The sequence below is a fragment of the Lepisosteus platostomus genome, chromosome 2 (genome assembly GCF_059453375.1).
Source record: "Lepisosteus platostomus isolate fLepPlt1 chromosome 2, fLepPlt1.hap1, whole genome shotgun sequence".
Classification (NCBI taxonomy): domain Eukaryota; kingdom Metazoa; phylum Chordata; class Actinopteri; order Semionotiformes; family Lepisosteidae; genus Lepisosteus; species Lepisosteus platostomus.
This window is the reverse complement of record NC_142612.1, coordinates 51,411,476-51,462,693: the sequence shown is the minus strand read 5'-3', so window position 1 is coordinate 51,462,693 and position 51,218 is coordinate 51,411,476. Positions and strand designations below refer to the sequence as shown.

Here is a 51,218-nt window from a genome sequence, read left to right as displayed (position 1 = left end):
TCACACCAGGGCCATGCTTACACCCGAAGAAGACTCCACAGCAGAAACGTTGTATTTTCAACAACAATGCAGTAAATCATAAAATTGACTCTTTTGATGGCTTTAGAATCCAACCATGCGATATAATTCAAACAACGCACACACACAGGTACTAATACACGAGGATACATTTATTAATACATAAAATATGCATGTAAACCTAACAGATCTTATCGAGAGGGTTATCAGAATACAAAAGGTATATATTCAGTCAGTTACGAAGAGATACATAAATCAAGAGGACATACGTTCAGTATATCATTCATTTAGACCGTTTCGTAAATGAACTTGGTTATAACTTCTACATTAGATACTCAAAACAAGTACATAACTCTTAGGAATTAAATTGATATCAACTGGTTGGAATAACAATTGAATTCTCGAGCAGTAATGCAGTGAAGTTGAATACTCATCCAATCTCTGGGGATTCAGATCTCTGGCTCCGTGTCAGGCTGTGCTGTGCGGCTTGCGACGGTGAGCTGCTGATGCTCACTGTCCGGCTTGTTAGTGTTGGCTTTAACTAGCAAAGTTTGTGCACAGGAGAAAAGATGACTGTGGGTCCCAGGAGGTCAGGAAGAGGACCGGTTCATTCCTGATGAAGCGCTAGTTCTGAATAGTGATTCAGCTGTCCACAGTTCCGACCTGTTCATGAGGCTTGTTGCTGGTGCTAACCTCGGGTGGATCCTATGGTTACTCTCTGGCAACCTCCACTCTCGACTCTTAGAACAAAGGAAAGTTCTGGCACTCGGACACACTGGCCGTTCCGTGGTTGTCCGGGCTGAGTCTCAGGATGGTCAGGAGGCGCTCTGCGAGAATGTTCTGCCCTTAGGAGCCTTCTGCTCCTGGGCCGTCCTGCCCTGGAATTCTCCTTTGAGATTCTCCCTTTCAGAAAAGTCCACTACAGGCTCTCTGTGTTGCCTGTTTTTACCTGGAGGAACTTCAGCTCGTTCATTGGCTGAAAGTTTCCTGGGCATCAGAGCCCCACGTGGGTTACTTGGCCCTACCAGTCCCTGATTGGTTGATCAAGGTGAGATATGAGTCACTTACTCCTGACACTTAGGAATGCAGTCCAGATGTCCATCTGGCACTCCCTAGACAGATAGGCGCCAATGGATGACCATTGATCATGATAGCCAGGCTTAGCTAAGTGCATCCCCCTTTAGGAGCTGTCCCTTATCAAAAGAAAACATCTTTAAATCAGCCTGCATGAATAGTTTCTCTGTGGCTGCACCACAGAGATGAACAGAGAGATGGGGCCTCATTTGGGAAAGCACCGCAACACTTAATTCTGTCTTATTAACAAGCATTGCCGCTACATAGGTAAACCATTCATTCTTACCTGCTGCCTGACTCTCTCCTGATCTGTGTTCCAGGTGTCCCAGGTACTGCAGTCTGGGCATTCACTCGTGGTGCCACCTAGAGACTTGGTTACATTTGACTGCTACATAGCCCATGACAATTGGTGTACATTTAGTTGAAGAAAGATATTGGAATGGCTCCTCCTTATTTTCTTGTGCTCAGGATTTACTTAAGAACATTTTACTGCAGAGAGAAACAAAGACAGATTCAGATAGAAAATTTAGGATATGGGGATGTCTGGTTTGGACACTTATTTGTTTATTGAAGAAGATTTATGTGGATGAATGGTACCTGGAGGTAAAAGTGAAAAGTATGAGAAAACAATAATGATTTGCAAACATTCCAAAACTTTTTTAAAGAAACAGACAATATTTTTTATTTAAATACTTTTATTTTTTATTATTTAATAAGTTGTTTTGATTGGATATTATAAAGATTTACTAAGTAGTTTTTCACCCCCTTCATGGATGTTGGAAGGGTAAGCCATGGAATGACAAGGAGAGCAATAAAGACCCTATGCATAGAGAAAAAGGGGCAACACAGGGGTTAGCCCAGGCTCAGGGGGTCAGATGATGTCAGAAAGAAACTTATGCCCTTTATATATAAAGGCGCGACCTTGTGCTAGGCGGGTTTCAGGACATCCATACCCTCAGTGCTGAGCAAGAGGCAGAGCAGACACAGGAAGTAAATAGGCTACACAACAAGACACACCGAAAAAGACATAAATAATCAGATGGAACTAGGAACAGGATAGAAGTAGAGCACCCTCTAGGTGTACTGGGCATGACACCCCCCAATTTATCATTTGTAAAAAAGCCTTTTCTTTGCCCCAGGTTCATACAGTGTGTGTGTGTGTTTTCATACAGAGGAATTCTAAGTCTGAAACTCTAAAAAACTCTCTTCCATTCAGAACTATAACTATTGAAATAATTAAAAAGCAGTTGATTTCTCAAGTGTTGATTTATCTGTTACTGGTGCTATTAATGTATGTGATCAAAGTTGGTACATGAGCTTTGATCACTAGATCATAGCTTATTCTAGCATTTGCAGCATTTAAGTGAACAAAGAGTAAAAAACCTAAATCCGATGTTGTTGTTCATGTTCTTGTTGTCTCAAAGATGAAAGGAGCAGAATGACTTACCACTCCTTTCATATCACAAGATGATAATTTCCTTGAGCCACCCAATCATATACGCAGGTTACAGCCCAGTGACCAATGTAAAGCAACCTCAAAATTGCAATTCTTGAAATATCTCAGGAGAAACATAGCTTTTTATAAAAGGGTGAAATTCTACAATGGCCACACTCTACATTCTTCTCTTTTCAGGGCATGAGTATAAGTAATTTGTGACGTAAAGACTACAAAACATAAATGATATTATAAAGCATTGCATAAGCCATCTATGAATTGGCTCCATTACTCTGCTCTCCTCCCCATTTATAGCTGATGTGTGGTGAGCGTTCTGGTGCACTATGGCTGCCGTTGCATCATCCAGGTGGATGCTGCACATTGGTGGTGGTGGAGGGGAGTCTCCATTACCTGTAAAGCGCTTTGAGTGGAGTATACAGAAAAGCGCTATATAAGTGTAAGCAATTATAATTATTATACGTTTTCACTTCTAAGGTTGTAATTTGTGTTTGAGTTTAATACATTTTAAAAGTCTGCACTTTAGTTCTAGTGTACATTGAAGAAAAATTGCCTCTAGAAATAAAATGATTACTTTTCAATTAGATTGTGGAGGAATTTATTTTAATTATTATCGTGTTATGTCTCCTACTAACTAGTTTGTGGTTTGTAAAGTCGCCTGTCCTACAGATGTCATCTCTTAGCCATGTCTGTAAGTGATGGTGCAGCCTGGGCTCTCTGTCAGTCTGGAGTGCCACATTGTCGAGAGCCTCTCACTGAAATTAGTTTGGCTGAAGCAAGACTTTGGGCAGAAGCCCATATACATGGTGACATGAGCTAGATATTCCACTGAGACCATGTTCCATGGTGAATTCCTTCATTCTCTCAATCCCAGTTTCAAAGTGGAGGACACACCTATGGATTTCAACCTCAAAATTTCAAATATTCAGTCAACGGGTGTGGCTGCATATTACTGTAGAGCCTTCAGGTATGGACTGCTGATTTTTGGAAATGGGACTCTGCTGCTACTGAAAAGTAAACGTAAAAATACAAAACAATCCCATGATTAACCTGCATGGTGAGCTTCAATTTCCAAATCCAAAGATTTAGAATTAAAAACAAAAATTAATAGGGTCATATTCACTAAGTTATAAACCTTTTAGCAGTAATTCAACAAACTGAATAAATATATGATCTAATAAAATTAATTCCTTTATTTTAATGAAATATAAAAGATAGAATGAAAAAAGGTTTATACATTACACATCTTTTGCATGGAATAATAAATATGAATATGTTTGCATTTGCTTCATTAGAGTCCATTAACAGCTAAGAGCATTATCCTAACAATATTAATTGTCCAGTAAGCAGACATACTATAGCTCTGTATTACCATGGAGACTTCATGTACACACAGGTAGCTTTTGAAAATGGAACTCTCCTGTTTCTGAACAGAAAATTCTATTTTTGATTATTTTTAGATTTTTTGCCAGGACAGAACAAAGGGATTTCCTAACAAGAAACTGAAACAGATTTTGAAACAGTGCTTTATTATAGCCATGGTAAAGACTAATATTCTAAGTCTAATTAATAGTGAAATCTACTGAACTTAATATATTTTGTTCTTCAGTTAGTTTAAGGATGTAGATATAACATAAATCGAGATTATATAATGGTTTAAATAGTTATTTAAGCTTTTGAATACTGTGAAATAAAATGAAGATCCATGGTACACATAATGTGTCCTGTCAGATTTATATATATGGAAACAATATTTTATATAATGTTAGTTATTAATAAGTACTTTTTAAATAAGGATCAAAGTCAATCACCAGGAGTGTTGTGCAGCAGCCTCTGTTTGTCTCAGTCCAGACAGGAGATGATGTGACTCTGCAGTGTATAATACACACTGAGAACTGTGCAGGAGAACACAATGTTTATTGGTTCAGACATGGCTCAGGAGAATCCCTACTAGGAATAATTTACACCCATGGAAACCAAAGTGCTCAATGTGAGAGGAGCTCTGTGGCTGGGTTTTCTACACAGAGCTGTGTCTATAACCTCCCCAAGAGAAACTTCAGCCTCTCTGATGCTGGGACTTACTACTGTGCTGTGGCCACATGTGGGGAGATCCTGTTTGAAAATGGGACACTGCTGGAGATAACAGGTAGCAATACTTTATTAAGGATTTTGACTCCATTAAATTAAGTTGTAAGTGTTAAGCTTGATTTTATAATATGGCTGCCTTAAAGAAGCTTGAGCTATAAGTTATGGAAATAAGTAATTGTTTCAGTTAATATTATCTTGTCATTTAAAAAAAAAAATTAAAAGCTGATGTAAAAATAAAATAGAAAGTTACTTGTTATTTTCTAAAAAGATTTCTTAATACAATTAATATACTGTAAGTTAGATTTTACTCCAAAAAATATATTTTGGGTTGAGCTGCCTAATACAATAATACTATAACCACACTCATAAAATATGGCATTGTCACATAGATGTGCATCACTAGAAATTAAGAAGTATATTAAGTATAAAGGAATAGTTTGAAATTAAACTTTAGCAACCTTAAAAGCTAGGGCAATAATAATTATGTAAATTGTGGAATTCCAATGGTTCCAAATTTGTTGTTCTTAAGCAGGGATGTGACATGCAGATATCTAATTAATATAATGTTTTAATGACTTATATGATCAATTAGCAGAATTCCTATCCAGAGCCAGCCCTCCTTCACTGGTGCTGGTGATGTCAGTCCTGCGTTCAGCGTTAGGTTTTCTCCTAGCAGCTCTCGCCTGCACAATGCCCTCCAGACAGCTATGTGACAAGTGTTTAATCTTGAGCTCACTACGTCTACAGGAATTAAGACATTTACACATCCAGTAACTGGAAATGTGCTTTTTCTAGCTTCTCTTCCTAAACATATTGTAGACTGAGGTGAAGTTTCAATTGGGCACATTTATGTTTATTTGAAACATTAGAAGATAAGAAGGTCAGAATATCTACCTGTTGTTTTGTAGCCAACACTCACTAATTGAGCTAAATCTGTAGCTAAGTCTCACTAATTTGATTGCTAATAGTTAAATGATCCAAAGATCTTGTCAAGCTGTTTGTTGAAAGGTTGAAAGAAAAAAAGGTCTGGGCCCCAACAACAAAGTTAGATTGCCCCGCAGGACACTATACAGTATGTAAAGATTTCCCCCCCTCCATATAATGTGAAAGACCACATGGTGATGTGTGTTTCACAAAACACTTGTAGCTGCAAGGCTTATTAAAGTACAGGAATTAAGGTTTCTGCTCCCTTGCCAGTTCCTCTCTCCTTTATCTCAGTGGTGCCTGATACAGAGAGGCCATTCCATTTGGTTTACAATTAAGGTGTTTTTCTTGCTGATAGAGTGTCCTGATAAGGAACAACTCCCAATTCCTGAGATTCTCCAGCAACCTTAACAAATGGAATCCCTGGCGCCTTAAAGTCTGAGATTCCAAGGGAGAGTCTGATTCAAAGTCTGTTTACAACTTTAAGGTCAGAGTGCATGGTTTCTCATCATCAGCCAATCAGGAACTGGTAGGGCAGGTTAACCCCACGTGGGTCTCTGATGCCCACGAAACTTTCAACTAATGAATGACCTGCATTTCCTCCAGGTAAAACAGGCAACACAGAGTGCCTGTAGAACAGTTCCCAAGAGCAGGATATTCTCGCAGTGCGCCTCCTGGACATTTACCTCAGGGCTCCTCATGAACATCCTTAGACTCAGCCCGGACCACCACGTAATGGCCAGTGTGTCCGAGTGCAGGACTTCCTTTGTTCTAAGAGTTGAGAACGGAGGTTGCCAGCGCGTAACCAAAGGATCCACCCGAGGTTAGAGCAAGCCTCATGAACAGGTCGGAACTGTGGACAGCTAAATCAGTATTCAGGACTAGCACTTCATCAGGAACGAACTGCTCTTCTTCCTGACCTGCTGGGACCCGCAGTCACTTTTCTCCTGTGCACAAACTTTGCTAGTTTCAGCCAACACTAACTAGCTGGTCTTCAAAGAGCATCAGCAGCGCATCGCAGGAATTTCTCTCCAGCCGCACCGAGCACTGCCTGGCACAGAGCCAGAGAGCACCGATTGGACAGCAATATGCTTGCCACTGTTTCTTTGTGCCTGCAGGAGATCTGAATCCCCAGAGATTGGATGAGTATTCAACATTCTGCATTACAGCTCGAGAATTCAATTGTTATCTCAACCAGTTGATATCAATTTAATTCCTAAGAGTGATGTACTTGCTTATCTAGTGTAGAAGTTGTAACCAAGTTCATTTACGAAACGGTCTAAATGAATTATATACAGAACGTATGTCCCTCTTGGTATTTGTAATTCTTCGTAACTTAATATATACCTGTTGTATTCTGCTAACCCTCACGATAAGATCTGTTATGTTTACATGCACATTTTATGTATTAATAAATGTATTTTCGTGTATTGGTACCCGTGTGTGTGTGTTGTTTGAGTTATCCTGCAAGTTTGGATTTTAATAGCCATCAGAAGAATCATTTTGTGACTTACTGCAACAATTAAAAATTGTCCCAGTAAATACACAAACCCCTACATTTACTGGTGCCTCATGAGAGGATGCTACACAATGAAAAGGAATATTTAGACCTTAGGTTGTCATGTAGTATCTCAAAGATCAAGAGTTGTCCACAATGAATTAGTTTTCACTGCAATTTAAAGTAATTGAGTGAACAAAAAAGGCTTAATAAAGATATTAAGCGTAGCTCATTTTGAGAGGTCAACTGTGTAGACTGGAGTTGCTCACTTTTCATGAAGCAGAACAAGAATTCTGTCACATCCCGCACTCGCCCTCGCAAACCCCATTACAATCCCAAACCCACTGTTTCACGCTTTCATTCCTAACTGAACCCATCACATTCTCACAGGCACCAGATTCCACAGATTCTCACTCCTGAACCCATTATCCAACCACGTTTCTCTCCCTTCAGTATTTAAAGTTCCCTCACACACCAAACCCTACTAACTATTGTAAAGCCTCTTAGAGTTTTCTAGTGCACATTATTTTCTTGTTGACTTTCTCGGTTTTTGGATTTGACTTTTCCCTTTTGATCTCGCATTTTGGATGATGATTTTGGATTGTTTGCCTCTGCATCCCGCAGAGCTCACGGCTACGCACAGGATCCTCGGAGAACTACCTGCCGGATCTCTGACAGGTTCTATATAGATCTTCAATATTCCCAGCTTTTCTTCTGACTTCTATTCACATAAAATTCACATAAAATGTCTTTATAATTAACATCTTCTCATCAAAACATCACACATTCTGTGTATGGAAGAGAGATGATGATTTTAACCATTAATCTCTCATTTAAAATGTCATGTCATAACAGGAAGAACAAAGGATAATTGTATCTTTTTCTCTCCCCAGGGCTTGCTCAGGTGGCAACCGAGCAAAGTCTTTCCGAAAGCACAACTGCAGAATTCACTAGTCGTCAGGTAAAAAACAGGCATTTTTTGGTGTAAGCAGATGTTATTATTCATGCATTAAAAGAAAAAAAATCTTTAATTTGGGCGGCACAGTGGTTGGCATTGAGGCCTTGCAATGCTGGGGACTTGGGTTCAGTTCCTGAGGTGCTACTGTATGTGCGTGGAAAAACTGATCCTGATATGAGTGTGTGAGTGTGTGTGTGTATGCCGTGTGATGGAGTGGTATCCCATCCTTGGTGTATCCTACCTTGTGCCTGTTATAGTTTATCAATGTATATCTTTCCTATTTATTGATGTTGATGTTGAGAAAACATTCCTTTATAAGTTATATATATATACTGTATTTCATATCAGATGTACCATTAGAACAGATTATTATTTAAGTACTAAAGCATAAATGTCTGAAAGATACTTCAGCCATTTATATTTTCAATATGGAAAACAATATCAACAGAAAACTTGCCTTTTGAAGAACCCTGAAGTGGGCAATGTAACTTACACAGCTTTGGATTGAAATCAACTTAAAGCTAAACACATGAAGAGGAGGAGAGCCTGGGAGGAGCATCCGGTATACAGTGAAGTTAAATTTGAGCGTAGGGAAATCACAAAATCCTGACTGTTAATTACAGAACTGTGTTTTTAATGTGTCAGATTGTGCCTTTATTATAGCACATTGTATCTGATTATGTAACTTTCTGCCATTTTCTGTACAGCCTGTGTGCTTTATTGCACTAGGAACTAGAACATGTACTATGGGTACAAAACATGATTGCTCTGGTTATTGCAGGTGTCTTCTCTCTTGTGAGCTGTGTGTCTGACTTTAAAAAAATCTAATAGCCCTGAGGTAAAGTAATGACCTTGAGGATATAGCCCATCATAGCATCATGAGTGCTACAGAAATGTCTTGATAGTTTTGTAAATTTGTAAGTCATTTCATATCTTAGGTTTAGAATGTGTAATAGGCTTTACTCCGATAACACAATTACTCCGACATTTGAAACACAATTTAAAGAATAAAGAATTAAAGAACACAAAGGAGTGACCTTGACAAACAATGACCACTAGGCTGGATACACCCTGGACAGGATGCCAGTCTATCACAGGATACACATGGATACAGAGAGGCACACACTTACACCAGGGCCAGTTTACCAGTATGTTTTCGGACTGTGGATAGAAACCAGAGCACCCAGAGGTACCCTGCACAAACAAAGGAGATCATTCAAATACAAATTAAAAAAAACAGATAGCACCCCTGGAACTGAACCCAGGGCACAAGTGCAACAAAGAACCAATCCTAACTACTGTGCCATCAAGGAACTATTTTTAACATAGTCGTTTGGTAAAAAATATAATACTCTCATCGTAATCAGAAATATGTGTAGTAATATATAAGATAAATTGTTTTGTTTTTTTGAATGGGTAGAATGTTATTGAATTTCAACATTTAGTGGTGTCAGGTGTTCAGTCTGCACAGGTATACAATGTTCTTCTTGTCCTTTCTCTCAATTAGTCTTAAGTATTTTATTGCCTTACTCTCTAATGTTAATTAATTTATCAATACTTTTCAGCTCATTCCAGTAAAGACTCCAACCCTGTTACATAGTAGGGTGGACTGGAGCAATTGGGCTAAGGTATGCAGTGGGGATCCAACAGAACCCAACAGGTGGAGCCCTGACCATAGTTCCATGTCACTCCTCAGCTATATACATATGTTTACCAGGTCACATTACTTTGTCTGCTGCGGAGTCTACATAACAGATTAATGTCATACTGACAAACATTTATTTAAAACCAAGATCAGGCAACATTATACGGTATAGATAACTTTGTCAAGAATCAGTTAAAGCTTAATTGTTTTTTTGTCTGTCATTGATTTCTTATCTTTCAAAAAGTTCAGAATAAAATAGTTGTACTGCATAATCAAATACTATTTATTAATAAAATGCCAATGTATTTTGCTTTTTTTCTCTTCACTGATCTCCTGCTATTAACAATAAAGCAAAAAGACACAAAATATGTACATAAACATATAAACATAAAAGAGTTGTTTGGTTTCAATCATTCTACAAAGCAAAGAACAGTAACTATATTCAATACATGATAAATACTTTGTGCTGTACATTTCACCTGTTGTAAGAGGATTAAACTCTTAAATCAATATGACTTAAAATATGACTTAAAATAAAATGGAAAAAAAATGAAAGATATTCACTCTAAAGTGCCAGTCAGGTCAGAAGACTTCAATTCTGAAAAAATATCTAAACGGAAGTTGCAGACTTGTGTGGAGCAGAAGGGTTCTTCCTAAAAGGTTGATTGACTGATTGTCTGTGCAATGTGAATTGCTTGCTCAATTGACTTCTTCTTCATAGTATTTTATCAATCAGCCAGAACCACTAAAAATGTGTTTTTGTTTAAATAATGGATAAATCCAATCATTGAGTGTTGGAATATTTATAGCTTGGGATATCTAGTTAAATTAAATATGAAATTAAGGGTAATGTAATTAAATTTGTCCTTCAGTTTCCTCTTACTTTCTCATACAGCCCGCAAATGTTCAATTAAAATGGAATAGTATTAAGGTTGAAATTAGGTCCTATTAAATGAATTGAAAGGAATGTTTAAGTTATGTGCAAAGTTTCTAGATGAAATGTATTCATGTCTTTACTTCTGTTTTCTAAATTTTAGATTCACCAAAACTTATATACAGCTTGGTACATGTCTTCAGTAGTTTTCAGAGCAAAAGGTATACAATGTCTATTTAAAATCAGCCTTAGGAAGTTGCTCCAGAGTTCCTATATTAGACTGTCCCTTTGAGGCAGAAATTAAACAGAAGTTAATGGAAAGGATCCATAATGAAAGAGTTTCCCGAACACACGTACAGCCTACCAGAGACATGTTGACAGGTTACTGCTTTAACTGTTTTGTAGACAATTACTGTCACGACCTCAAGCCAGCGGAGATCATCTTACAAAAGAACTAACCAGTACCAGCTGCTGGTTAATAATAACATGCGCCGCCACACGTGTTAATCAATCAGCACATGCTCTACCGTGTGGCAGAGCAGCACTATTTAAATCATCCTAACCCGCTTCCCGCTGCTCAGTATTGAGTCTACTCGTTGAGAGCTCTACCTGGCGTTTTCTGTACCTTGTATTATTCTGGATTCTGGACTTGCCTTTTGCCTTTTGCCTTTCAACTTTAGACCTCGGACCTCACCTCTCATCTCAGATTGTTTGCCACCAGTGTACTTCCCGGATTTCGACCCACCTTACTCCTTTTGACCACGAACATGCCATACATATTGGTTTGTTCGCCTGCCTTGTCATCTACCTACCTGTGCGTCTGCACAGGATCTGTATACCTTTTCATTGAGGATTCCTGACAATTACAGTGATACCAAATGCTACCATAACTCTTGCCAGAACCAGAACACTCACACAGACAGCAAAATGGTATTCAGTCACGTTTCCTGTGTCTTCAACAGCACTTCTTTCTGTAGAGTTGCAATGATAACTGTTCCCTCTATAAAAAATAATCTACTGACAGTAATTTGATCTTCACATACTCTACATATCATAATTCTTTCCTACTATAATGTCTCTCACTACACTAAATATAACTAACTCTTTGAGTTTAATTTCAAAACAAGGATGTGTATTATATGCAAATGAAAACTTTTAATAACAAATTGGACATGTGCTTCACACTTTACTAAAAATGTCTGAACAGTTAAGAAAAAAGCATCAGAAAGGAACATACTCCCACAGAGTTTCAACTGAGAAATACATTTTAAAAAAGCTAAATAAAATTAATGAAAATGTTTAAAGAGTCAATTTGAGGAAGAAGTAAAATGTACATCTATTTCAAAATAGATTGTACATTTACCTTTAGGTTGGATGAAAGTTCCATTCACAAAAGTCACAATTTTGAACCTTACTATTCCATAGTAGTGGCTACTGTATACCACTGAATGTTGGAAATTGTGAAATGCGTGGAATTATTTTATCTTCTTGCTATTGAAAAACATCTTATTCTGGGTGTGAATAAGGGAACCAGGGTCTGGGCAGTCTGCAGGAATCGTGAGAACAGGGTCCCGGCAGGACATGGGAATCAGGAGAACAGGGTTAGGGCAGGTAGCAAGTCTGGAGCAAGTGTGAGCAGGCTGCCGTAATCTGGGGCAGGGTTTGAGCATACTGGCATATAGACTACGATCAGACAGTTATTTTCTGAGAGACGGGACCAGGAGAAAATACATTTGGAACAAGGGAAAAATAAATGAAGATGGTAAAACAGAATGGGAGTGAAAAGGCAATGACGGAGCCCCATTGAAGCGAGGTTTTGGGTTTGAATAGAGAGAGGTTAATTACAGGAAAAAATGCAGATCACCTGGAAGAATCTGAATTTCTGAATGAACCCTGGAAAACCATGATTCCTCATTTCCCAGGGCAACTGCTATGCGAGAGAAGCCATGCAGAATGCGATCTTAACAATTTTATTACATTTACTGTTTTTAAATACAGATTAAAATGTGATTGAAATACATTAATCTTATAAACTTGCTCAGATCATGTTTAGGCCTAATGTTCTGTCACAAAAAATTATAATAATGTAAAAAATACTTTATTTAGTTAAAAAATTTAGTAGTAAGAAAAATCTTATCATTTTTGATTTTGATAATTTGTTCATTTCTTTTTCTGTAAATGAAGTCTTGCAAAATCTTCAGGATTTTAATCACATATCTTTATACATGACATTAGTGCATAGTGTCTGAGTCCTTTGATGGGCTAATTACAAAACACATGTTTAAAGCTATTTATATTCAAGCCAATACATTTTTATCTATTGTAAACATCATGCTCAGTGGTTTCACAGTGAGTTTTTCATGACATTTTGTTTGTCCAAAAATAACGTGAACACCGGGAAAGGGTATAGCACAGAGTGGCTCACAAATCTATGGAGCCAATTCAACTTTTTCCTACAGCCTTTTTCCCCGTGTCCATGTGTTCAAAATAACCGTACCGTAGCCCAGCTATAGTAAGCGTGACTGACAAATTCTTGTTTAAACCTGAATATAGTTTATTTTCACAAAAAAAATTGGTATGATTTTTAGTATTTCATTTTTACATGAAATATTTTTGGGGTAATGGCAGTAAAAATATGATAAGTAGTTTGGTTTGTGGTTTTCTTTTACAAAACTGTTAAAACAAAGTTTTACCAAATTAGATAGTCATTGTTCATGTTCATATATTCTCACAAGTTGAAGCACTAAGCTTCAATTAATGATTCTTAATGAGCACTATGATCTTTGCTTGGAATAAGTATAACTTATTAATTACTAAGTTATTGTATTATTTACATGTGTGCAGTTTCTTTTTGCTAACAGTGTCTGTTATTGTTCACTGAAGTAAAACAATAATATTCAACCATAATTTCTCCCCTTTTTTCCTGAGAAGTTTAGCCTTTATTAGCTTTATTAACCAAAACAATATCTTACTCTAGATCTTGTTTATTCCTGTGCTGCTCAAAAACAGTGCACTTTCTTAAGAGAATAAACTCTTTAACTACAGGTACTCAAAATAAGGTGCCACCATTGTAATTGCGGACTGCAGAATCAGTTTACTACACAAACCATTGAGGGTAGACAGTATAAGCCAAGTATTCACCTTTTACTGTTAATGTAAAAAAGGACTTTGTAAGTGATAGCATTGACAAAATAATGTTTTTTTTTTCTAAAAAGCATTGCGAAGAGTTTGCGAAGTGCAAAGGGATACCATTCTGGGTTGTACCACTGGCCAGATTAGTAGACTGTTAAGAATTCAATTCTTTGCACAAAAACCTCTAATGAGAAGTAAATGGTTGACAGAAAATGAAGTCTCCAGACTTTGTTCCTAAGATTCCTTCCCAATCTTAATGACACAATTGGTTCCATTTAAAAATAATCAAAGAGAGGTACAAGAAGACATAAAAGGTGATTGTTTTAGGAAGTAAAAGATGTAACCAAAACGTATATGTTTTACTCTAAATTCTAGAGTTTGCACATCAATTAGATCAGGATTTTAGATCAGGAAATAATCTAATTATACTTTGTTATGCTAGAAGCATCTATACTATACTGCTGTATATAACAATATAGGGTAAAAATTATAATGTTACCCAGTTTTAAATTCTGTTCTTATGGGAAATATACCTGCAATAGAATTTGGCACACACAGGGTTCAACTACATATGTGTGTATTTTATAATTTAATTGTTCAATTTCAGTTATACATGCAGCAGACAAATGGATCTTCTGCTTTAGATAAAGCCTTTTAGCTTTGTCCACTAGTTGAAAAAAAACATTACACTAAATACACTATTTTTGATAATAAACACCATATATTATTAATACAAAATGTTAAACTTTACTATTTTCTCTCTTCTCTTCTTATATACATTGGGTGTTGGTCACTTGTGATTAGTCAGTAGTAACATACACTATTGCTGTTGGCCAGGAATTGATGTCATCTGATGAAACCAAACCTTCATCAGGCATTTCAACTTTTATCCATAACGTTCTTCTGCTGGCAGGTCACTGCCCATCTTCTCCTGGCCTCCATCTTAACTCCTCTCTCCTGTTCCAAAGCCAGCATGAGGTTCTCTCCACTGCCTCACCCAATTTTCAGACTGCTGGCTTTCTGTCCCTCCCGGTCAGCTGAATTAACTAAGATGTTAAAACCCAGTTTACTCATACAGGGTATGTAATATTTGTGTGCGTCAGGACTGAAACTGCATGTTGATTGGTGGAGGGCAGAGCGGGAATAACAGTTGTTCAGGGTAACAGGCATGGTGGATGTAGGAGTTAACGGGCTCAGAGTTACGAGTTAAAATAAAGAGTTTGTTCGAGTGGCACATTGTCATCCTGGGTTGTTAATTTCTCCATTATATTGTGTGTAAGAAACAAGTAGGGGTAGGGGTGATAATAAGAAATAATTTTACAGCTGAGACTTAATTCTATGTGCTTTGATACATTCAGTATTTGTAGTATTACACAATCTTCATTAGCTCACAGTATGTGTGTTCTCTTCAGTTCATAAATACCAGGGTTAGGCTGCAGAAACACACTTGTTTCTCAGAGGTACCTCTGGCATACCTTGAAAAAACTAAAGTTAACCAGCAATGCAGGATAAGATGGAGGAGTACTGTAAATCTCAGGGCATTGATGGGATATCACCTCACATATACCTGAATTTTCTGCCTCCATTAGGTCCTCTTCAGCTTGACATGATACTGTACATATGGGCATTAAGGAAGGTTCTGTTACACCTCGCCCAACACTTAACAAGTGTTAAGCCTCGCCCAATGAGGACCCAACACTCTCTGCATTCCACTGCAGTTTCAATTAATTAATCAGACACACCCCCTCCTCCTTGCTATTTTAACCTGCCTCAAGTTCATCTCCCTGCCCAATATTGGGTTTAAACTTGTCTCTCTTCTCTTCTTCCCCCCCTCCTCTGGTTCCCCACGAGTCTGTCTTAGCCCTCTTACTACTGGACGCTGGACTCTACCTCTCTGACCCTAGCCAGGCCACAATCTCCGTCTCTGAATTGCTTTCTGCTCAGGGTCCTCAGCTATTAACTTTTGTAAAAGGTTCTTTTTGAATGCATGCCAAAACTACCTTTAGTTCTCTATTATTGAAAACCAAAAACAAAGATCTCACACTTTGTGAGAGATATCGGCTCATCTCACTGACCTTGGGTGCCAAGCTCCATGCTAAATTGCTATCATGCTGACTAGTGGTCTATAATAATGCTGACTGGTGGTCTATATGACTAAATTAGTTTGCCATGGGCAGCCTATATTTATTAATAGGCTTCTGATTATGGTTTGCTGTGAAACACCACAGATCCTTCACAGACATACAGTATAAGGTAGTGTGGCGCCCTTGCCTGGCGTTGCAGCTGAAGAACGCAGGGCAGGATGGGAATAACAGCCAGGGCAGGGACTAAGGGAGCATCTGGCTACTGCCGCTGACCATACGAAGTGGGTGTACATTGTGTAAGGTTTCCAAGATAACTGTTAAATAGTTATCCCCAGTTTTGCACCCCTTTTATACCTTTACCCACTTACTGCCCTATACCCACATACCAGTACCTGAAATGACCCTAGTCTGTTGTATCCTGCTTTGTCTTCTTTTATTTCCTGTTTGGCTGTTTCTGCGCCAGACACATGCCCAACTAATAAAGAGCTGGCTCTTGTACTAAAAGAGCCTGAGTTCTTGTCTCCATCCTCGCCAAACTGCTACAGTATAAAAACAGTATAAAAATCTTCTAAAAAGGGACGAAAACAGATGTAACCATTGGTGTCAGGCATTTAGAATTTCTTTGATTTATTTGTTTCCAGGTTTTGGAATAAGAGCCAAACTACAGACATAAAATTTACATTTTTTTTTTAATTTGGATACAGAATAATTGTACTATCTCTGAAAGGAGTGCAAATATAAATAAAATCAAGTGCAAAAAGGGTTGTTGATGGAATTGTGATTTTCCTTTTGAAATCTAATTAGGTTTTGTTGATTTATTTAAATATATTTGTAAATCATTTATATACATGCCCATCAGCTAATCCTCAGTATCATTGTCTGTTCATTGCAGATTCCCAGCTTTGTTTCAGATCTCTTTTTCAAGCATGTGCTGTATCTAACTTTCATCATCCAGATCTAAGGTGGTGTATTATCTTCTGGCCTGAGTTCTAACAGCAGCATACTCTGAGACATGCTCTGATTCCTTCCTCATTTCTCTTCTCTTTTTCCCAGTATTCTGTTTATTCTAGACAAATTCCAGGGCAGCATACATGAACACATCACTGACCACATCACTGCCTCCTCTCTGCAGAAAAAGCCAGGGCAATAACTAATTAGAACAATATAATGAAAATTACCAAGGAAACAGACTGCAATTATTACTATATGTACTAAAGCAATATTCATATAGACAAAATTGATTTTCTATTATAATGAATATCCGTTATTTATTAGTGTTACAGCATGCTGGAGCTTATCTACATATGTAGCCATTTGAAATTCATGGTACTACCCCATATCAAGGGTTTTGTGCTAAAGGCAGCCATGGTACGTGATTCGCTGTTTAAAGATGATCGTCAGGTGGCACTTGTGGTGCATTAGTTGTTAGTGAAAGATTGCTTAATTTAATCTCTGAACCTCCAGACCATCTCCAGGATACTCAGAAAGGAGGGATTGTTTTGTGCCAGCCAGCTAGCGCATTATGACCTTGCGGTAGGTGTAAGGGAAGTGGACTGTAATTTCACTTTCTATCAATACACATTCCAAATAGTCACTGATGCAGATTTAGACAAGTAATTCCTGGTTTAAGAGAAGAATGTGATTTTCTTTTGTGTATATGTGTCATGTTGTGTTGGCAAAATTATTTTAATTACAGCATTCACAAACATTCTAAGCTGATCATGAGGAAGAAAAATCACCCACTTTTCATACATAATAAGTAGTGTTTAACTATATAAAAAATGTTTTTTATAGCTTTTAAAGTCATGTAATATCTAAGTTAGGCAGGGGCATGTCATTGCTTCTTATTTTTTATTTTATTTAAAAAATACCAGCTTCCCACTTTCACCTTGCAATAACTATAGTGGAGATGTATCATACTTGGGGGGTTTGTACAGGATCTTTGATTTGTTTTGTGGAGACAATATTTTTCCCTTGGTTCATGCGTGCTGCACTTTGGGTAGCTTTAGTTTCTAGTGGTCCTTTGTATTACATGTATTACAGTACTACAGTTTGTATTACGGGCGGTTGTGGTGTCCATCATGGCTTTCAGTTTAGACAATTTTACTGTGCGCAGTTTGACTTTAGAGCAGTTTGTTTAATCAATAGCGGGTTTAAGTCTCTCGGTTTACTGGAGACGTATCAGATGGTAAATTGAGGAAGGGATACAACCCCCACACCCGGGAAAGACAAAGGTGATAAAGGTGATAAAAATCCATTCAAAAGGGTGCAGTGTGTTAACACCAACTTTGCTAACAGAGCCACTTGAAACAGCAATTACATGAGAGCTACACTACAGTCAGATACATTTTAAATTGTTTAAGCAGCATTAGCTATTTGTCAAATTCACCTACTCTGCGCAGTACACAACATCTGAAAAGGTACTTTTTTTCTCTCGTACAAACTCATTAAAGGTTTATTTTTTATCATTCCAAAACTTGGACAATATGTCTCAGGGACTCATTCATAGTATAATCAAAACAACCCCCCTGCAGGGTCTTGTCTCCGCTGTACCACACACGCAAATCCCATGAAGTCAGATCCACAAATATACCGAAACAGCAGCGCACATGGCAAGGAACAGCAGTATGTTCATATACTGCATAAATATGCTGTACAGATGCAGCCATTCAAAGTGCGCGGTACAGACACGTACCGGAGGTAATTGGCTACGGCTTCGCGCATCGTGACGCAAGATGACGCGGGGTACCGCGGTACATGATTGGTTAACCGACAGGGGCACTCGTGGTCCGTTGGTCTGTCGTAGAAAGATTTACAGTAAACAACTTTACTGTGCCCGTTGTAGTATTGAATATTCATATGGAATTTTACCACTGAAGGGAAATCTTAGTAGCTGAGCATAAAAAGAATAGGAGCATACTGCAACACGTGTGAAGGCCATAAACGATATTAATTTTGGAACATAAACATACAGTATATGGCTGGTCTCGGTACTTAAAGAAAACATACGAAACATGGTTTCATTATGACCAGAATCGGTCTTGAGATATTTTTAACTTGATTTACAGTATTTGAGAGGTATGTCTTGACACCGATACTACGTAAATACTGCTTGACTTGACTTGACTTGACTTGAACTTTATTGCCATATGTAACCGGTGCTGGTACAATGGAATTCTTACTTACAGAAAGTCTCTCGATTGTAAAACAAGTGTAAAAAAACAAAACAAAGTGCAAACAGTGCATCAAGACAATGTACAAACAAACAATAGACAATGTGCAAGTAAACATGCAGACAGTTTGAATGTAAACAATACAGACGTGTAAACAATGACTGGAGACGTACAATAAATAAATTACAATGAGGTAGATGGTGATGGTGTAGGTGTGGTCCGAGGGGGATGGCTAAATGTGTTCGCCAGTCTCACTGCTTGTGGATAGAAGCTATTGAAGAATCTAGTGGTACAGATGCAGCCATTCAAAGTGTGCGGTACAGACACCGCAGTACAGATACCGCAGGTAAGATGACACGCGATACCGCGGTGCGTGATTGGTTGACCGACAGGGGCACTCGTGGTCCGTTGGTCTGCCGTAGAAAGACTTACTGTAAACGCTTTTACTGTGCCCGTTGTAGATATTGAATTTTACCACTGAAGGGAAATCTTAGTAGCTGAGCATAAAAAGAATAGGAGCATACTGTAACGCGTGTGAAGGCCATAAACGATATTAATTTTGGAACGTAAACATACAGTATATGGCTGGTCTTGGTACTTTAAAGAAAAAAATACACACCAGTATTCCATTTCTCCCTAAACATTGTAAGCTTCGAAGTCTTTAACTAACGTGATACCGGAGTCAACAAGCATACTTTTAGAATTTGATTAAAAGGGAATATAATATGGAATCGCGTATCTAAAGAATTTAATAACGGTATGATTATATCCGTGTACTGCGGCAGGACTGTGTAAGGCTGTTTCGCCTACCTGATCATGCGAGCTGTCTTGTAGCCTACTGGTCTAGGTGCGTGACTACCAGCTGGCAGGTTGTGTGTTCGAATCCAGCTGGTGTTGGACTTTTCATTTTTATTTATTTATTTTTTAATCGCGTAACATATACATATTAGCGTATGCAAACTGTACTGTATACAGTATGTATATGTATATTTGATGTCTTAACTGTGCCCGTTTAATTGAATTAAAAAAAAAATATTTAACACGAACATTAAGCTGTTTACATCTTCCGCCTGAGAACAGTCACCCGTTGCTACCCAACGCAGAATGGTGATTGGCTGACACTATCTGACACCCCTCTGATTGAAGAAAAAAGACGTGCTGGCGTGCTATACACACTACCAGGAAGAGGATTTCTTTCTATTCAAAACGTGTATTTTAAAGGTTTAAGAAGTAAAAACCTTACAGCGTACACAGATTTCTAAACTGATCAGGATCGTTATCTTTGTCTTATGCATAATAATGTTCACCGCTCTGTCCAGCAAATTAATAATAAACTTTATTTTATATAGCGTTTTAAACGAATAAGTAATTAGATTGCTCATAAACCTAATCACTTGCTTTTTCTTTTTATTTAGGCTTAGATTTCAACTATAGATCGTATTATTAATAACCATAATAACAACCAACCAACAAAAACAACCATATAAACATAATGGTGGTGCTGGACCTTCCAGTTTTATTTATTTATTTTTGAATCGTGTAACATAAACATATTACCGTATGCAAACTGTACTGTATACAATATGTATATGTATATTTAATGTCTTAACTGTGCCCGTTTAAGTATTGAATATTCATATCTAAATTTACCACTGAAGGGAAATCTTAACATAAACATACAGTATATGGCTGGTCTCGGTACTTTAAAGAAAAAAATACACACCGGTATTCCATTTCTCCCTAAACATTGTAAGCTTCGAAGTCTTTAACTAACGTGATACCGGAGTCAACAAGCATACTTTTAGAATTTGATTAAAAGGGAATATAATATGGAATCGCGTATCTCAAGAAATTAATAACGATATAATTATATTCATGTTGCAAAAGAACTGCAACGGACATAAAAACTCCCTTGCATGGTTTCATTACGACCAGAATCGGTCTTGAGATATTTTTAACTTGATTTACAGTATTTGAGAGGTATGTCTTAACACCGATACTACAGTGCTTAAGTACTGCTCACATATATGTTTCTAGGTTTATATTATGCATTTCATACGGTCAAATTACTTTTGAGCAATAAGAAGCGAGAAACGGTATGCGTTTTACTTTCGTTTTGTGCTGGGACCCGTGGATTGATTAGAGATATCAAGTACATACAAGTCATTTTTTAAATGTTGTAGTTCGTCTTGAAAAAATGTTACGAGTACATCATCTATCAACAATTACACAGGTTCTGTTTCTATATTGCGGATTTTGGTTACGTAATATTATTTTCTAGATTTCACGTTGTGAATATGATGGGATGTCTGATGGGATGTTCCTAAAAATCCATCCTCTGTAAAACGTCTTCTCTAGTTGTCCTGCATATGTATTTGCTAATGAAGCTGTGTGTTCTGAGCCTAGCCAGCTTAGAGGGCTAAAGACAGCTTGTGTTTAAATTGAGTGTAAGGCAATTTATGCTTCTAAAGTCATGGTCAGCATTTATCTTTGTACTGTGTTGTAAACTTGTTCTGTGCCAAGTCACATTATTTTATAGCGTTTTTAAAGCGTTATCAAATACGGTGTTACTGTAGTTTACTGAGTCCCATGTCACATGGTCTGTGATTGAAACCTGTAAAACCGGTTTAATTCGTCACAGCCAGCACTCTTCAGGTGTGAGGGTCTTCTGCTCAGAATGAAACGCTAAAATGTTTGTGTATATTCTAATGGTAGTGGGGGCGGGGTGTGTGGGAACAGGTTTGGTTGAAACATTTTCTCTGAAAGCATTTTCTTCTTGTAACCGATCTTGTTACAGCATGTTATAGTTTACTATTATTAACCATATTAATTTTAAGTGCTTAATGTAAAATCTTGTAAAAATATATTTTCATTGTTCAAATATACATTAAGTCTGACTATCATATAATAAGTTAAATACAAAACTAAAGAAAAAATAGGGTTAAATATAATTCAAAATATTTTGCTAACAATGTTAACTGTTCATGAATAATAAAATGTATTAACTAAGGAGTAGGATGGCACAGTTGTTAGTATGTTTTTTGTTTTTTTTTTAACCCAATCTCCGGGAAACCATTAGTACGATGGTGAATCGGAGATTCTCAACCCTTGCTGCGTACGACTGGAAAAGAATTCGTGATCGGATCAACGAAATGCTTCGTAGGAGGAGGCGGTCTTTTCCTCTTGTCTAACAGTCTGTCCACAAACAAAACATTCCTGTTAGACAAGAGGAATTGAAAAAAAAACAATGTTGTCAATGAAAACCGGTGTGTGTGTCTCTCCCTGCTGGATGTCCCTCTCACAAACTGCTGAATTAATAAAATAATTTTATTGAAAACGAGTTTGCGATTGTCTGGTCTTTAAATTCTGGAGATACGCGATTCCATATTATATTCCCTTTTAATCAAATTCTAAAAGTATGCTTGTTGACTCCGGTATCGCGTTAGTTAAAGACTTCGATGCTTAAAATGTTTAGGGAGAAATGGAATACTGGTGTGTATGTTTTCTTTAAAGTACCGAGACCAGCCATATACTGTATGTTTAAGTTCCAAAATTAATATCGTTTATGGGCTTCACACGCGTTGCAGTATGCTCAGGCACTAAGTAAAAGGAGATGCTTCGTATTGCTTGACTAATTTTAAAAACTAAGTTATAAATATAAAAATTGCAGGCGCTGCTCTGGTGCGTCGGCTCCTACACAGTGCCTGTCTGCCGTAAGCGTTACAATATACATACAGTACCCAACACTGCTTGTACCCATCTGTCATGCAAATAAAACACCTTGAACTGAATTGAATTGAGGGGAGAAGGGGGGGATACTAAAGCCAATACTGGCTCAATGGGCTTTGACGTGCTAATGCGTTGGTTTAACGGTCCGGGTGTGGCAGGCTTCCAATGTCAACTCGACTCGATTAGAAGACAATGAACGTATTTTAGCCCTAAATGAATTAATAGCAAACATGGTTTACATAAAATACATTTTTCCAAGAAAGTTTATAATAATACGATCTATAGTTGAAATCTGAGCCTACTTTAAAAATAAAGGAAAAGCATTTTCAGAGAGCAATCACACTGTGTTTATGTAGAAAAAGTGATTAGGTTTATGAGCAATCTAATTACCTATTTGCTTAAAACGCTATATAAAATAAAGTTTATTTAGAGATGAATGATCAGTGTCGCAGTTTAAATAATGTGAGTCAGGAAACTAACACAGCGCCACCGGATTTAATAACGCAATAAAAACGCTATAAAATAATGTGACACAGTACAGCACAGTACAATAATACTGACCATGACTTTAGAAGCATAAATTACCTTACACTCAATTTAAACACAAGCTGTCTTTCTGTATGAACCTCTAAGCTGGTTCATACAGAAAATGTAGAAATGCATTAGCCTGATCATGATTAAAAAACACATAATTAAACACGCGTTTGCGATTTAAATCAGAACACGATTTAAATCAATATAAATGTTTATATTGTAACGCATACTGTCCAGCCTCCATTTCTCTATAAAAAATTACTGTTGCACACACACACACAATAGAAGCAGGAACCGCTGTCAGAAGGGAAGATATATTCAAAATATCGCAAATATTGATCATGTTGCGATATTTTGAAATATAAAAGTCAATTGATTGTCCATAATATCGCTTACCTATTTTTTCGAAGAAATGTTTGTTAAAATAAAAGTCCAGCACCAGCTGGATTTGAACACACAACCTGCCAGCTGGTAGTCACGCACCTAGACCAGTAGGCTACAAGACAGCTCGCATGATCAGGTAGGCGAAACAGCCTTACACAGTCCTGCCGCAGTACACGGATATAATCATACCGTTATTAAATTCTTTAGATACGCGATTCCATATTATATTCCCTTTTAATCAAATTCTAAAAGTATGCTTGTTGACTCCGGTATCACGTTAGTTAAAGACTTCGAAGCTTACAATGTTTAGGGAGAAATGGAATACCGGTGTGTATTTTTCCTTGTGATATTTTAAGCTCTAGTTGAATGATAGGTGTCGCATTTTAAATCATTTTCGTAGCTAGAAATTATGAAACGCCCTGTTAAAAGCAAGGAAGTTTTTATGCCCCGTTGAAGTAAAACAAAATGCCTGACAAAGTATGGCTTGGACAGATTCCAAGTGCTTGTACAAATGTGCTAAAGAAATTATACTTTGAGTATACAGCTTGTCCAAAGTCATCCATTATCAATACTATTAGTAATATCTTCAGTAAAGGCTTTGATGCATAAATATTTCTGATGAAGGTAGGTTGTGTACTTCTGTCCAACTGAGCAATCTTGCTTTCATAATATATACCAACATTTTAATGACTGATGATTAACATGCTGTAATACACAGTTCAAAATTAAAGGCTCAAATGCTGTACATGAGAGGTTAAGCTCCCCCTGGCGGTTTTACAAGGCGACGCCGGATAGTTAGTCACGTGACACACGTGACACGTGATACCGCGTGATACTGCGTGATACTGTGACACGCCCACCGCGGTATGCCGCGAAATACCTCACCCATTTTGAATGGCTGCATCTGTAAGTGTCGGTATGCTCTTATATCTCTTGCCTGAGGGCAGTGGGGTGAAGAGCTCATGCCCGGGGTGGTGACTGTCCTCTGTGATGGCCAGAATTCTACCACGGCAGCGGTCCTCATAGAGCTGTTTAATCTCGGTGAGCCCGCAGCCGATGATCTTCTGGGCCATATTGACCATTCTCTGCAGTGCCTTTCTTTCTCGCGAAGAGGTGTTGCCATACCACACCGTGATCCCGTTGGTGAGGACGCTCTCGATAGTGCAGCGGTAGAAGTTCACCAACACATGTATTGGCATCCCCCATCGCTTGAAGCACCTCAAGAAATAAAGGCGCTGCTGAGCCTTCTTCATGATAGAGTCAGTGTTCACAGTCCAGGTTAGATCTTTAGAGATGTGAATTCCCAAAAACCTAAAGCTGGTGACTGTTTCCACTTCCGTTCCATCAATACTGAGTGGGCTGTGAGTGTGTGGCCTGTGTCTCTGAAAGTCCACCATTAGCTCTTTTGTTTTCTTTATGTTCAAGTCCAGGTTATTGCTATGACAACACCTAAGCAGCTGTACAACTTCATCCCTGTAAATGGACTCGTCATCATCACTGATCAGTCCTATTATAGTGGTGTCATCGGCAAACTTAATGATGCGGTTGTTGCTGTGTCTTGCTGTGCAGTCGTGAGTAAATAGGGAGTACAACCTTGGACTCAGACAGCAGCCTTGTGGGGTTCCAGTGCTCAGGGTGAGTGGTGTTGATGTTTTATTGCCTATCCGCACCACCTGTGGTCTCTCGATAAGAAAGTCCAGTAGCCAGTTGCAGACAGAGTTGCACAGACCGAATCCCCTGAGCTTTGTCACCAGTTGACTGGGTATGATGGAACTGAATGCTGAACTGTAGTCCACAAACAGCATTCTCACATACGAGTTCTTAGTGTCCAGGTGTTCCAAGGCTGTATGCAGAGCCAGGGAGAAAGCATCATCCACTGATCTGTTGCTCTGGTAGGCGAACTGCAGGGGGTCCAGGGACTCTGTGATGGAGGAGTTGATGTGTGACAACACCAGCTTCTCCAGGCATTTCATCACCACAGATGTTAATGCTACTGGGCGGTAATCATTCAGGCATGCCACTTTTGTCTTTTTGGGGGTTGGAACAATAGTGGTTTTTTTAAAGCAGGTGGGGACCATGGACCGTGACAGGGAGGAGTTAAAGATGTCTGTAAACACTGTGGTCAGCTGGGCTGCACATGTCCTCAGGACGCGAGGTGGTATCCCATCAGGCCCTGCTCACGTATATGTTTCTAGGTTTATATTATGCATTTCATACGGTCAAATTACTTTTGAGCAACTGATAAGAAGCGCGAAACGGTATGCCCAGGGCATTTTAGTTTTCGTTTTGTTTTAATGCAGTGCAGTGGATTGATTAGAGATATCAAGTACATAGAAGTAATTTTTTAAATGTTGAAGTTCGTCTTGTAAAAATGTTACGAGTACATCATCTGTCAACAATTACACAGGTTCTGTTTCCATATTGCGGATTTTGGTTACGTAATATTATTTTCTAATTTCACGTTGTGAATATATGATTTGGGCAAACAGAGCCACAAAGAAGTACGTTATGGGTTGTTGTTTTTTTTTTTGCAGTTTTATCTAGAACAAGCGATGCTTAAACCTTTGTCTGATTCTTGTGAAACTATCCACAAGACAGTTACCTAGGAGTTGACTTCAGTAATGTCACTGATGGGATGTTTCTAAAAATCCATCCTCTGTAAAACGTCTTCTCTAGTTGTCCTGCATATGTATTTGCTAATGAAGCTGTGTGTTCTGAGCCTGGATCTCTACATTTCTGTATGAACCAGCTTAGAGGGATAAAGACAGCTTGTGTTTAAATTGAGTGTAAGGTAATTTATGCTTCTAAAGTCATGGTCAGCATTTATTATTGTACTGTGCTGTAAACTTTTTCTGTGCCTAGTCACATTATTTTATAGCGTTTTTATTGCGTTATTAAATCCGGTGGCGTTGTGTGTTAGTTTCCCGACTCCCATTATTTAAACTGCGACACTGATCATTCATCTCTAAATAAACTTTATTTTATATAGCGTTTTAAGCGAATAGGTAATTAGATTGCTCATAAACCTAATCGCTTTTTCTACATAAACACAGCGTGATTGCTCTCTGAAAATGCTTTTCCTTTATTTTTAAAGTAGGCTCAGATTTCAACTATAGATCGTATTATTATAAACTTTCTTGGAAAAATGTATTTTATGTAAACCATGTTTGCTATTAATTCATTTAGGGCTAAAATACGTTCATTGTCTTCCAATCGAGTCGAGTTGACATTGGAAGCCTGCCACACCCGGACTGTTAAACCAACGCATTAGCACGTCGCCAGTATTGGCTTTAGTATTCCCCCCCTCTCCCCTCAATTCAATTCAATTCAAGGTGTTTTATTTGCATGACTGATGGGTACAAGCAGTGTTGGGTATGTATATTGTAACGCTTACGGCAGACAGGCACTGTGTAAGAGCCGGCGCACCAGAGCAGCGCACCGAGGGAGCGTCTGCATTTATAACTTAGTTTTTAAAATTAGTCAAGCAATATGAAGCATCTCCTTTTACTTAGTGCCTGAGCATAAAAAGAATAGGAGCATACTGCAACACGTGTGAAGTCCATAAACGATATTAATTTTGGAACTTAAACATACAGTATATGGCTGGTCTCGGTACTTTAAAGAAAACATACACACCAGTATTCCATTTCTCCCTAAACATTTTAAGCATCGAAGTCTTTAACTAACGCGATACCGGAGTCAACAAGCATACTTTTAGAATTTGATTAAAAGGGAATATAATATGGAATCGCGTATCTCAAGAAATGAATAACGATATAATTATATTCATGTTGCAAAAGAACTGCAACGGACATAAAAACTCCCTTGCTTTTAACAGAGCGTTCCATAATTTCTAACTACGAAAATGCCAGGTGAAAGGATTTGTAAACATATTTTGTTAAAGCAAGTCAGTTTTTTCCGCAACACATAAAAGACATTTTTCCAAGAAAGTTTAGCCTTTGTCACTAATGAAACCACTAAATAAAGACATAAATATAGAAAACTTAAGATTTGTTTTATTTAATGTGGGTAGCAGGATGAACTGTCAGAGTGTATATTTTGTAGCAGAGTTCCTGCAAGATGTTAACAGTGAAAAAGGTATTTAGAAATGAGTTATTTCAAGATGAAAAGTTTCAGAATAATTGCAAATCTAGCAGGATAGAGAAAGCACAGAAAACTGGCAGTTAGATTGATCAGATTAGTATGACAAGTCATTTAGCAAAGGTAATGAGAAGAGTGACAAACTAGTATACTTTAGATCTTTTTTTCTGAACCAGGGAAAATCTGATCATGTTTCCCTATAACAATAATAAAAAACTTTATTTGATATATCACCATTAAAGGTGGCATCTCAAAGCAATACATTAGATGTAAAAACAGATAAAAGGACCACAGATTACAAAATAAATGCATATAAGAAAGACAAGCAGTTAGAGGTGCTACCAAAATTAGAAAATGAAGCAGATACAGACACTAAGTCTTCTGAAAAGAAAGGTTCTGAGGTTAGATTTAAACTGGCCCTGGTGTGTGTGTGTTTGTGTCTGTCTGTCCTGTGATGGACTGGCGCTATGTCCAGGGTGTATTCTGCCTTGTGTCCGTCGCTTACTGGGATAGGCTCCAAATCCTCTGTACTGGAAAAAGAGATTAGAAATGGATGGAAGTAAAGGCACTTTGTGGATGGAACTATACACAGTGTTAGAAACCCACTATGAAATGGCAGCATCTCACTGAGAATAAAATATTTTATAGTGCTGGCTTAAGGAAATAGCCTTTCCACCTCTCTTGCACATCAGTATCCATACCTAGTTATTTAAACAAATTGCCTCTAATTATAAACATCTTAATATGCTGGCTCTGTGGATCCGCATCAGCTATGTTTGCCCATTCCTTCAATTCATGTGCATCCAACACACAGTTCAACGCTAGCAACTACACAAAATCTAAAATATGAGCTCTACTTGCCACTTACAATACCAACAGTACCAGCTAACTTTAGTAGTGACATTTTCATGGATCTTTTTAACAATAAAATTTACAACATCAGACTTCAGACACAATTAAACAGGCCTAAAAAAAGTCTGGTACAAACATTTTCAGCATGGAATAAACCTTTACTTTAATGGTATTAAAAGACTAAGCTGGTTCATACAGAAAATGTAGAAATGCATTAGCCTGATTTTGATTAAAAAACACATATAATTAAACACGCGTTTGAGATTTAAATCAGAACACGATTTAAATCAATATAAATGTTTATATTGTAACGCATACTGTCCAGCCTCCATTTCTCTATAAAAATTTACTCTGTTGCACACACACACAATAGAAGCAGGAACCGCTGTCAGAAGGGAAGATATGTTCAAAATATCGCAAATATCGATCATGTTGCGATATTTTGAAAAATAAAAGTCAATTGATTGTCCATAATATCGCTATTCTATTTTTTCGAAGAAATGTTTGTTAAAAGAAAAGTCCAGCACCAGCTGGATCCAAACACACAACCTGCCAGTTGGTAGTCACGCACCTAGACCAGTCGGCTACAAGACAGCTCGCGTGAACAGGCAGGCGAAACAGCCCTACACAGCCCTGTCGCAGCACACGAATACCGTTATTAAATTCTTTAGATACGCGATTCCATATTATATTAGCAGAAAAGCTTAAAACTACCACTTTTTCACACGCTATTTCACATGCTAGTTAAATACTTCGATGCTTAAAATCGTTAGGGAGAAATGGAATACCGGTGTGTATTTTTCCTTTAAAGTGCCGATTCCTGGAATCTGACTGGCTGACACCCCTCTGAAGTGGTTCCATAAAATCTAGTATACGGAAAAGAAAGCGTTGATAAATACAAGTGTCTTTTAATACACTCTTTGCTGTGCTCTTGAGGATCCTTGTGATATTTTAAGCTCTAGTTGAATGATAGGTGTCGCATTTTAAATCATTTTCGTAGTTAGAAATTATGAAACGCCCTGTTAAAAGCAAGGAAGTTTTTATGCCCGTTGAAGTAAAACAAAATGCCTGACAAAGTATGGCTTGGACAGATTCCAAGTGCTTGTACAAATGTGCTAAAGAAATTATACTTTGAGTATACAGCTTGTCCAAAGTCATCCATTATTAATACTATTAGTAATCTCTTCAGTAAAGGCTTTGATGCATAAATATTTCTGATAAAGGTAGGTTGTGTACTTTTGTCCAACTGAGCAATCTTGCTTTCATAAAATATACCAACATTTTAATGACTGATGATTAACATGCTGTAATACACAGTTCAAAATTAAAGACTCAAATGCTGTACATGAGAGGTTAAGCTCCCCCTGGCGGTTTTACAAGGCGACGCCGGATAGTTAACCACGTGACACCGTGATACCGTGTGATACTGCGACACGCCCACCGGGGTATGCCGCGAAATACCTCACCCATTTTGAATGGCTGCATCTGTACTGTGTACAGTACAGTTTTCATATGGTAATATGTTTATGTTCCTAAATCAATCTCTTTTATGAGCATGTGAAAGGCATGGTGAATCGATTCTCAAAAATTACTGTACTTTGCATGATTGGAAACAAATGCGTGATTGCGAAATGCTGTGGTGTTACTTTTACAAAGACGGTCAATGAAAAAAAGAATGTGGACCAGGGCAATACTTTGAGTTTACACTTACAGCTTGTCCAAGGTCATTCATTATTAATACTATTAGTAATATCTTTGTTAAAGACTTTGATGGCAACAGCTCAAACATGAGAGGTTGAGCTTTATTAGCTCCACCTTGCGGAAATTCCGGATACTATTATTTTGCTAGCGGTATTTACCGGTAACTTGTGGTAGACTGCGTACAGCGTACCGGAAAATAATGTGGTATCGCCCGTGCATTTTGAATGGCTGCATCTGTATATACACTATGATGCACATCACATTTACCATAATGCTCCACATGCCATGTTAAGCTTTCACTGCTCCACCAGGAAGTTTTACAAAGGAGTGCAGTCCCACAACTGAGTATTTATAAAAAGCTGCAGTGGTTCTGAACTTCAAAGTACTGCAGTATCCCCTGCTCATTCTGAATAGCTGGACATGCTAGATAGAATGCCAGTCTATAGCAGGACACACACACAGTGACACAGTAATCATTTAGAGCTTATTTTCAAATTAAACTTGTATCTTATAGGGAGGTGAGTAGAAACTAGAGCGCCCAGAGAAAACCCATGAGGAAATGAGAAGAGCATACAAACTCCACACAGAATTGCAAGGTGACAATTGTACTGCTGTGCTATCTGTATTCTTACTGTAATACCATACTGTATAATTTAATAGCAGCATAAAGTAATTCACCAGTCAATAGTTAAATTAATGAGATTTTTAGGGTCAAATGTTTAAGTCTTATTTGGCCAGTCAGATTTTCACACATAACAAAAAATATTCTTCATCTTAATTTAATTTTATGTTATTTTTTTAATGTTTCTTTTAAATAACTCTATAGGATTACCTTATCATTTTGAGGCTGGAAATGAGAATTCCGATCAGTATTTTCAGACACACGTCCTAAGATAAAATGATAGTGACAGGGAAGAAGACAAGTTAACAAATATTTTTTTCTGTGATCATAAACTAAATTTTAAATGGGCATATGCAGTGTATATACATAAAGAGATTTAATTAAATGTTCAACAAATTAGAAAACCATCATATACTGTAAATAGAAACAAAAACTATTATATTACAGAGTCATTTTCTTTTGTTTTGTAAAATTCACATTTATAATATATTCAATTCATACATTAGGTATTTTGTCAATCGTGATGTTATATTAAATTTTTTGTTCCTATCTGGGTTATAGGAACCTGGAAAACACTGTGGATACTTTGGACAAGTAATGGGTAGACAAACTGTTTTAGTGTTGGGTCACAAGTTCTTGCACAAGAAAAAAATGCAAAAACGCATTAACGCAAGCATTGTCACTAAAAAGGTTAAAACAACCATCAGTTTGTTTTAAACTTTTCAACTTATATCCAATGACGGTCTTTCTATACTGTGTTGCTAATAACACAAAGGAAATAATATTTTAGTTATATCTTGTTTGTGTGTGATTACAGTTGTTGTAACAGAAAGAATAAGGTTCTGGATCCCGAGATGAAGTAAAACAGATGAGTTTATTGCATGCAAGGAACAATAAAGCCGAAGTCTTGTTTCCCGCAAGAAACAACAAAACCGAAGTATTGTTCGATGTGCCAGTACAAACTTTTAGGTTATATAGTCCTTCCTTGCTGCTTCGGACGTCATTCGGTTATGGTAAGGGGGGGTCATGGTATTTGGCCAGTTAAGAGAACCTGACCAAATGGTCAGTTTAAGATTACGCCCCCAGGGGGTTCCTAGCTCGCATCTGGAATCCTTATCAGTTAACACCCTTTCCTGCCATAAACCCCTGTTGCTTAGAAGTCTCATTTTCAGGCAGAACTGACTTAAGTTAACCCTTTTTACATCTTGTCTCTTACTTCACAGTAAAATAGTAGAAATAAAATAGTATAAAAGAAGTGGAGTTCATATACGTCTGCAAACAAAGCCTTAATTTGACCAGAGTACAATAAGAATTGCAAATGTGTTCTTTGGATACAAGTTATTAAACACAGAAACTGCTGATTGGTTGGGTCTCGTTTCTTAAAGTAGGAAAATGTGAATGTTTATTAACAGTTTGTCTACAATGGTCATTAGTTTCAAATTTTTATTGATGTCTCATTGAGTTCTGAGCCAGGTGACATCTGATGCTCACTGTACTGCTGTATGGTTGACCTTTCCTGTTTCTTATTTCTAAGGTGAACTGATTCTATAGCACATCAATACAGTATATGCATTTCAATATGATCCTGTCCATATGTGAAGCATTGCTCTCAAGTCATGTTCTGCATAATTCAATCCTGAATAGACTGAATACCTGTACTGTGATTATATCTTCTTCTCTTGTTCAGTTGGTAAACAAGGACAACGATGATTATCAAGAGCATGGCACCCACGCCACCCAGAGCCACGACTGTAAAAAGGCCATACCCTTCACATGGCCCTTTTCAATCAATACAAAAGTACTCACTCACTCAAGACATTGTAGAATAACTGACAAATAAGCTCCACGATTGCCATTCATGAATTCTTTACAGCACATTAGATATTAATAGTGTCATTAACCTGCTAAGAACTTCCACTTATGTGTGATTGAATTTTATTAATAAAAATGTGTTCTCACATATGGTACTGTATAAACACTTTGTAAACTTATATTGTTAATAAATTATATAAATAATTTTATGTTAATAACGTCCTTGAATTTCAGAATTTTGCAAAAATAAAGTGCTATGAGAATAGATATGCAGAGACAATTACCTGGATTTGGCTTCTCAGCTGCGGTCTCATTGGCTTTTTCATTCAAACATAAGACGAACAAGAACATCAATTGCAAAAACAAAACTTAAATATAAAAAAAAACAATACAAATACAAAGTCTGTAGACAAGGACAACGAGAATTATAAAGAGCACAGCACTCACGCCAGCCAGAGCCAGGACTTTTGGAAGGCCATCATACGGCCCTGTTCAATTAATACAAAATGACCTTTCAAGTCATCTCAGAAAACCTGCAGCCTAAGACCTGCAATTTCCATTAGTGAATTGTTTACAACATACAGGATATTAACAGCAGCATTAACCTGCTTAGAAATTACTTTCACTTATGTTTTGTTGAATACGTTTAATAAAAGGTGTGTTTTCATATAAAGTATAAACACTTTGTAAATGTATAGTGTAAATAAATTATATAAATAGTTTTATGTCAATAACTTGTTTACTTGAATTTTAAAATCTATTGTTTTCAAATGAGACACCCAAAAATCTAAAAATGGGTTGAAAATTCACATTTCAGCAGAACAAAAGATCTGAAGCACAAGGCCTAAGCCACTCTGAGAAGGATAAAAGTAAATATCTTTGAGTGGTCCAGTCAACATCTCAAGATGTATTTAGCAGAAAACGTATGATTACTTCACTATTGCAGTCCATCCACTTTTTCCCATGCACTTGGGCACTTTTTGCCAGGAAGTATGGACACTTATGAAATTAGTACATTTATATTAGTCCTTTGCCTATTTCCTGGGACATAACCTCATCATCTTTTTCAAGTGATCAATTGAAATATAAAAGCTTATAAAAAACTGTGCCTCCATTTTCGAATTCAGAAAGATGTAACAGTGTTGGTGCAGGGTTAATACTTCTTACAAACCACTGTACATACTGTGATCTTCACTTTAAAACTTTCCTCATTGCAAAAGATTGAAATAATTAGAAATTACATAAAACCTTGAAATTTAAATGTATTAGCAAAGTAAATATTAAAGTTTTATACTGTGTTATGTGATATGTATTATGTGTTATGTAAGATGCAGAATTTCTGTAATTCGAAATAAAACATTTCATACATTTAACATTCTTTTGTTTATCAAGTAGTCAATCATTTTTCCTGTGTCCCGTGTACACCATTAGATTTAATTAACTGGAAATTTAACTTTTAACTTTATAGTAAGAAATAATATAGCTTAAATGTTATCTCCAGCAGTCCTCAATTTCCAAAAAGGATTTTCCCACAAGTGGCTACTGCACAGTAGTACTGTAAGTCCCAGCATACACGTTGTGCTCTCCTGGACAAGTCTGGACAGGTGTGTATTGTACACTGCAGAGTCACGTCATCTCCTGGCTGGACCTGGAAAGTCTGCTGCTCAATATTCCAACTTTTGATTCCTTTTTATTGAAGATGGAAAAAAATATATTCCTCTTGTTTCAGATTTAAAAAAAAATAGTGTGGAAATAGTTATGAACTAATTTAGCTGAAGTTTTGTTAAAGTAAGTTTAATTTATCTAATTAACAACATACTGTAGCTAAATTAAAATAGAAAATTTCTCTTTATTTCAGAGATGATGATCATGCTACTTTACAGCAATAAATTGTTTGAAGTTGTTGGACCCCATTATAATTTTGATTCTAATTGACATTTTTAGAGAGGACTGTCTGTCTTAATGTCCTAATTTGCAAGAATGAAGATGGACAATTTATAACAATAAGCAATCTATTAATCACCAAATTATGTGGTAGAGGTCATCTCTATTAATGTGAAATTAACTACTAATTTATTTATGTCTTTCTCTACATTAACAGACAAAAAAAACTAGTCTTGTCATTATTTTTAGTCTTTTTGATACTACAAGGGACCAATAAATCCAATGCCCATATTTTCTGGATATATTGTTAGAATAGTGTTTTAGAAACCATTATGCCATCATGACTATTTGGGTAATTCTAAGTAATATACTTAAATTGGCTTAATAGTTAATGTCTGAAAGAAACTTGCATGAGCAAGTGACTCATTAAAAAGGAAACACTCTCTCACAGTTTAAAATAAGAATAAATAAATTAACAAAAATAATGTTCTTAATATTTTTAAACGGTCAATATGAGGAAACAGTAAAAGATGTATCTGTCGATGGTACATTTACCTTTAGGTTGTATGAAAGTTCCATTCCCAAACATCACAGTTTTGAACCTTACTTTTCCACAATATTAGCTGGCGATATCCGACCACTGAATGTCGAAAATTGTGAAATACGTTAAATTATTTTCTCTTTTTGCTATTGAAAAACGTCCATTGTTCTCAAACTCATTGTGATAAGACATGATATTTTTCTCAACTGATCCGATGAGTGTAGGTGATTGCCCATTGACTTGCTTGAACCAGTTGACGGCACTGTTGGGGAAGATCTGTTGTAAAGGACACTCCAGTGTAACAGAATCTTCTAGCTCAACTGTCACTGAAGACTGATGCTGCTTAACGATGTACAGCTCTGTTTCAAACTTCACAAAAGCATTTTCTACAATGTCATTCTTTATAAAACAGTGCACGTCATCCTGAAAGCATATTTTCAATTTGCAGATCAGATTATTTAAACTGTATATAAAATTCTACATCATATTACATTTGTCTGTCCTATAAAAATGTTGATCTTGTTTAAGCTCATTATTGTATGTCACAAAATAATAATCATTTAAAAATTACTTTGTTTAGATAAAACAAAAAGTAAAAAAAGTCTTATCATTTTATTCATTTTGATGTTTCTTTTTCAAAGTCTTGCAAAGTCTTCAGATTTGTAACCACTTTCAACCTCTTTATACATGACATGAGAGCATAGTGTCTGAAGCCTTTGATTGGCTAATTCACAAAAAAACATGTTGAAAGTTATTTATAGTCAAGACAATAAATGTTAATCTCTTGTAACATCATGATCAGTGATTTCACAGTGAGTTTTTGTCTGAGATATATTCAGTATTTCAAGGGTGCAGAGTGGAGCCGTGGTTAGAATTGCATCCTTGCCAGCACTGGGGGCCTGGGTTTATTTCTGGACCTGGGATGTTATCTGCATAATGTTTGTAAAGATACAGCCATCTAAAATGTGTGATGTGTCTGTAGTTATACTGAGATATGCATTCCAGTGTCATGGACTCCAGTGAAGCATCACTTTTTTCCCTACTTTGTAAAACTGACAGCTGGCACAGTGAATCCTTAAAGTAGCACAGCTGTCTGTAGTTATCAGACAAATTGGTATGAGTATTAAATGTTTATTAACCCATTAGTATATTTTAACTTCATTAAAAAATATGATTGCACAGTTAAGACTGGATGTTATAACAACATTTCTACAACAAATCCAAATGAGATACCGTATGTCACAAAACTGTATAACAATAACAGCAATTTCATTTTCTAATTACATAAAGTATATGGAATTATTAGTAATTGTGTATAAATAGTAATTAGAAAAATAATTTTAGATTTTAATCACAAATATATACATTAGGTCTTTAAAAACATATCATATTTAAAGTAAATATACACTTAAAAAAACAAACAAAAAGTGGCCAAATTTAAAATAAAAAATTGGGTAGCGATTTGAATTAGCTTTTCGCTTACTGTAAATTGCATACAAAACATGTTTACGAAAGTTCTAACTTTGGTGCAGTCTGCACTATATTGATATCAATATATTTTAAATTATATTTTTGCAATTTGCCATTATATTGTTAAGGTATGCGGTGCTCAGAAGATTTTAATATCATTTTAATAATCATTTGCTAAACAGTAGTGAAAATAATTGAATCTAGATTAAGAATCTAGTAAAAGAGAATGGTAGTAAAAGTTGATATATGGATATATAGATCCAGCTATTCAGAATGCATGCCGCATAATGCAGGAGACTGCAGTGCACACACCTCACCATTCCATACTGCACCAGAGTTTTAAAAAATATTCTGGTGCTGGATTACACTATTTTGTAAAAACCGCCAAGTGGAGCAGTGAATGCTAAATGCGGTGTCTAGAAACATTTCGGGTGTCACCAGAAAACATCTGGTCAATGCTGAATCCCTTTGGACTATCTTCTTCCAATTATAGAATTTAAGTTGTATAGTGTTTAGACTTTTATTAATTTTATACTGTATATGACAGTTTATTGAATATTAAGGTTTTAAGAGATGATGAATGTAAAGTGAATATTTAACATACTGTAATATATAAAATTAATACAAAATGTCAATATAATATACAAATTAATTTCCTTTAATTAGAGAATTTATTTAAGATTTGAATAATGGAAATATATTGACATAGTGATTTTAAAACCTTTGTATTTAAAAGAGTATATTAGAACCTGGAATTACTTAGTAACCCTAAGTAGTTCTGTGGGGTTCATGGGGATTTGATTTCCTAAAACTGCATCGGTGACTATTGTGAATATGTATTGACAGAGAGCAGAAATAAAAGCATCTACATCCTACATCATTGTTTCCTACCCCCTACTGCAAGAAGATAATGCACTGACTCATATGAAATAATCCCTCCATCTGAAGAAAAATAAGCTGAGGTGCTATGCACTACAAGTGCAACTTTGTTGTACTAAATGCTATATACACAAAAAAGTGCAATTTCTGTTTAACAGCATATTTAAATTTCCTTGCTCTTTCCAAGCATCCCGGAGATGGTCTGGACGTTCATTAATGTTATCAATATTTATATTAATATTTGACATACAGTGACATTTACCATTATCAGAAATATGAATGTAGTTTACATATTATGTTATTGTGAGAGAATTGCAATTATATTTACCATTATATTAACGGCTACAACCAATAAAATTGTAAAACAAATCTGAGATCCTTAAATAAAAGTTAGTAACCCTACTGTATTCCATGCCTCCATATGAGATCAATTTTTTTTTTATCAAACTGAGTGTGAAGATGAATTGAGCACCATGGAGACATTTAACACAGTGAGATTACTCAGCCAGATAACTAGTAAATATGCTTACAAATCTCTGGTTTCAAATTTTTGGTTTCACGAGGCAAGATCAAAATGTAGCCACTTTAGTTATGTAAAGTTGGCCCTGTGAAGGTTTCAGGAATGTGAGTTAGTGGGCAGCATCCCCACTATGTAGTGCCCATAGAATGTTAGTTTCAATATAAGAGTATATTACTGTGATATTTATCTTGGAAGTACTTATTTTAAATGATTCTATTTGGTCTTCTTGCAAATACACTTTGTATTGTTATTCAGTTTGTGTTTACATGTTTGTTATAGCCGGCTTTTATGTTGCTCCCCACTTTCACCACAACTATAGTGGGGATGTAATATATTTGGGGCTGGTTTGGGATCTTTGATCTGTTTTGTGGAGCTGATATTTTTTTTCCTTGGGGCAAGTGTGCACTTGGGCTTGTTTTGGTTTTAAGTGGTATGTTGTATTATGGGTGCTGTGTAGAGATAATTTGTGGTGAGTACATCATGGCATTCAGCTTAGAGGATTTTACTCTGTGGAGAACATTGAAGCAGTTTGAAAAATGTTGCAAATGTTTTATCGAAAGCGGATTTCTTTAGACTCTTTGTTTACATTTCCTGAGTTCACTCAAAGATTACTCACAGAAATGACGAAAATGACGCACATTAAACCCAAGAATTCACACAGGGTGTTCTACTTCATATCTACATCTGACAGTACATATGCACGTTTACATTATTTTGTTTTCCAAAAAACTAGTGTGGCAATACTATATCTGTTGTTGTTAAAGTCAATGCTATTTTCAGACAATATGATTACATATATAATGCAAGATATTAAAATAGTAGACAAAATTGTTCTGAAAATAACGCAATCTTATCTTTTATGAATGCTGTAATTTTCTAGTTTAAATGCAATACCACATCTGGTTTAAACCCCTAAATAGTTTTTTTCTCTGTGGCGCTCATAAGTTTCAATACAGAATATCTTTCTTCCAGTCAAATAATTTCACACAGGGCCATGTAGGTTTGGATTTTTTTTCCCTTAATAATAAAAACCTTCATTTAAAAACTGCATTTTGTGTTTACTTGTGTTATCTTTGTCTAATATTTCAATTTGTTTGATGATCTGAAACATTTCAGTGTGACAAATATGCAAAAAAAATAAGAAATCAGGAAGGTGGCAAACACTTTTTCACACCACTGAATATGTAGCTAATTCTTATCTGAGTAAAAACAGAAAATACAAAAGGAACTTCACAAATTAAAGAGAGGTTGAACCCAATACCAACCCAATATGCAAAATTGAAAAGGATTTTCAGTTTGTGTTATTCTGCTTTATTTGGTAAGGTGTTTCACATACATAGCTTTCAACTCGTTCATGCTTTTTATGTATTAACATATTTTTTAAAGCAATATATAAAATTATAAAAATGTCAATATAGTCTTCATATTATTTACTATTTTATTTTTATAGAGGGAGTCTTTATTTGTTATAAATAAAGCTTGTACCCTGACCAGGAATCAAACATAGGGCCTTTTGGGTGATAGGTGCGCACTTTACCACTGTACCAAACCATCGCTCAATATCAAGTTAAAACAGACACGTCAAAATATTTCCAAAATAACCACAATTCAAGTTAATTTTTTGCAGATGTTTATGAAGAAAGTGCAATACAGTACTATTACCAGCTATAGAAATATATTGGATTTAGATCTTTAAATTAATATTGCTAATGACATTGATAAACTTATTATTTTAGCTACCAAATTTCTTTAATGACATAATTCCATATTAATATACCATATTAAGTGTAGTATTAAGAGCTACAAGCTTTTTTTACATAAAATGTCAGCAAGTATTCATAGAAAAGGCTACCACTTAAGCTACCACTACCAGCCACACACAGTTTTGTATACAGCTGGTAAATCATTGAAATGTGTTTTACACCCGTTTTGAAATGAAATCCACAACCACCTGAACTTATAGTTCTGACCTCCCAGCAGAGTTGCGCAAGCAGTTTAAGAAAATAATGTGAGAAGGAGTGCAGGTCCAGATAAAGTCAGCTGTGTGATATTTTCAGTTTGCTTTTTCAAATGTTCTTAAATCAACAAATTATCCCTTCTCTGTGGAAGAAATCCATCACTATCCCTGGTTCCAAAACCTGCCAGGTCAAATGAGCTTAATAGCAACAAGCCAGCTGCTCTTACATTTCTCCCAATAAAAAGCCTGGAGAGAATCATAAAAATTTAAATTATAAATAACACACAAGACCTGTAAGCTTGTGTTCAGAGAAAGGAAGGAGTAGAAGATGCAATACTGACATTGTTAATCTTGGTCTATCAGCATCTTGATGAGGCAATGTAATTTATAAGGATATTGTTTGTTAACTTTTTCTGTGCTTTGAAAAAAATACAACCATTATGGCTTGCACAGAAACTCTCAGAGAGCTTCAAGCTAAACAATGACTTGATCCTAAACATTTTTAACAAATAGAGGTCAACAGGTCACACTGGGGAACTACTCATCTGACATTTGTTATACTTCCACTGGATAACCAGAGGGCTGTATTTTGTCTCCCTTACTGTATATTTTCTATACTAATGATTGTAAGAACAACCACACAAGTAGTTATCTCATCATGTTTGTTAATGACACACACCTGGTCAGATAATTAAGGGACCAAGAAAAACATCATGGACCTGTAGCGGCAATGCTTGTTAATAAGACAGAACTAAGTGTTGCGGTGCTTTCCCAAATGAGGCCCCATCTCTATCTTCATCTCTGTGTTGCAGCCACAGAGAAGCTTTTCATGCAGGCTGATTTAAAGATGTTTTCTTTTGATAAGGGACAGCTCCCAAAGGGGGATGCACTTAGCTAAGCCTGGCTATCATGATCAATGGTCATCCATTGGCACCTATCTGTCTAGGGAGTGCCAGATGGACATCTGGACTGCATTCCTAAGTGTCAGGAGTAAGTGACTCATATCTCACCTTGATCAACCAATCAGGGACTGGTAGGGCCGAGTAACCCACGTGGGACTCTGATGCCCATGGAACTTTCAGCCAATCAACGAGCTGAAGTTCCTCCAGGTAAAAACAGGCAACACAGAGGGCCTGAGAGAATTCTGGAGAATTTGTGGACATTTCTAAAGGGAATTCAAAAGAGAATTCCAGGGCAGGACGGCCCAGGAGCAGAAGGCTCCCAAGGGCAGGACATTCTCGCAGCGCGCCTCGTGACCATCCTGAGACTCAGCCCGGACAACCATGGAACGGCCAGTGTGCCCGAGTGCCAGAACTTTCCTTTGTTCTAAGAGTCGAGAGCGGAGGTTGCCAGAGAGTAACCAGAGGATCCACCCGAGGTTAGCACCAGCAGCAAGCCTCGTGAACAGGTTGTAACTGTGGACAGCTGAATCACTATTCAGAACTAGCTCTTCATCAGGAACGAACCGGTCCTCTTCCTGACTTGCTGGGACCCACAGTCATCTTTTCTCCTGTGCACAAACTTTGCTAGTTAAAGCCAACACTAACTAGCCGGTCAGTGAGCATCAGCAGCGCACCGTCGCAAGCCGCACAGCACAGCCTGGCACGGAGCCAGAGAGCTCGCAGGAGATCTGAATCCCCAGAGATTGGATGAGTATTCAACTTCACTGCATTACTGCTCGAGAATTCAATTGTTATTCCAACCAGTTGATATCAATTTAATTCCTAAGAGTTATGTACTTGTTTTGAGTATCTAATGTGAAGTTATAACCAAGTTCATTTACGAAACGGTCTAAATGAATGATATACTGAATGTATGTCCTCTTGATATATGTAACTCTTCATAACTGAATGAATATATATCTTTTGTATTCTGATAACCCTCACGATAAGATCGGTTAGGTTTATATGCATATTTTATGTATTAATAAATGTATCCTCGTGTATTAGTACCTGTGTGTGTGCGTTGTTTGAGTTATATCGCATGGTTGGATTCTAAGGCCATCAAAAGAATCATTTTGTGATTTACTGCTACAATTAATAATTGTTCCAGTAAATGCCCAAACCCTACAGAACTGGTGCCTTCAGAGAGCACACTACAGTTGGATTCTAAGGCCATCAAAAGAATCATTTTGTGATTTACTGCTACAATTAATAATTGTCCCAGTAAATGCCCAAATCCTACAGAACTGGTGCCTTCAGAGAGCACACTTCATTTTATTGGCTTCCCTGGACAAGCTATGGTAAGACTGAAATGAGTCAACCAAGCGGAATAATTCATATAAAACGCCGCAGGTTTCATACACGACAATACAGTGTGCTGAAAGCCGAAAGGAAAAAAGTTCCCCTTGCTCTTTAAGCAGTGCTTGATTGCTTTGTGATCTTTTGCGATCTACCGGGTTGATTGCATACTTGATCTTGTGGTTTTCTGTGGTAAAACTGTGATTTCGTACTTAAAAGTAATACTCTTTAAGTTTAACGATGGTTGCTAAAAGGTCTGAATTCGAGTCGCTATTAAGCACTTTCTCTAGCAGCGACAGGTCTGACCACGATCTCCGCCATATCTCCTTCAGCGGAGAAGCTAGGAGAATAAACCTCCATTCTCTGAGTGAGCTAGCGAAGGACATAGAGAGATTTGACCCCGTAGTGTCAGAGAATAATATCGAGAGGTATATTCAAGACCTCAGGTATACCCTACAGTACCAAACGCCAAACGCCACGGAACAGGAGAAAGTGTTTCTGGTCAGGAAAACTACCAGCAGAGCTGTACATGAGTGGATGGCTAGGTAGATGAAAGAAGTCTGTAATGACTTTGAGGAGCTGTGTCAAGCACTCATCAAAGAATACAGTACGTTTATTGACCCGACTGCCGCGATAGCCGCCGCCCTTAACATTAAGCATGAGAGAGCAGAGTCCCCTCGCGAATATTACGAGAGACTTAGACGAACTTATTTTGCAGGGCGAAATGATGAGGGTTGCGAAGAGAACACACATTTCAAGGGTTTATTCATCGCGAATCTCCACCTGTCAGTCAGAAAGATGATCTTAATGCATACAGATGCACAGACCATGAAAATGACTGATATTAAGAGATTCGTGCAGAAAGCCTGGGAGTATGATGTCCAAAGTCGCTCTGAGCAAAAAGCTGCTAAAGTGACTGTGTTCGCTGTCAGAGCCAGCAGGGTTAATTCCCTCCTGCTCGAAGGAGCACAGGCTCCTGAGCACTCACAAAGGACCGCACCCAGCGTCCTAAGTGCCATGAGAACACCGGGGGAGGGAAAGGGCTAGAAAAGGCTGAACAAAAGGATTCAGTAGCCGCCCGCCTGGCCAGGCTTGAACAAACTTTATTAGGACAGGGACAACCGCTCCCCAAGGCTGCCGGAAGTGTGAATGAGCTGATACTCTCCACTGGAGGAGGCGGAGACCCGCCCCCTCTCCCTCCCTCAGTCTATCTGATTGAGCGGAAGGGTTCCTGCCTGGATGAGGTCAGTCACTCCCAAGCGAGTGCTGACTCCACCCCTGAAGTCACAGAGCAGGCAGTTAAACACAGAGGAAAAGCAGGAAGCTTTTACCTCAAGGCTGCCATGGGAGATGTCTTACCCAGTGAGACACTGATTGACACTGAGGTTGAAAGGTGTTTGATGTCACACGGCAAGCTCAAACAGGTAGAAAAAGAAAAGGGTATGCGACTCAGAGTGGAACCTTTGGTGGATCACCAGAAAGGCAAGGTGTGGAAACAGGTCAAGGCTCCTAAGCCTTCTGTACAGAAGGAAAGGGGGGCCAAGAGGCAGACTGTGCTCACACAGTGCCCACCAAACACAGAAGCCTATGTGGAGATTCCTTCTGTTCCCTCTGGACAAGAAATAAAAATATTTTCTTGTTCCCCGGATATACAGGGAAGTCGTGCCCCGGTCGAGGTCCCAACAGCCTCCCTGCCACAAGAGCGGTGTTCTGAGCAGCCGCCTGATCCACCAGGTAAAGCACACCCCTTTTACATCCCTAAAGAGGAGCAGATCTCCCCACCTGGTGATGAAAAGGAGCTTTCCCTGTGCACCCTGGCACCCAAGAGGGGTCAGGACCACCACCCCGCAGTGGTGGAAGGGATCCAGATGGCAGGAGAGCAGGTTGGTGATGTAGCCCTCGCCCTTAGCCCTGAGAGGTCCTCTATCAGTGAGGATCTGCTTGAGCAGCTGTCACAGGGCCACCACCAGGTGCCCCTGGTGCAACATTCACAGGTTAGACAGGAGGTCCAGCTGGACGCTGAGACTACTGCGCTGTGGACACACCTGATCCCAGATGCCGATTCCCTCTGCTGTGACCCAGGGAACCTGCAGTCAGGTAACATTATTTCTCACAACTACCAGGTAGTGAGTGAGACTGACCTGATTGTTCCTGCCTGAACGGCAGGGTTGCCAACACACCCAGTCCCCCAGAAGGGACAGGGAATGAAAGCCGAGCCGGTTTTCTCACAGCCACCAGCTCAGTCTGTGAGTCTGAGTCTGACCAACAGTGGTTCAGCCAGACTGGAGCTGGATGGTCAAGTCACCCGCCTGCCAGTGCAGGACATCGCAAAGAGGGGTGTCAGAATCCCCGCCTGCACTGACATGGGCCTGGTGGGTGATAGTAAGTTCAAAGACAGTGAACTAGCTATCCCACTGCTGGGGCAGCTCCCTGAACCCCTAGCGAGGGAAGGGGGGAGTGAGCAGGTGTCCTACACCTACCCCCAGCGAACGATTGTAAACATGCCGATAGAGGGAGTCCTCAATCAGGAAGTGTGCAGAGTGGACCTGAACAGTGAGAATGGGGTAACAATCCCAGATCACTCAGTTGCTCCAGATGACCACTCAGCCGAGGGTCAGGCATGCTCCACCGCTGCACCGCCCCCTGCAGGGTTCCTAGAGAACAGGCATGAAGAAATCGAAAAAGCAGATGCCCTGGAAGCGGAGGAGCAGCATCAGCCGCTGCGTCAGATCTCCCCAGATTTCCAGGATGTTGGTACCCAAGATGCCACATGGCATACTGAGAAAGACACCATGTACATGCTGCGCCAGCTTAGAAAGGAGACAGTCACTCTGAAGGAGATGACTGGGATCAGCCACCCGAAAAGACTTTTGGGAGGACTGATTGCTGCCACCACTGCTGTGCATTTGCTATTTCTGGTAGGTTTGTGTGCTACTGGCACTCTCACCCTGACTGCCCCATGAAGGCAGGTGTCAGAGATGCCAGAGGGTAGTGACAGACTGTATCAACAGCAGCAAAAGTTGGAAAGCTTAGGGAAAATCCTACAGGCAACATCCTATGCAACAGGGTTGAATCTTATCCCCCACCTAGTGGACATGATTGTTGGTGTTATACAGTGGGTTTATGCTTGTGTGCAACAGGCCAGAATGTTGACACAAGACCTGTTAAGGTAGTTTAGTGCCACTGTAGCCAGTCTAGCCATGGCACAATTCCCAACCCACTTGATTCCACTCTTCTCAGTAGAGGAGTATGTGACATTAACCCCATCGCTCATAGCTCACCCAGAAGGCAATCCAAGATTGAATTCGGTTCCAAATCTTGAGATGGGTATGGCTACCAAAGCTATCCATTGGCTGTGTCTAACTGATACACCAATGAAGGGTGTAAAGCTACTAATGGGCATAGGGAGGTTAATGAACCCCATGAAGATCAGGTGGGAAGTAAATGGCTGGTCAGCACACCACATTTAACTGTCACCACGACTTGTGACAGGCATGATACAGCGACCACAATGCAGCTACCTAACCAAATAGTTTTCCTGTAAGTTCCCGAGGAGGCCATAGTACAGCTTGGTGACTTAACACTGTACGGTCTGGAACCAGACAATATAAGACCAAACTTGAGGTCATGGATGCCTTCAGGTGCCACACTATTGAATTGGATAGAAATCCAAGAAACAGTATGCTCTGAAGAGGTACAGGTAGTTAGTTTGCTTTAATGGAACAAACCTCCAAATCACCCTAGCAGATACCCAACACAGGTGTCGTGGTTTATTGGGGGGGCTGGGAACAGGAACTGGTGTTATTGTAACACTGCTGCTGGGTAGCTGAATCATGACTGACAGTGTACTCTGAATGCTGTACTCTTTCATCAAGATGTACTCCGGGTAGCACGAATGAGTCAAAGGTAGCATGCCAAAAGAAAGGAAGTTACTTCTTCCCAAATATCTGCCTACAGAGGTATCAGATATTGACAGTGAACTTCCTGATGTGTAATGCATAGACTGAGATGATGTTTCCTACCGTGTTTATACATACTCCAGATGTTATTCATCATGTTTGTTTCCAATGCTGGTTCCGGTATGAATTCTCGAGGAGTAATGTGAACATTTAAGGTTAATGTTCTAATGACAAGGGACATCACTTAACTCTGTTTTGTCTTGAAGGCAACAACGCCTCAGGACTTCGTGACCTTCAAAAAGGGGGGATATGTAGTGGCAATGCTTGTTAATAAGACAGAATTAAGTGTTGCGGTGCTTTCCCAAATGAGGCCCCATCTCTCTCTTCATCTCTGTGGTGCAGCCACAGAGAAGCTTTTCATGCAGGCTGATTTAAAGATGTTTTCTTTTGAAAAGGGACAGCTCCCAAAGGGGGAGCTTAGCTAAGCCTGGCTATCATGATCAATGGTCATCCATTGGCGTCTATCTGTCTAGGGAGTGCCAGATGGACATCTGGACTGCATTCCTAAGTGTCAGGAGTAAGTGACTCATATCTCACCTTGATCAACCAATCAGGGACTGGTAGGGACGAGTAACCCACGTGGGACTCTGATGCCCATGGAACTTTCAGCCAATCAACGAGCTGAAGTTCCTCCAGGTAAAAACAGGCAACACAGAGGGCCTGAGAGAATTCTGGAGAATTTGTGGACTTTTCTAAAGGGAATTCAAAGGAGAATTCCAGGGCAGGACGGCCCAGGAGCAGAAGGCTCCCAAGGGCAGGACATTCTCGCAGCGCACCTCCTGACCATCCTGAGACTCAGCCCGGACAACCACGGAACGGCCAGTGTGCCCGAGTGCCAGAACTTTCCTTTGTTCTAAGAGTCGAGAGCGGAGGTTGCCAGAGAGTAACCAGAGGATCCACCCGAGGTTAGCGCCAGCAGCAAGCCTCGTGAACAGGTTGTAACTGTGGACAGCTGAATCACTATTCAGAACTAGCTCTTCATCAGGAACGAACCGGTCCTCTTCCTGACTTGCTGGGACCCACAGTCATCTTTTCTCCTGTGCGCAAACTTTGCTAGTTAAAGCCAACACTAACTAGCCGGTCAGTGAGCATCAGCAGCGCACCATCGCAAGCCGCACAGCACAGCCTGGCACAGAGCCAGAGAGCCCGCAGGAGATCTGAATCCCCAGAGATTGGATGAGTATTCAACTTCACTGCATTACTGCTCGAGAATTCAATTGTTATTCCAACCAGTTGATATCAATTTAATTCCTAAGAGTTATGTACTTGTTTTGAGTATCTAATGTAGAAGTTATAACCAAGTTCATTTACGAAACGGTCTAAATGAATGATATACTGAACGTATGTCCTCTTGATATATGTATCTCTTCGTAACTGACTGAATATATACCTTTTGTATATGAAGGTATTGACACACCTGAAGAAGGCTCCACGGCCGAAACGTTGTGTTCTCTTTCTTCTTTTTTTCAGCATGGAATAAACCTATTACTTGTTCCTTTGCAGCCTACGCATGCTGACGCAGCTACCTACCTGAACTACTACCGCATATACCTTTTGTATTCTGATAACCCTCTCGATAAGATCTGTTAGGTTTATATGCATATTCTATGTATTAATAAATGTATCCTCGTGTATTAGTACCTGTGTGTGTGCGTTGTTTGAGTTATATCGCATGGTTGGATTCTAAGGCCATCAAAAGAATCATTTTGTGATTTACTGCTACAATTAATAATTGTCCCAGTTAATGCCCAAATCCTACAGAACTGGTGCCTTCAGAGAGCACACTACAGACCCATTCTAAATAATTTAACTAAATGGTGTTAAATGTTTTAAAAAGCAATAAACAATGGAGCTTGTCAGTGATTTTAGGAAAATTGGAACACCCTTCCAACCTTATGTAATTAATTGTCAGATGTAGAAATTGTCAATGACTACAACATCTAACAACAAGATCTTATCACTAATACCTAATGCCCCACAAATGCCACCTACAGATGAAGCCATTCAAAATGTGCAGTAAAACCCCGTAAAGCGTGATTTGGGCTGCAGTTTGCCATGTCATTTGATTCGCTGGCCAAAGATGATCAACAGGTGGCACTTGTGGTGCATTAGCTGTTAGTGAAATGATTGCTTCATTTAATCTCTACTGTGCATGTTTGAATCCGCTTAATAAGGAAATTTAAAACTAAAGGGAAATTTTGGTAGTTGAGCATAAACATAACAGGGGCATAAAGTTTCTGAATGTCATAAACTATATTAATTTAGGAATATAATTATATTATACTCACTGTATATGGCTGGTAATGGTAGTTTAAATAAAAAATACATAACAGTATTCCACTTTCTTCATAAACATTTTATGCATTAAAATCTTTCACTTGGTCACTTGCTGTGATTATTTTGGAAAAGTTTTGATGTGCTCATTCTGACAATATTAAGTTTATATACTTTATAAAAAGCTATAATGTTTTAACCTTTTCTATGAATACTTGCGCTCATTATCGCAGCAAAAAAAGGTGTACTTTTTAGAATCCACTTAATAGGGATTATAATATGAAATTTCATATCTAAAGAAATTAATAACAATATTTATTTAAAATTCTCCTGATCATAACTGTAACAAATTGTCATGCTTCACTTCCTTATGTAACAATCATGACATTTCCAAAATCTGAAGCTTCTTAATGTATAAATGGCTGACCCTGCACTCTGACCCCAAGGTTCTCTCCGTGTCTGTGTCTCATGGAGAGCAAGGGGGGGTTATGCAAAAACACAAATTCCAAATACAATAAATTGTATATGGCCAATAAAGTGACATTATCTTATCTATATTAATTAGATATATGTATTTAGCTGGTTGTATCAGGGTATTTATTTTATATATCACAGTATTTAAATGTTCAATTCACATTCATGTTCTTATAGCGGGGTACTGGGGACCCCATCCCCCCGGACAGACAAAGGGGATAAAGGTGTTAAAAATTCATTTAAAAGTTCAGCACATTTTAAATGAATGAGAAGCTATGAACAGCAGCAGCACCTGTGTCGATGTTAGTATTTTTTTAATAAACAATATAATAATAATAATAATAATAATAATAATAATAATAATAATAATAATAATAATAATACTATTATTGTTATTATTAAGAATAATAAGAATAATTAACAATAATATAACAAATCAAATTCTAAAAAGATGAACTACAGAACGTCTACTTTTTCTGTTTCAAATCAGTCAGGATCTCGGAGTTTCAAAATATTTTGCATGAAAAACCATAAAAGAAGCAGACCTTAAATTTAGATCGGATATGTCCATAGTTACTGTTAATATGATGGCAAATATAATTGAGGTTCTACTGTTTAAAACTTAAGCTTTTAAAGTAATGCAATATCTAAGTTTGGCAGGGACATGTCATTGTTTCTTATTTTTGATTTTCTTTAAAAATGTTTAAAAAATCAGCTTCCCACTTTCACCTTGTCATAAATATAGTGGGAATATAGTATATTTGGAGGCTTGCTCAGGATCTTTGATCTGTTTTGAGGAGCCATAGTACAATCAGACAGTTTTTAAATTCTCTAAACAACTTTAGCTGTTTGTCAAATTCATCTACTTTGCAGAGTACATGACTTCTGAGAAGTTACATTTTTCTCTCATGCAAATTCATCAAAGGTTTATTTTTATATTTTATAATTTTGAAACCTTGGATGGTGTTGTAGATATCTAGCTCTGGTCCAGGGTCATTGAGCTGGTCTCCTGGAGAAGTTTATGTGCAGTTTTATGCCACACCACAGAAATAGCTGAAAGGTGGGGCAACATCCTCAAGAGTAGCCACTAGACCATAAGTAGAATGTGGACTCTCAAACCCCCATTCATAGTAATAACATGGCTGGACTCAAACTATATAAACCTCTGTAAAACTGAGGTTTTTCTGTTGCAATATGGGGCAGTGTGGGAAAGACATCTTGTGTGTATCTCCTTCAGTGATCTCTGGAAAGGGCCATTTACGTTACAAATTAACTAAAATCAAACCTTTACTGGACTGCCTTGTGACTCTTTGCATCCCTACATTTTGGCATCACGAACAGGATACACCCATCTGAGGCTGGTTTCTTGTCTTGATTCCTATCTCCAATGGAGGGTAAGTAGACATTTTTATCATAGATAAATTACTACCCTCTTATAGGTCTAGTAGAGATTGGAATTAATGCTGGGAACAGGTAAAGTGTATCTAAGAACTACAGGGATTATGTCACTGTGTACTTCAGTGAAGAGGCTAGATGAGTCAATAGAGAAGAGTGCCTCAGAGTACGTATGGCACCAGGGCTGAGGCCCATTCAGAGAGATAAGAGAGTTGAGGAAGACCTTTCTGGAAAATGGAAGGGATAAAAAGGATATGAAGTTTGAAGAAGTAAAAGAAACAAAACAGAAAAATAGTAAAAATAATAATATTAATGTAATATTCTATGGATATCTCCATGGAGCTTATGGATAATCAATAGATATACAGTACAGTATATGGTACCTTATGAAAATGTACATGTGAAAGAATAATATTAAATATAAAAATTTGATTAGAATAACATCAGAATTACCAGTATAAGTAACAAAGTATTTTTAAAGATACAAAGCCAAAAATAAGAGAATTACTTCAAATTCTCCTGCAGAATTGAGGAAGACTGAAAGATCACTAGTTATTCCAAATTTATGGCATGAAATTAGGGACAGTGCACAGCAGGTGCAAGTGACAAAAGTTAAAAGAAAAGACACAAGTATGTAAAATGAAACATATACAGGCAGAATAACTAGTTGAAGAAATAGTAGAAAAAGATGAGAATTTATCAAAAAGAATATACAGACAATTATGTATGATATTTGAAAATAAGATCAATAGTACGTTGATGATTAATAGTAAATTTGATAAAGTAAATGAAACTAAAGAATCTGAGTATATAGGAGCATGGAAATGGAAAAATGAAGAAAGAACTAATGAGTGAGGCATTAAGACTGCTTGCTGTCCCATTAGAACTTATACATGATGGCCAGATGAAGTTATAGAATTTGAGTTGGAGGTATAGAACAACAGGTTTTGAAGGAAAATAGATAATATA

At 37.8% G+C, this 51,218-nt stretch overlaps 1 long non-coding RNA gene across 1 annotated transcript; it reads left to right on the top strand.

Annotated features, from left to right (window-relative positions):
* The first annotated feature begins 4,626 nt into the window (after positions 1-4,626).
* Positions 4,627-32,654, top strand: LOC148676438 (uncharacterized). Its single transcript, XR_015926765.1, has 4 exons — positions 4,627-4,691; positions 7,949-8,016; positions 30,737-30,818; positions 32,532-32,654. It is a non-coding gene; the product is annotated as an uncharacterized LOC148676438 (long non-coding RNA).
* The last annotated feature ends 18,564 nt before the right edge of the window (positions 32,655-51,218 follow it).